At 33.5% G+C, this 64,675-nt stretch overlaps 4 protein-coding genes across 16 annotated transcripts; 3 read left to right on the top strand and 1 right to left on the bottom strand.

Moving 5' to 3' along the window:
* The first annotated feature begins 5,759 nt into the window (after nucleotides 1-5,759).
* LOC123016316 (serine-enriched protein) lies at nucleotides 5,760-12,774 on the top strand. 6 transcript variants are annotated; one of them, XM_044416636.1, is made up of 9 exons: nucleotides 5,760-5,993; nucleotides 6,196-6,426; nucleotides 6,471-6,581; nucleotides 6,650-6,685; nucleotides 6,946-7,063; nucleotides 7,122-7,279; nucleotides 7,325-7,472; nucleotides 7,523-7,812; nucleotides 11,528-12,774. In XM_044416636.1, the coding sequence occupies exons 2-9, from the start codon at nucleotides 6,196-6,198 to the stop codon at nucleotides 11,702-11,704; spliced, it is 1,269 nt and encodes a 422-aa protein (XP_044272571.1). In that variant the 5' UTR covers nucleotides 5,760-5,993; the 3' UTR covers nucleotides 11,705-12,774. The 6 variants fall into 6 exon arrangements, with proteins under 6 accessions (XP_044272571.1, XP_044272572.1, XP_044272575.1 ...); XM_044416640.1 differs by having other exon boundaries at nucleotides 5,762-5,993; nucleotides 7,523-7,689; nucleotides 11,532-12,774; XM_044416638.1 differs by having other exon boundaries at nucleotides 5,765-5,993; nucleotides 7,523-7,689.
* A 994-nt stretch (nucleotides 12,775-13,768) lies between these two features.
* LOC123004519 (tyrosine-protein phosphatase non-receptor type 4) lies at nucleotides 13,769-18,139 on the top strand. The gene is made up of 11 exons (XM_044397848.1): nucleotides 13,769-14,403; nucleotides 14,449-14,665; nucleotides 14,715-14,835; nucleotides 15,193-15,433; nucleotides 15,484-15,732; nucleotides 15,778-15,923; nucleotides 15,984-16,384; nucleotides 16,434-16,712; nucleotides 16,762-17,111; nucleotides 17,165-17,449; nucleotides 17,506-18,139. Exons 1-11 carry the CDS (start codon nucleotides 14,110-14,112, stop codon nucleotides 17,590-17,592), a joined length of 2,670 nt encoding a protein of 889 aa, XP_044253783.1. The 5' UTR covers nucleotides 13,769-14,109; the 3' UTR covers nucleotides 17,593-18,139.
* LOC123004520 (methyltransferase-like protein) lies at nucleotides 18,017-19,310 on the bottom strand. Of its 2 annotated transcripts, none has more exons than XM_044397850.1 (4): nucleotides 19,192-19,310; nucleotides 18,542-19,027; nucleotides 18,323-18,495; nucleotides 18,017-18,272 (listed from the first exon to the last, which is right to left on the bottom strand). In XM_044397850.1, the coding sequence occupies exons 1-4, from the start codon at nucleotides 19,266-19,268 to the stop codon at nucleotides 18,136-18,138; spliced, it is 873 nt and encodes a 290-aa protein (XP_044253785.1). In that variant the 5' UTR covers nucleotides 19,269-19,310; the 3' UTR covers nucleotides 18,017-18,135. The 2 variants fall into 2 exon arrangements, with proteins under 2 accessions (XP_044253785.1, XP_044253784.1); XM_044397849.1 differs by having other exon boundaries at nucleotides 19,077-19,284.
* A 262-nt stretch (nucleotides 19,311-19,572) lies between these two features.
* Nucleotides 19,573-48,873, top strand: LOC123016414 (protein alan shepard). Of its 7 annotated transcripts, none has more exons than XM_044416796.1 (9): nucleotides 19,573-19,928; nucleotides 26,894-26,925; nucleotides 40,293-40,607; nucleotides 40,672-40,907; nucleotides 40,974-41,032; nucleotides 41,084-41,211; nucleotides 42,287-42,718; nucleotides 45,866-46,060; nucleotides 46,118-48,873. In XM_044416796.1, exons 3-9 carry the CDS (start codon nucleotides 40,371-40,373, stop codon nucleotides 46,310-46,312), a joined length of 1,482 nt encoding a protein of 493 aa, XP_044272731.1. In that variant the 5' UTR covers nucleotides 19,573-19,928; nucleotides 26,894-26,925; nucleotides 40,293-40,370; the 3' UTR covers nucleotides 46,313-48,873. The 7 variants fall into 7 exon arrangements, with proteins under 7 accessions (XP_044272731.1, XP_044272726.1, XP_044272732.1 ...); XM_044416795.1 differs by lacking the exons at nucleotides 19,573-19,928; nucleotides 26,894-26,925 and adding exons at nucleotides 38,914-38,967; nucleotides 39,057-39,094 and having other exon boundaries at nucleotides 40,293-40,484; XM_044416793.1 differs by lacking the exons at nucleotides 19,573-19,928; nucleotides 26,894-26,925 and adding exons at nucleotides 38,914-38,967; nucleotides 39,057-39,094 and having other exon boundaries at nucleotides 41,084-41,175.
* The last annotated feature ends 15,802 nt before the right edge of the window (nucleotides 48,874-64,675 follow it).

The raw sequence follows: 64,675 nt of genomic DNA, 5'->3' as shown, positions 1-64,675 counted from the left end.
CCAACAAGGGGAGAATTCCTTTCACATCAAAAGCTACACAGGGAGGAGGGTCAAAAATGACTCGATTCGAATGGTCTATTTTCACGACCAGACTGAGTGTTAACATTTCCGATGAAATATTTTATCACGATTGGTCACTAAACAAAATGTACGAAAATAAAACTGATAAACTAATTGTTATCCAAAGAGCTCAACATGCTGCGAGATTATCATTGGCAGGATACGAAAATCTGGATCTACAAAGCTTTAATTTGGTAGAAGTGTTCCATAAATTGGTTCATAACAAAACTGTTGTTTTAGGTTTTGAAAAATGGACTGTCGTTTTTCACATTTGTGAACGCTGTAATACACAAGTGAAACAATTATTCGGACATAGATATTTATTGAGAATGTCGTGGAAACTTTACTTTTGAAAAAGCTAAATTATTATAAATTTATTGTATCTTATCTATTTTATCAATAAAAGCTATTTCAAGTCATTTAATGCAACTTTTTTTATTATTTTATACAAAATGAAGCAAGTTTTATTCGCATTTCTCAAAACGGCAATTATTTCTAATTGAATTCCAAGTGTGAAAGACAGTGGCGCAGCAAGAAGGGTTTTGGAGGTTACACCCCTTCTTTCTTCGCCAGAACAAAATCAGGCAAAACTATTTTGTAATGGTAATAAAACCAAAATTATATTTTAGAAACCAAAAAACATTCTAAATGTTTTTATGCATAATGCATACATATGTAAAATGTTCCGAGAAATCGATTGGCGTCGAAAAAACTACAGAATTTTTGACGTCTAGAAGTTATAGTTGATTTAATATTTTAGATATTTTTAACTTCATCAGCAAGTTTCTCGATAACTTTTGAACGTAGGACAATTATCTTTATCTTACAGGTTGAATTTTTGAGCTACCTTAGACCATTGTTTTCGGTGATAGAAATCAAATATTATTCACAAGTGAGATAAAGTACTCACAAGTAAGTAAATTTGACTATTATATTATATTTACTATTATATTTTTATTGGTGAATATTTTACTTGAATGAAACTTCAGTTTTTGGATAGTTGCACCTGTAAGATAAAACGTCGTATATCACACGTGATCGAAATGCAATTATGAAACTCGTGAGAAGTGTCCCACTCGTGCGCAAGCGCACTCGTCGGTCAAAATTCTCACTCGCGTATAATGATGCATTTCTATCACTTATAATATAATGTACTATTTTTTATATGATATAAAATTAAATTTGTTTTTCAACAGTACCACACAAAAAGGACTAGAGTCAATAATTCCGATGTTATTAGCAATAAACCGCTCAAAATTTCGACAAAAATTGAAAATCGAAAAATCGAAAATTCGAAAACGTCAAATTTGAACCATTTGCACTCTTGGGAATTTAAGAAACTTACAAAAGTACAAAACGGTTTAAAAATACTAGAAATGAATTTTTGAAAAATTTTGTATAAGTATGAATATAGTGAATTAAAACATTGAGAATGTCGGTGGCGTAGTGGTGTAGTGGCATTAAGTCCCGCTTTCCGGCAGATAGGTTCGGGGTTCAAACCTCGCTCAAGTTATGAATTTTTCACTAATTCGAATGCAAATACTAATTCAAATTAGTAATAAAAAATGACGGACGTATAAACGCGCGAACTTTAAAACATGCGCACATGTTCTAATAAGAGAGAGAGAAAGAGAGAGCATAAAAGCAAATAAGAACGCAAAACATAATAAGGAAGAAAAAGGCATAAGAACAAATAAGTGAGCAAAGCATATAAGTAACGGAAAGTGCATAAAAAAGCATAAGAGCTTTTTTCTATTTCGGTGTCATAATGGGTATTTTGTGCGACTGTTTTCAGTATTTCATCAAAACTAATGTAATTTGAGCTATTTTCAAGCAGTTTGTATACGTCATATGTCAAATAACAATGAATTACTGTTTTATCAATTTATTTATTTTATCGCCAACCGTCAATAAAGCGAAACATTACCATAGCGATTTTCGGAAGTAAACAATCACTTTATCTTACTGTAAAATAAAATACTTTACCTGCCGCTAATATCTTTCAACAAAGCCAGCCATGACTGTTTGACATTAAACAGAAATCGTTTGTCACTCTCACTGTTCTAATTATAAAAGTTTTGTAGCGAATTATTTATAGAAAAATTAAGAAGACATTCAGTGCACGCCACCTGAAATTCAGAAGAAGTCGTTAGAGACGTCTTTCGAAATTCTACCAGACAAATCACTCGAAAAATAGAATCGCAGGTATGACATATTCATAGAGTGGTGCCAAAAACATGGAATAAAAATTATAACGAAAACGTTTTACTCGCATATTTTTCCGATATCGAAAGAGTATTCCCCTTCTTCGTTGTGGTCGTATTATTCTAGGTGAAAGCAACCCTTTTAGCAAAAAATGGCATTGACATTAGTAAATTATAATATCTCATTTTTTCAATCATAAAATTTTGTGGTTGGCGATAAAATTTTGTATGCACCACGTCAGTAAGAGTCTTTATCGAACTCGTCTGTTACTCGCCTCGCTCGCTTCGCTCACTCGGCTCATAATCTCAAACTCGTTCGATAAAGAATCACTTTACTGACTTGGTACATAGATAACTATTATAGAACTAAAAAAATATTTTTCGATAAAATGTTTTTGCTGTTTTTTACATTAACTGATAATAATAAATGCCTCAATATCAATAAATCACATTCACAATAATCTTTGATTTCAAATTATAATAAGCTAAACAAAAGTATAAAAACTATTAAACTATTTACTTATTATAAGTAAAGAGTTAAAAAGTTGAACATGTTCTTATATTTTAAAAAAAAGAGGTGTTTTAAGAGATGTGAATAAAACTTGAAACATCTTGTACATACTTCCAGGGGCGGACTGGCCAAGGGTGCCGGAGTGCCACAGCACCCCGAGCCCTCGAGTCTTACGGGCCCCCAATTATGGTAGGCTTATTATGTCAAGAGCTCATTGAAATAATATCAATTATTTTAAATTTGTAAATAAACTTTCCAGAATGCATTGAGCTAATCCATGAAGTGCTGAACCGCGATTTTCGCAGAAGCTATACAGGGTGCGCCAGAATATAAGTGTGTTTAGTTTGAAGGAATTAAAAAATTGACACCATAACAAATAAAACTATAATTTCTATAATTTCAATTATTTTAGCTCAATGTTTATAAYGTCTTACACGCATGTAAGAAAAATTCCGCGCAGATTTATACAAGTGATTCAAAAATTTGTGTCATAATTTTAATCACGAATACTCCTCTACAAATGAGCATAGATAACACAGTAATCCAACTCATCAAGCAATAGAAAAATTACAGCTTTTATAATCATCAAGAAACACACAAATGTTACTTTGGATTTAATGAAATTTACATTAAATATGACAGCATTGACAGCGATGTCATTCGTAGTGGATTCTTTCCAACGTACGCTCAAAATTTATAAATTCTGATTTTGTAGCGCGGTGTAGAATTTAGTTTAAACTCAAATAACTCGAGAACGGTACATTTTGGCGATATGAAAGTACCTTTTTTTTTTTTTTAAAAAAAATGTTGGGCTGTTTCAAAAACAGAAATTAATAAGCCGAAAAAAAGTTATAATCCTAACACTGGAAGGACCCATTGCTGTCTATGCAAAATTTAATAATAATCGGATAAACGGTAACAAAAATATTTCCAGAAAATCATTTTTTCATAACGACTTTTGGAAAGTTGTAATTTTTCTATTTTTTGAGTTGGGTCAATAAATACTGTACTATCTATTCTCAATTGTAGAGGGGTGTTCGTAATTAAAATTATGCCACACATTTTTTAATCAACCGATATAAAATATCGTTTTTACTTAAATGAATTTAATTTTAATTTTTAATTTTTTTTATTAGGTATTATTAGTGGGCATAAATAAATGGAAAAATCGAAATATAAGTATAAATTTGGTGCACAGAAACGAAAAGAAAAACGAAAATTAAAATTACAAGCAGCCTTTGAAGACGTTCATCTAAAAACTTTTTTAGATTTTTTTTTCGGTTATTATTAAAACATCACGATTTCAACTGACGTCACAATCTCAATAGGGGAAACAAACTCCTTCAAAAAAAAATACTACATTAAGTGACAAGTAGTTTTTAAACATATTTTTATTGTATTATATATTGGGCCCTCATTTCAACTTTTAGCACTCCATACAGGGTGATTCTTAAATAGACCGACAAAATTTTATCCTTGGTAGTAGAAAATAAGAACATGCTGAAAAAAATATTTAAAAAATTCTTTGTTTAAACGTTCTTCAAATAAAATTTATTAAAGTTATTTTCGAAGTAAGACGTACGCCACTGATGTTTTCGCACAGATAGTGGAAACCATGGTATTAACCATCGCCGTCTCCATAGAAATAATCCTTTTCTCGCCTGGGCATTTTTTGAGTTCAAGTGATTCCCGTTGGTGCTTTAATCTGGGGAAAATTTTTGACAAATCCAGTTTTTTAGCTTAAAGGGTTCATTCTCATAATATCAATTCTCCCTGGCGTATCTAGTTTTGTTGTATCCTTCCTTCACAGCATTTATTAATTGCGTCATTTTTCGTTAATAATTATAAATTATTCAGTTTTTCCTTAGTAACCCCCGTAACTAAGAAAAAATCGGAATCACCGCTCCAATGCATTTTTTACGAAATGCCCAGGCGGGATATTGATACATTTGATTAAGGAGGCGGTGGTATTAACGTACTTGATCATTACAACAATTCATAAACGCCGTAAGTGGCACGGATCAAGGGGGTTTTGCCCCTAAAAGGTATAAACGTAAAAATGGTACAGTTTGTTTCCATTTATCCTTAGGAAGCTGTGGTACAATTTTGTCGGTCTATTTAAGAATCACCTTGTATAAAAATTTACCAGTCCGCCCCTGCATACTTCTAAGAATAGCCACAACCTAATCTTCACTAAAATTTCAAGAATTATAGCGATGGTAATCTGTGGCTTTTTTCTTATGTTTCACTTGGTTTCGCGCCCTAGAGAAAAATGCCATATAAGGTAAGATACATGGAAAAAATGTTTATAAAAATTTTTCTATGAAAATTTCGAAATTATGAGAGTTTAAATTTTGCACTTTGACTCTATTTATTTCTGTTGGGAAAATAGTTTTGCCAAGTTTTTTGCTATTAGAAGAGGAAACAAGGAACCTGTATTCTAAATTATAACTCTGTATAATCTTATCTGTGGCTTTTATTCGCAAAATTTTTGTACTTTTGTTAAATTATCGTACAAAATCATCAGTGTCATTAGACATAAAAAAATATCAAATGTCAAAAAATAAATTTCTACATTTTTTGACAGATAGAATTTTTTAAACATTTTTTTCATGTTCCTGGTATCTGAGTTCTGGCGCACTTCTAAAAATAAGTGAGAACAGAGTCAGTTGATTTATTGTACCCTAACAGCTATATCTTCTGATGTATACATTAGTGGAAAAAAATTGAACTCCATTTCCGTTTTTTTAACTTTTTTAATGTAAAATTTTAATTAAAAAATATAACAACCCTCAATTTTAAAACATTATATTTTCTAATTGCTCTTAAAGTGGCTTATAATTTTTATAAGTCCGATTTCGATTGATAGAAAATGCTACAATTTTCTAGGAAAATCATTGAAATAATGACAGTTTTAAAATTTAATTAACAGACTTTAATGCTGTGATTTCGTGATTGGATCAATTTAGTGCAATTGATTAAATCCTGAAGCGATTATCGGCTCCGTCCCATTTTCTCTCAATCGTTATATCAGCACATGCGCTTGTTTTCCGCGACTCGCAATTTCCTCGTAGCAGTCAAGGCAAAAATGCCGTCAAATCTGTGAAAATGTGTGAAAAAAGCCGCAGTTTCCTCGTCTAGACCAAATTCTCGACAAAAATATCAGCGTAAATTTCATTTCATTTCATTTCTTTCGTGGATTTTCTCAATTCTAACAGGTAAGCAATCGATTCCCTTGTTTATCCCTTTTCAATTGTTGATCGCAAAATTTCTCCAGGTGTGTCAATATTTAATCGGTGATTTATTTACCGTCCGGTGAATATATTTCAGCTGATGTTATTTATAGCCGATTTATCGCGAGTCCATGCGTCATGGGAAGTCGCTTCATGAGGCAACTTCCGGATTTTCGGTGTGTTTCAGATGCCGGAAAGCTTGCTATTACCCGCGAGTTACATCGTGATGGCGGAAGCCGAACCCGACCTAAGCACTTTTGAGAACAAGACGGGCCTGGCCGAAGACATGAAGTTTCTGGCTTCAATGCCGGAGTTGTGCGACGTCACCTTCCTCGTAGGGGACACCAGGGAGCCGGTCTGCGCCGTCAAGGCGGTCTTAGCGGCCAGGTCCAGGGTCTTCCACAAGATGCTCTACCAGGTGAGAGAAAAAATGTTAGAAAACGAAACCAAAGAATTTTTTAGGCCCCAAGCCCCCAGCGCAAGAAGGAGCCTCCCCCACGCGAGAACAAACTCCGACTTTTCCTCAAACGGTCGTCTGAGCCGCTCCTCAACCTCCAAAACGCCTCACAACAGGTAAAATCGGTCTCTAATTCCAAAAAACTAAATCGGGAAAAATTTTTAATATCGTGGTTTGTACATAGAGAGGGTTCACCCAGCAGCTGGCCCCTATCCAAGAGGTAATCCACAAACACTCCTCTTCCATACTTTCCGTCTGTCTGCCTGTTTGCGTGATTTTTCAAGCACCTAACCGATTTTTCAACACCCTAGTACTAGAATTTAGGATAACTGGCATGGTTTTACTGAGTAATTCATTAATTTGCATGAGCTAGAGGGTAGAAGTAACCACTTTCAGTATCATAACACCACGATAAACTATTTTTAATAAATTTTGATTAGAGTTGTTGATGTTGTGATAAAATTTTGCAAAACTATTTAGCCGCCATCACAGCAGCACCAAACCCTTATTATTGAAGAATTCGAGCCGGATGTTTTCAGACAGTTGATTGAGTATATCCATACTGGGTGTGTGACCCTTCAGCCTCGCACACTACTGGGTGAGTTGCTATTGGTGGTGGTAGAATTTTTTTTTTATTAAAACTCGTGCCCTAATAGGTGTGATGAATGCGGCTGATTATTATGGTCTAGACGAACTACGAAGAGCTTGTGCAGGTTTCGTCCAATGTTGCATAAATGTGGATACAGTTTGTGCCCTTTTGGCCTCAGCTGAACGTTACATTCAATACAAATGTACCAAATCTCTGGTTCAAAAAGTGTGTTGAATAATTTTTGTAAATGTTTTAACTTTCTTGGTCAAGGTTTTAGAATTTGTGGATGAACACGGCAACGAGGTTCTCAATTTGGGTTCATTTACTCTTCTACCCCAACATGTGGTCAGACTGATTTTGGCTAGAGATGAACTTCATGCTGACGAATTTACAAAGTTTCAAGCGGCACTTATGTGGGGTACTTCAGTGTAAGATTTTGTGATTTTTTATTGATTGTTATTCCCTTAGGTAAAAAATATTGTGATAATAACCCCAGTACTAGCCTCAAGGACGTGATAGGTAACTTCTTAGAGTACATTCAGTTCCATAAGATACCTGCAAATGTCCTAATGAGGGAGATTCACCCCTTAGGCTTGGTGCCCTACAACATTATAATGAATGCGCTAGCATATCAGGTGCAGTACCCAAAATTTAGGTTTTTATGCGGCATATGCAGCTTTATCGGATTATTTACTTATTTCGTTTCACTTGTTGCATTGGTGGGATCTAATTGTTTGCACCATTTGCCAATTTGCACAGTACGTATTTACTACCCCCAATTACCCAAACGGGGTCTGTCTAGAGCGGGGCCCCCTTTACACCTCCCCACCCCATTTTTTATATTTATTAATTGTTTTCTTTTAAGTAACGAAAATGAAAAACAAACATCAAATCACCAAAAATACTTTAAAATCTTGATACGTTACTCAAGATTCTACTTTGATAACGTCGCACATTTTGAAGCCAAAGACTTAGAAATTCTTTTCCTTTTTTATAAACTAGATGAAACAAATAGAGATTCTTGAAATACATGACAAAGAAAAAAAATTAAAAACTTTTTTATTACTAGGTATAAAAAAATAGTAACCTTAAAATTAATAAAAGTAAGAAAATAAAAAATTAAGTAATTATACAAACAAAAATAACCATAAGCAATATATTTTTATTTTCATTAAATCTATTTAAACGGAAGAAGTGTTTTTTTATTTGTTTTGTCAAAAATGTTTAAATCCAGAGATATAGAAATTTCGCATTTGAAAGATTAACATTTTGCTTTTTACAGTGCGTCCCCGGATAGATGATAAACTCTTGTAAAAGATAAAAAATTCTCGGTTTAAATTTTTATTTTTTGGGGTTCAGCCCTGCTTGGTTAAGAACTAATTTGTAACATAATTTTAGATTTGAAAAATCAAGTGAATATGCATTGAAAATTTTCAATTTTTAGAGTACTTAATGTGTCTTTTATGTGGCAAACACAACAAAAAGTTATTAACAAAAGTTGTGGAAAATCAACATCTAGGCCTCTATGCCAAATTTCAAACTTATCGGCCAACTATGATTTTTAATTTTTCTTTAAGATAGTTACTTTTTAGGAACAAGTACGTTAAGTTATTTAGTAGTAATAAACTATGTGTGAAATTTTTTGTTTATTATAAAAAAAACCTGTTAAAAATAAATTTCTTTTATTTGTGAGAACTGAGAAGCATAAAAAAATAAAAATCATAGTTGGCCTATGATTTTGAAGTTTGGTTTAGGAACTTAGATGTTGATTCTAAACAACTTTTTTTAATAACTTTTTGTCGAATTGGCCACATAAAAGGCACTTTACCCTAAAATAAAATAAGTTTTTGAAAATTTCCTACATACTTTTTTAAAAAGAAAATTATGTTAGAAATTGATTTTTAACCAAGCAAAAAAAAATTTTTAACCCAAAAAAATTAAAACTAAAATCATTTTTTGTTATCTTTTACAAAAGTCTTTTCACCTATCCGGGGACACACTGTATATTTTGGGAAAATCGCATTTTAACACGAATTAATTTTTTTGCGTTTTTTTCCAGAAAGCTAGACTGAAAACAAATTAAAAAATGTTTAAAAGAAAATAATACACCTAACTATATTTTTTAACATGTAAAAATTGCGAAATTGTAACTTTTTCGTATCTAATGTAGTTGCATACATAATACAAAAGTTTTCATGTTATAAAGACGTATAATTTTGGAGGTCACAATAAATTACGACACTATGAATAATCACGTTTTTGGGAAAAGAATGATAGTAGTGATAGTACATATCATGTGAATAAAAAGTATGGAACCAAGCGGTTTTTTTTCGTAAACTAAGCACTTTACGAAAAAAATAATTAGTGTAGCGTAAAGTACAATTAAAATGTGACCATTTATCAAGAATAACATTTTTCGAAATTTCTTTTAGTTTTCGAGTTCTGGATTTTTTTTTAATGGCAACCCACAATGGTAATTTTTTAAATTAAAGATTATGATTTAAAAATGACCTCTAATTAAATAAAATTGTTTTTTAGCCAGTACTTTTTTTTTAATTAATTGTTAAAGTTGCGTTCCGAGCTCATCACGAAGATTTTCCGAACTTAACCGAAGTGGTTGTTTCATGCTTTTCATCATGGGAGAGCGCTGATTTCTATGCAGGTGCTTTGGGGTGGTTTCGAATGGACTAAAAATAGACGAAAATGATTTGTTATTACATTTTTTGATCCATCCGGAACCACCCCAAAGCACCTGCACAAAAAACGGGCTCTCCAATGACCAAAGTCATGAAACGACCCCCTCGTTCAAGTTCGGAAAATCTTCGTGATGGGCTCGAAACGCAACTTTAACAATTTATTTAAAAAAAGTACTATCTAGAAAACAATTCTGTTTAATTAGAGGTCATTTTTAGATCATAATCTTTAATTAAAAAAATTACCATGGTGGGTTGCTATTTAAAAAAAAAAATCCAGAACTCGAAAACTAAAAGAAATTTCGAAAAATGTTATTCGTGATAAATGGTCACATTTTAATTGTACTTTATGCTACACTAATTATTTTTTTCGTAAAGTGCTTAGTTTACGAACAAAACGCTTGGTTCCATACTTTTTATTCACCTGGTATATCCTGTTATTAGTAGTGTTAGGCGGTCGGGATTTATTTCCCCCCACTACCTAGCGATATCGCAGTGCCGTCGCGCTTGTTTGCAAGTCAAATTTTTGAAATGTAATCGTTTAATTTTTGAGTGTCGTAAAATTAGATAAAGCTGTCAAGAACCATTGCACTGTTGACTGTTATTACAATTTGATAATTGTTATTTTAATATTATTTAGTAAAACTCAAAGACCGAGTTTTCGCTACGTACGGCAGCGGGCCAGTGGGGCCCTATGCATGGTGGGAGGTGATTGGGAGAAAATAAAGCCCTACCGCCTAACACTGGTTATTAGGAGTAAAAGTGATAGTTTATGTGGCAAGGCTGAACGTTTATTTTGCCAAACGTAGTGAAGCAAATAATTCAGCTACGCCACGTAAACTCACTTTTACTCCAAATAGCATACAGGATGCGCCAGAACTCGCACCCCAGAGAAAATTTTCAAGTTAGGTAAGATACCAGGAACATGAATTCTATCTGTCAAAATTTTTTTTATATCTATTTAAAATACTATCTTGTATATGTTTTTTTACATTTACTTAGTAAAGGGACAAAAAGTTTGCCAATAAAAGCCAGAGTTACAATTTAGGATACAGCTTCCTTGTTTTCTCTTTTAATAGCCTATAGCAAAAAAACTTGGAAAATTATTTTTCCAACAAAAATAAATAGAGTCAAAGTGCAAACTTTAAACCCTCATAACTTCGAAATTTTTATAGATAAAAAATTTTAAATATTTTTTCCATGTTTCTGGTATCTTACCTCATATGGTATTTTTCTCTGGGACGCGAGTTCTGGCGCACCTGTACGCTATAAAACGTATTCAGATCGAGAGTAGAGAGTAACACTATAATTAGCAAGCAAATGAACAAAATAATCAGTGTGAATGCTTTTGATCTACATTGTACCTCTCCATATTTTGTTGAAGCAACGAAAGAGACAACATTGGCAAAAATTCTTAAGCGAAAAAACAAAATTTTTAATTCATGCCTGGGAGGCAAAACTTTTACTTGTGACATTTAGTGATAAAAGGTCACTTTTGTGACGTTTGAGAACAAATTTAAAATATTTTTTTTTAAATAGATATTAAATTATAATAAGAAATAAATAAATTTGACTAAGAAATTATGAATAACTGAAATAGAAAAAAAGAAAGAAATAGCAGCAAGAAGAGACCGAAGTAAAAATCAAACTGTTTTAAATTTTGTTTGATAATAAAGAAAGCTTTTTGGTCCCCGTTGTGGCAGTCCCCCGGTGCATGGCAGTGCTTCGCTTTCCCCGTTTTAGCCCCCGTCCCAAAATGGTCAAGCACTATGTGTTGCAGGCAGACCCGGCAAGTGTCGACCCCGGAAAACTGTCACCCAACCGAGTAAGACGGCAAGCACAAGGCCGTTCCATGTCGGTGCAGAGCTCCCTGGACCCCTACGGCTCCAACACCACTTTGAGCAGCAGCGGATCCAGCGAGCTGGCTTCTTCAGACGGCAAGCATTCTTCCAACTAACATACGGCCACTGTCGCGCCGCAACCTCCACAACCGCCCCCTCCGCCCAGGTCACCCTCTCCCTCCCCCCATCACTACCCCCATCCTCCCACGGTGACGGTGTCGTCGTCGTCGCCCTCCTCCACGCCGCAATCCTCCCCCGCACACACCTTCACCTTCACCATCGTGCTCAAGAAGGTCACCCCCAAGGAGTGAGCCAAACGATCTCTTGCTAATCTTATTGGCAATATTAACGTTCATTTAATCTTGTGATATTTCGTCGGTTTTTGACAATCCTCGATGCACACAGCATGTCGATATTATTGTTAAATTTATCCATATCAAATGTTTGTTGGTTATTTTCGAGTAACGTCTTACCTCTCATACCTTTGGTCAAAAACTTACCACCTAGAATACCTAAACATCCTAGTGTTGAGGCGCAACAGTGGCTTGAACTTTTCTGTTACTTAGTTTTTTCATTTACAATTATTTATAAGGAGCTTATATGTGTCCAAAAAGATGTTGTATTGTAATATTTACCGGTAAAACACATTCAGAAGCAATTTTTTTGCAAAAATAATAAAAGCGACAGTTGAAAAGCAATGTAACTTTCATGCAATATTTATTTTATTATTGTTATTCAAACTATATTTATGGTGGTTGTTTAAGTCATTTTAGGTTTATATTTAAGATATCTTATGGATTGTGTGATGAATTTCGTGTGTAATTAAATAGTGGAGGCTTCAAATAAAAATTAAATAATTTCATTTGATTCATCCATTGTTTAATGTTTTTGTGTGTAGGTAGTTTATATAACATTTGAAATTTGTTTGCAAAATTTTATCAATTTTATCAATCTCATTCAGAAAAATATGGCAGATTTCAATCTTATTTTTTATCTATAATTTGATTAAACACTCTTAGATGTTGGTTATAAATTGGATGTTAATAATAGAAGATAAAAAAATGTATTGCATGTTAAAAAATAAAACAGATTGGAAAGATATCTTTCAAGTCGTTAAAACGTTTTGACCAAATAAACAAGTGTATATGTGGGCTAAGATGTTATAAATAAATTTATTTACTTAAAACTTTTTTTGTTTTACCACTTTGTGTGATCTGTGAAATTAAGTTGGCAATATTGTAGGCATATAATAATACCACAGAGTGTACAGAATGCGCCAGAACTCGCGCCCCACCATGTAAGGTGAGATACCAAGAACATGGAAAAAATGTTAAAAAATTTCTACCTAATAAAAATTTCGAAGTTATGAAAGTTTAAATATTGCGCTTAGACTCTATTTATTTCTGTTGGAAAAAAAATTCCAAGTCTTTTTGCTACAGGCTATTAGGAGAAGAAACAAGGAAACTATATCCTAAACTGGAACTGTGTTTAATGTTAATTGTGGTTTTTATTAGCAAAATTTTTGTACTTTTTCTAGATAATTATAAAAAAAACATATACAAGATAAAGAGTATCATTAAATAGACATAAAAAAGTCAAATGTCAAAAAATAAATGCCAGCGCGAGTTTTGTAACACCCTGAATAATAAAGTAAATAGAGGTCCAATACTCTGTGAATAGTACCAAAAAAGTGACTGTAAATGATATTGTGATTTTTGTTGGTGTTAAATTTAAAATTTTAGTTTGGCAACCTTGACTTTTAAATTCAAACGTCAACCTTTTATAGGCAATTTTAATTTGCGACGGGCGACTACTGTGATTTAGCTGTTATCTGAAACATTCTGGACAAATTAGAAAGAGTACCAATAATTCAGTGTTTCCAATACATTAAAAGTTACTCTGTATATTATTTTTATATCCTCTCCCTCTATGTTTTCAGTGTTGCCAACTTAATTTTTAAGTCGCCAGCCACGTTGATTAAATTAATTTAATTGAAAGTATGGTATAATAGGTGTAAAAAGTGCCAGTTATTTTTTTAAAAAAATACAATTTTTTATATTTTTATAGTGTAAGCAATGTTACAAGTTAAGTATGGTTTTAAAAAAGTTTTTAAGAAAACAAAAAAAATATTTCGGTTATATGAACTTTCGAGCAAAAATGCTTTCGGTGCCCGGCTCTCTCGATGTGCTGGGTAAAAACCTGCCATTCAGTGCTGCCATTGACGTTTCAATAATGAAATAATGAATGAAATAATAAAATTGTGATAAAACCACATTGTGATAACGTTAAATGTGTATGTGATGCATCGAATTCGTGCCAAATCCTTTGAAATTGTCTAAAACAACCGACTGACAGCTCATCGAAATCGCAGCTAACCATGATATGACGTTAGTGTCAAACCGAAAAAAGCATCATTTTCATAATTACTACTTTACTTTGAATTTTCTTGGTTATCACTTATCAGTGGGATAGGTCTATCTTCGTATTGGGTCCGTAATGCCCGAAAGCGCAGATTTTCGCCATGGACATAGTCGAGAGCGTGTCAAAACGGACGTTTAGTGGCTCGAGTGGTACTTACAATGTCCAAGCCTTAGAACTGGCAGCGGCACGCGAAAGGAGCAAACTGAAGGGCTTTAACATCACCGTGCGTTTTCTCGACGACACTGAGCATGAGTTTCATGTGGGGAAACGGTGCAAAGGCAGCGTCATCATGGACCAAGTCTACCAGCACCTGGAGCTCGTCGAGAAGGACTACTTCGGACTCCAGTACTCGGAAAATGGGTGTGCACCCAATGTCAACAAACCTGAACTCATGGTACGTATCAAACCCATCAATTCACAAACTAATTGCAAGTTTCAGCGTTGGTTAGATCCGTCCAAACCCATCAAAAAGCAGCTCAACCACTGCCAATACCCGTTGTATTTTAGAGTTAAGTTTTACGTCTCCGATCCAAGTAAGTTGCAAGAGGAGTATACCAGATACCAGTTTTGCCTACAAATCCGTCGAGATATCCTAGAAGGGAGGCTTGTTTTAGCCCCCAGCACTGCCATTCTCCTAGCCAGTTATACAGTTCAAGGTGATTACGAAATTTTTGGGGATTTAAAGACTCATTTTGGAGTTTTTAGCCGAGTTAGGGGATTATCAACCTGAGGAACATGGGCCCAATTATCTATCCACTATGCAACTCATACCAGGACAATGCGAGGAAATGGAGAGGAAAATTGCCGAATTACATAAATTACACAAGTATGCAAAAATTAACGGAAAAATTAGTTTATTTCAAAAAGGTTTCTTATCAAATGAGTCACTTTTGTGAATTATTTGTATAAGTTATCGTGGATTTACTAGAAGAAATATTCATCAATTTATGATTTAATTACATTTCCGGTTACATTTTATGAGTTAGGAGATAATAGAAAACAATATTTATTAAACTAAGAAGAGTATTATCTTTATTCCTAGTACTGTCTTTATTACACAAATTTTATTTTTTTACATAATTTAATGCATTCATGACGAACCTGTCTCTTTGTTTCTCTCAAGTTTTTTGTCCCTAGAATGAAAAACAGCTTTTGAAAACTGTTTGAAATTAATTTTTTGTAGAGGACAATCGCCAGCCCAGGCCGAGTTCAACTTCCTCGACCACGCAAAACGAATTGAAATGTACGGTGTTGAACTCCACAAAACTCGCGACAACACGAACCGTGAAATTCAATTAGGAGTCACCCATATGGGTCTTGTCGTCTTTCAAAACAATATCAAAATCAACACGTTTTCCTGGTCGAAAATTATGAAAATTTCATTTAAACGTAAACAGTTTTTCATCCAGTTGATCCGCGAGTTGGTAAGCTTTCAAAAACGTAAAAATTTGTGTTTTTAATTCCATTGTTTTAGTCTGAAGATTATGACACTTTGCTCGGATTCAACATGGAGTCTTATCGCTCCTCGAAAACTCTGTGGAAAGCCTGCGTTGAACATCACACTTTTTTCCGATTGGATTCACCAAAAGTGAAACGAAAATTCCCGTTTTCACTGGGCTCGAAATTCACTTATTCCGGGCGCACTGAATTTCAGACTGTTGCTGACGTGAAAAGGAGAGGAAAACTTGAGCGGAAATTTGTTCGATCTCCGAGTAAACAACTGGTAAAAAAATTTCAAAAATTGACAAAAATGTAATTTGTGAAATAGGTTCGTCCGGTGCCACCAGTCGAGGAAAAGGGCAAAGGATTACTAGCCCCCGGCCGCCCTCCGAGGCCCTACGACAACAAAGTCACTTCTTTGGGGGCCAAAGAACCGCGAAAAGCGTGGGCGGACGATTCGCAATTGTCTGATGAGTGAGTACATACCAGGGCGGGGCTAACAAGACACGCCCATTTTATTATTTCCTTTTGCAGCGATGGTGGATTTCTGGAACGTACTCTAGAAGGACCATTTTCGCCTGGTCGTGTCTTAAGTTACGTCGATGAGGAGATTCCATCGCCTACTTCGAACGGTTTGTATGACACTCCTCCCTACAGCGCCAGTCATTCGCCCACGTCACAAATCACCGATGAAACTCTTGTAACCATCACATTACATCCCGAGGACGGAAAATACGGTTTTAATGTCAAGGGAGGTACGAGTCGAGATGTTCCGATTCTGGTATCCAGAGTCGCACCAAATACACCAGCCGATAAGTGTACCCCTCGTTTATCCGAAGGAGACCAAGTGATTCAGATAAATGGGGTCGACGTTTCGCATGCATTACATGAAGATGTTGTTATGCTAATACACAAGGCGAGGAGCACCAATGATGGTAATTTATTTTTGTAGTTGCCAGCTTTTACTCCTTTTTTTCGATATAGGAAAGTTGGTATTAGTGGTCAAACCCAACGTTCTTTATGCCGGAATGGAGGAGTTCGAGGAGCCCCCATACCAATACGTCCCAGTGGGTGAATTACAGCGCCCCCCATCGCCTGAAAACGCCCTCGAACAAAGCATGCTCTTATTGGCTGATGGTCTAGCAAGTGGTGCTCTCATTGCTCGATATGAAATGCTATACCGGAAACATCCCGATTTAACATGCGATGTCTCTCTTGAACCGAAAAATATCAACAAGAATCGTTACAGGGATATTTCGCCTTGTGAGTATACGTCGCGGACTGCAGACTAAACACTTAAATCAAATTTTAGATGATTCGACTCGTGTGATATTGAAAAATGCACCCAGTGGTGATTATATCAATGCCAACTACGTCAATATGAAAATAAACGGTACTGATATAGTCAATAAATATATAGCGACTCAAGGACCACTGCAATCGACCTGTGAGGACTTCTGGCAGATGATTTTGGAAGAAAAATGTAACTTAATTGTGATGTTGACGACATTAGTTGAACGGGGACGAGCCAAATGTCATAAATATTGGCCAAATGTAGGCGAATGTTTAACGATGCAAAATGTGATAATTAAATGCTTGGATGAAACCACGGACGAGTCCGGAAGCTTTATTTTCAGAGATTTTAGTCTAACTGACGTTAAAGTACGTAAAAAATGAAAAAAAAAAACAGGAAAGTAGTGATTTTTTTTTTGTAGAACAACACTGAGTGGAGCTTGAAACACATCCAATACGTGGCGTGGCCGGACCACGGGGTCCCTGATTCTCCCGCTCTCTTTCTAAGTTTCACTGAAAAAGTCCGAGAGGCGAGAAAAGGCGACGACGCCCCCGTGGTGGTCCATTGCAGTGCGGGGATTGGTCGCACAGGAGTTCTAGTTCTGATGGAGACGGCTTTGTGCTTAATTGAGGCCGGGGAGCCGGTGTACCCCCTCGAAATCGTCAAAACGATGAGAGAGCAACGAGCAATGATGATACAAAATGCTGTAAGTATTGAAATTGGGGCCCAATTTGCAATAATGTTTGTTTTGTTGTCACTCAGAGTCAGTATCGATTCGTTTGCGAAAGCGTCCACACGGCGTACTTGCAAACAATCGATGACACGCAAGAAGCGAAGCTTTTCAGATGAGGTTTTTTCGTGTAGGACAGCCAGGGTGTTCAACTAATCCGTCGTGAAGTCTTGTGATTTTTTTTTCATAGCCGGCGGTGCCTTCAGGCAATTAACGATACTCACATCACGATTTATTTGAATCGTTTTTGTTTTTATTTTCATTCGCTGCAATAGTTTTGATTTTTCCTTGTTTTTTGGGGGATTGTTAGTGCTTGTGGTTATTAGGCAGTTATTAATCGTACTAAGATGAAGACATTAAAGGCTGATTTTTTCTATGTATATTAATATTGTGGAAATTAGACTGTCCTGTATTAGACGAATTGTAAAGGATAGAAAAATTTTTGAAGAGTGTTCGTGTTCATCACTTTAAAAAACTGTGTTTGTTTTCTTTAACAAGTAACGAAATTTTTATAAAAAAAGTACAAAAAACATTTGTATTTATTTTCATGTAGGTTTTTTTATTTTATCAATTATTACAAAAGGATTCCTTATATTTAATCTATAGACATAATGTAATTATGTAATTTTTAAAAATTTACAAAAATTAATATATTTGTCAATTTAAGTTTTTCTGTACTTTGCCTGAATCCAAACTCTGTACATTTTCAACAATCGACCTCTGTTCACTTGTAAACGTCTATCGGCCCGATTCTCCTCCTCCTTGAAACCAAATTCCTCAAATAATTTTCGTACTTCATCTGCAAGTTTAGTAATGAAGTTTTGCTACAAGGGAGTTAAGTACCATTACCTTGGGTAAAAAAATACACTCTAGTGCCATCCCCACGTACGTAGAAATTTTCTCCCAAAGACCGACCTGGTTTAAATCTTAACTGTGCCATATCATAGCGTCCATAGTCCCTAAATAACACTAACCCCCCAGGTTTCAAATAATTGTGTATGTTTTTGATCACATTAACAAATCTACAAAAAAATTGTTAAAAAGAGTCAAAAATTATGTAATAAATACTTTAATGGATTTATAGCCGATAAAACGAAAATTAACACAATTATGTCAATACTGTTTTCGTCAAAAGGCACTTGCCACTTGTCTTGAGAGGCATCTAATACGAAAACGTTGCAGCGTTTTGAGTCAAATTCTGGCGCTTCTTTTAAAATCTCAATGGCTTTTGATGAAAAGTCGCCCCCGTAAACTTTCAAATTATCATTTTTTGAGGTCTGTAATATCGGGAAAATTGTATTTCCAACCCCACAACCAATTTCAAAAATCGTCCTACTTTCGCCCTCGTTCACAGCCAATTCGGGGAACTCTGTAAACAACCAATGCCTGTCTTTGAAAAACCTATTTGTGTGGATATCGTAAAACGCGTCCCAGTACTTATCGGCCTCATTTTCGTACTTTTCAATCACACTATTAGGGATTTTAACCTCACTGTTTATCCTCACTTTATCCCTCGCTTGATTTTCTTGTTCCTCGTCCCACTCGACATCGTCCCTGCACAGAAACGCCTATTATGACTATTCAGTGGAGAAAAAGGCCGTACCAGGCGTTAAAATCAAAGATTTTGCTTTTATCGATTAGGAAGCGAGTACCGTATTTGGGCTTTTTGCGGTAACGTGTGTGGCAGTTACGTAATGAGAGAAGTTTAAAAATCGTACCACGCATTGTGTTGGAAAACATTGTCGTCGTCGGTGAGGTGTCTGTTGCCGAATTGGGGCCTCTTGTCTTGTGACATTCTGAGGTTATGTTGTCACCATAGGGATCTTTTTTACTTGGGTTGGTGAGAGTGTTTTTGGTGCTAGAATTAGTCTAGTCCTACCGGTTGATTAAGAGAATTTTTGATGTTTTTTTGAATTATTGTATAACTTTTGGGTAGTTTTAATTAATTAGGGTTATGATTTGTGTGTATGAGTTAGTTGTGGTATGGTTTTAGTGGTTGATTTGGGCGATTTGGGGGTTTTTGTTGAAATGTGAGGATGGTTTTAACGAAGCGGTTTGTTTATGTTATGTCTGGTGACGTCACCAGAATTGACATGACATTAGTTGGTATTTACCCAAAGAATTCTTGTGTCGTATGCGGTTTGCTGCCGCTAAATAAAATTGGGTGTTTCTAATATTTTCATATAAACTTGTTGTTTTTATATAAATTTACATAGTCGAAATCAGTACAAATCAAATTAAAAGACTGACGTGTCGTGTTTTGTGGTATTTCGTGGTGTTTTGGGCGTTTTTGACATCTGTCAAAGGTTTCAGGAGGGCGTATTCATTGCCAAGGAATCCGAGAGAATTTGATTTCATTTCGAATCGTTGTGATTTTATTTTGGGAAAAAGTGCCTTTGTCTGCAAACGTGCATGGAATCGGTGGTGTACAAGTCGCAGATTCCTTTATTTTGAGGTAAGTTAACGAAAAATTTCGGGAGTCATTTTTCCCCGAAGGAATGTACGAAATTTCCTTATCACTGGTTTCGGTTCATTTCACGGTATTTTTACACTTGGAACCGAGGTTGCGATTGTATTTTTCGGGCCGGAGACGTAGGCAGGAGCCATTTCACCTCCCGATTCAACGTGGACTTTTCCAATTTCTAGGTGGCCCCCCCTCATGAATCAAATTTGCGGAATTTCTTATCATTATTCTTTCCAGCCACTTTCAAATTAAATTTGATATTCAGACACAATGTGAAAGTATCTGCATGTCACAGATTCGAGAAATCATGCAAAATATTTCATTCCGTGTCGAATTGATGATGCAATTACCGCAACTATAAATATTATCAATAATAATTATAAACCCGTACACCATTTAATTAACCATTATAAGAATGCACTAATCTGTTTGGGGAAATTTCCCGTTAATTTATTACCACTATCTTATTCCTAGATCTCGACTACAATACCACCAATTTGTTTAATGCTTCTGATGAGAAATTTCTAATAAATAACTCAGCTGAAAACAATTTTGTCACAAGAGTTAAAAATGAGACACAATCAATTTCGTAGTTCAAGTTTCAGCACTGAAACCTCAAAATTTTGATTTAAATAAAGTACTTAGTAGCTGATTCTTATTGGCTTTGTATTAACTGAACTTGTCAAGATCAGATATCGATCGTCATGCTCATATATCATATTTATTACGAGTTTTGAATGTCAAATTGTAATTTTACTCACAGCTTGGAGATGAGATAGAAGCCTCGTTAGAAACGGATATGGTCATAATAAGGCCAATGTCGGAATTACAAACTTTATGCAGAAATGCATAAAATTTTACTTGAAGGAAAACAAATCAATCGCTTTTCTAATCTTGTCTTATGAGCTTATGACTAATTAGAAGTTTATCTAAATTCATTAAGCCAAAATTGTTGTGTCGTCCTTGGTCGCTGCCTGAATTTTTTTTAATCGTCCTATTGATTTCCAAAGGATAAAAAACAAAGTGATCGAACTGCGTGAGGAATTATTTAATCAGTCATTCACACTGAGAATTAATTTGTTGTAGATAGAGGAGTCAATTTTAGAATTGCTTGGAATGCAATAAATATTTTTAAGTTCGAGTAATTAAAATATTGTATGTAATTTCAGTTTTCTCCCACAAAATTAAGCCAAAGTGTGAGATAATGTAAAAGGATTAAAATTTTGATTTAATTTATTATATGCGCAAGTGCAATTATTGTAAGATAAATAATACACTTCTTGCGTGTTAAAACTACTTACACTTAAATGAGAAATATGTATTTTTTCAATTAATCACATTTTTATTAAAATATCAACCGTTATTATACATTTTTCTACAGGTAAACATCGGTTTTATCTAAAATGGCAACTAACTGTTTTAAAATGTAAATTTTTAAATGTTATCCCAATGAAGAGTTAAATTATTGTTCATTTTCTCTATGAATCGCAAAAACAGGTAAGTTATTTTCGTTTATTGCTACACAGTTTTGTTAAAGGTTTGTATTGTTGTAAATTGAGTTCCTGAAAAAAAAATCTTGACGGCAATAACAGGAACTGGTTTTACAGGCAGGAAATGATACCTTGATGTTTTCATTACGAGTGCTAGGTTGAAATTTCAGTTTAACATAAGATGAGGAAAACAGTTAAGTAAAATTCTCTATTATTAGAAAAAAAAAAGATTTTTATCATAATTTTTTGCCTAGAGAAATACAAGGTGGCCACTTTCATTTTTCGTGTATGTTGTGTTTTAAAAACTTTCTGAAAGTTAAAAAGCTTTCGTTTTGTTGTATTGAAAATAATAAATTAAGAAATGGGTACTAACACAGTGTGGGTAGTGGACAATCCGATTTTGTTCAGTATAAAATGATATATGATTAGTATTTAATTAATTTTTACACGGTTAAAAACTTGAAATGATCAGTATAATTATAATATTTTGTACAGTAAAAATAATAAATGATAAGTAAAGCATGCACAGTATTTTATTGTAATTTGTTCAGTATAAAAATGCATAGTAAAAAATCCAGTTTACGCAGTAAAAATAATTGGTAAAATAACATAAAATTTAGTGAGTTTGCAGTTTTGATTACATAACAATGTATGGCCCCTGTGCAAGGATAATATTTATTATTGGTATTTATTATCGTATTATGTACTGTACATTTTTTATTATTCTGAGCCAATGCAACCATTATATTTCTCTTATTTCAGGTGGTGTGCATAAAATAAATGTTTGCAGTATGCATTGTTAATTCAACAAAATATTGAAAACTTGACACTTGAACATCGAATTTTACAAATTTTGTGACATTTGTTATCAACCATCACCTTATTAGGGCAAAAGTACCTAAATTTTGATAAAATCGACTTGCAAAATGCGCAAAATAGAAAAGGTGGCATAAAAAAAACTATCTTATAAGTCATTTATGGGAACTCGTCTTTATAAAACTCGCGCTTTGCTGCTCGTTTCATAAACCTGAATTCGCCCCACAAAACTTGCCCTATGAAACGCGTTTTTTAATGTACTTTAATGAATATTTAATGAATATTTGTTACTTTACTATGTGCATATTAGTTTTACTAGACATATACTGTGCATTTATTATTTTTAATGAACATTAAGTGAACGTATATAACTTTTGCTGAATATACACTGTTTTTTTCTGAACAAAAATACTTTATGTTTAAATAAAATATTGTGCATAATTTGTTCCCTTAAAGAAATGCAGACATTTATATTTTTAATCTATTTTCTCGATTAAACGATTATTATTATCATCAAACAAAGGCACTGTTTGTTTTTGTTTTTCTGAACAATTTTTACATATTAATCTATCATTAAGTGTCTAGACTCTAGACTGTCGTACTGTCGAAATAATGGTGTTGTTTATTATTACAGGTAGAAGTCTTGATTTGATAACTTTTAGAGCTTTTCTTGTGATATATTTAACAATATTATATTGAAATAATATTTTTGCACAATGTGAAGGATACAGTTTACAAAACGGAAGGGAGTGCAAGTCATTTTTTATTTTCAATTTTCTCGGTGAGATTTGCCTTATGTTTTTTTACAGTTTATGTTAAAATTTTCTGATTTTTCGGTTCCTTCTGCGAAGGAACCGTCCCATCAATTCTCACGTTTTTCGTGGTCATAAAACGCGAAGAATGCGCCTAAAATTTTTCGTCGAAAAATTCACAGTCGGTCGATTTGCCCGATTCTGTCGCCGTCTAACTGTTAAATTAAATTCCCCGTCCTAACTCAACTATCATCGTCTTATTCTAGCAATTCAAAAACGCTTGCTTCTATTCACGGTTCACGAATTTCTCTCACACTGCAATAACGTTGCGGTAATTCAGTACTCGTGTCTGTCGCGTTTTTATCCATCCATCGTCGTCCTTCTCCAAGGATCGTTCTTGATTCGTGGTGTATCCATCCTACCATGACTAGAATCAGATACCGTTCGTTGGTATAATAAATGGTTCGGCTTCCTTCAGTGCCGCCTCAAGCATCTCACACCGGAAAACGATTCGAAAGTTGAAGTAAATTCAAATTTGGGGTTGCTTTATACATCCACCACTTTTGATTCGTTATCTAGATGGTCTAGTTTCAATTGTATTTTTTATTTGTTTCTTGAACAATTGAACGTGACCAATGGCCATGATTGCGTAATAATTGCATTGTGGTACTCATTGTGAGGTCGTTTTTTGTCGAATCCATGAAAAATCAAGCGGTTTCAGGCCGGGCCGCCTAGACGTCTAAAACCTCATCCGGCATTAATAAAGGACATTAAATTAATAGCTCGCCTGTTGATGGACAAGTCACATATGGTGTTACCTCTCTCGTGTTTATCCAACGACCCCCATGCGAACTCCGAAGGGGGCGAAGTACGCCACGTGGTAGGGGTGTCTAGCCTGGTCTAGACTGCTGGCACAGGGCGCTAACCCTCGCACTTCCACAAGAAGAAGAGATACCTAAAGGGCATTGCACTCGATAATGAGCCGTGTCGAATTTTTTATTGAGAGCGCTTTTAAAAAAACACAAGGGAGCTGTGTTGAAGGAAAATTGCATTTTCTTAAGATGCACTGTCTGGTTTTTAACGCATGCGGTTTGTAGACGAAAATCGATATGGCGTACAGAGTGCAATAAGATAAATCAGAACCAAGTCTCGCCGACCTGACGGAAATTTAACCCTAGAACAATGCGGAAGCAGACTTTGTGCAAAGATTTTAAATAATTTTGGGGTTTCTTCCTTCCAGTGTAACTAACTTTGTCTATATCCATTTCTCAAAGGACAAAATCTAAAGTTTTCCACATAAAAGGAACATCAATGAGAGTTGCCATTTTAATAACCAACATCTACAACTTTATAACTTAGTCCTCACATCATAGATGCTTATGAATGTAATTATAAACTTTTTGGAAATTCAAAAAATATTGCTCCTGGTTAAGAATAAATGAGGAAAATAAAATATAGTTTTATTTAGCTTTCCCCAAACCGCCACTAGTTAAAAAATCAGTGATTTATGGATTTTCTCGCAATTTTTTTCGTTAATTTTGAGTGAAAACGCGTGTTTTTCTCGGCTCGAAATTGTGTTCTATTTATATTTTTTTCTCCTCCAACGTTGTAATTGCTTTATCTCCTCGTCGGCGAAAAGTAAATAAGGGTGTCGGAACGTTTTTAATTTGGCTTGTACAAACTATACCACTGAGGACGAATTTGTGTGAATTAATTCCGGGAAGCTCCACTCGTTATAATAACCCTTATCAGCTTTTAACTGCATTCCTGTAGTTGGCGATAATGACTTCCGTTTGGTTCATCCTAAATGGCGACGACTCGTCAATCATTTCTGATATCACTCCGTTGCTTTTGTCTTATCCAGCGTTAAATGTAAATATTTACAAAACATCAAACTCTGATTTTGCTGTTTTTTTTTTCGATGGAATGGCGGCTGGTCAATATCGTGGGGGTACAACAGCTGGGAACGCTTTAATTGACACTATCGATTCGGTAAATCTGACATGAATTAGTTTTTAGAGGGGATGTGGGTTGTATTGTAACCGCAAGATGAATTCGGATTTTACAAGTTGAAACCTCAAGTACGACTTTGATTCAATTATCGGCAGCCTTAATAACCTGAAGACCTACAAATCACTGTTATACCGAGTGATTCTCTAACAGCATCAAAAGCTAATTTCCACAAAGGGAAAATATGTAATTGAATGATTCAATATGTGGTATTTTGAGAGATTTTTAAGCAAATGTCAGATAAGTGTTTTGTAGAATCAATGAGTAATTGCTATAAATTCAATATCCTGGAATTTAAATCGGTAAATTGCAATTTTATCATCTAATCTTATCAATTGGTCTAGTTTTTCCTAAGTAAATAAACAGCTACTTTTTTGACGTAGGTTAAGACAACTTTGATAATTAAATTTTTTTATTTGTTTTGAATTTGTTACAAAAATTACTTAAAATTATATAACAGAAAATAAAAGGCTATCATTTTAAATTCTGGGTCTGGGTTATCGTTCTATTCGCAAATTAATAAAATTGCATTTAACTCAAGGCGAGAATAACAAGTTTGATTCCATGGTGGTAAATTATAAACATTTCCTAATTAAATGTTAATTGAGCACATATTAGAGAATTTATGTGTGTTTTTTGTCTGATTTTATTATTGTTTGAATTGGCTTAAACACTCGTCGACGTGACTTATTTTGACATTTGTTATACAGCCTGTCTCAGCTAAAAGTACTGAAAAAGTCTCAGATGAGACATCCTGTACTACTTTTAATATTTAAAGAACACGTATGTTTCTTAAATAATTATTGTACTAGATTTTTTACCATGAAAGAAATTATTTAAGTAATTTGCACGTTTTTTATTCTTTGTATTCTCTTGAAGCGAAGCTAAGAATAATAAAGTGTAATGCACGTTGTTAAAATTCTTAAACTACACTTTCCCGACCTGCAGGATCACCTGACTTGGCACCAATTGAACACGTGTGGAACGGCCGAATGACCACCGATTTCTGATTTTATTTTTATCCATCACTAGAATGGTAAATTTTGTATAAAAAAATATTGTCGTCCTTTGATCCTTGTATGAATTCTTGTTTGGGGCCCGATGTGGGTCTACCATCTTCCGTCTCCTTCTGGTCTGGTATTCGTGGCCAGCAACCGCTAGGCGAGAGATGTGCGCGGGTCGTCGAACCCGCGACTTTATCCCGATCTCCCGTCATTGAGAGAAAGTCTGAATGAAAGCAGCCACCGCCGCCGCCGCCGCCGGGCCGGGTACTCCCGCAGGGGCCACGACCTCGCCCGTCATCGCCGCCGGGACGAAAAACCGACGACGTCTGAGGGACACATCCGCCGGAAGTGCGGACGCAACCGTCCAACCCCCTGATCAATACGGACAGGCGTGACCGACTTTCTTCCCGAATTATCATCAAAAAGGAGAGAGGAAAGAAAACGTCAATCGAAAATAAACGAAATTAAATCGCACTGGAATTTGTAATATAAGGGGGCGGTTTTGAGATGGGTGCGAGGTCAAGTGACACACGAGTTGGATTTTTTTTACTGACGAAAAAAAATTTCTTCATTGAATTTTTTCTTATCAGAACGTGCGTTCATAAAATTACTTTCGATAAATTTTATTATTTCTTCGAAAGCAGCTGCAAATATGGTAGTTACAAGGGGAGAGAATTGGAACATAAGGCATAAAGATAAAATGAATTTATTGCATTAAGTTCGGGCCGAATAGGGACTAATGATTGTCATTGAATCCAAACTTTTAATTATTTTTGAATGAAACGTGGAAATTGCTCAAAGCAAAAACAGGCCGAGACTTTCCTCTTGATTAAATATTCAATTGAAAAGCTTCTTTTCTACTAAAACGTTGCTCTTTGTTTCAGATTTTCGACCGGATTCTCCTTTTCTTATTTCGGTAAGTCTTTATCGTCGGTTTAGATCCTTCTTTGTGTTTGTTTTTTTGTGGGGGGTAGAGCGACAGGATTAAAATTCCCTCACCACCTGCCACAAACAAGTCTAGAGTTCTCTCTTTTATAGAAATAGCCAAATACTGAAACGTACAATAGTGTTTATTATCAACGCAAATACATTATTTAGTCACCTCACAATGTAACTTTGATCTTGACACGGAAAAATCGTCTCAAGGTCAATTTTCCTTTCGTTTTTCCAGAAAGAGACAAGTGGTGAAGCACAAAAATGAGTTTTTTTGTTTTTATTAAAGTGTATTCGACAAGCGTAGTAACAAACAATCAACCCTGACTAACTAGAACATTAAAAATTTATTAAGTTTTTTTTTGGTCAACATTGTTCCCATCTGTAGAAAAAATCCTATCAAATTTCGTCAAATATTTACATCAATTCCTGAAAGTCGAACCTGTTTTAAAATTCATGTATGATTTTTTTTTCAATTATGCAATATGTCACTATGAGTGAAACAAATTCATCTTTTACGAAATAAAATCTCAAAATTAATGGCTCGAGTCTAAGTTTAAATATTTTACTGCATTATAAATTCATTTTTACAAATTTGAAACAAAACATTGATGGCAGATTTAAAAGATACGGTATATGTTTTGGCTTTCTTGCACTTCTGACGTTTAAACCTTAATGTTTTATTTTTTCATATGAATTTTCTGTGTAGTTTCTGTTGATTTTTTAAAATTTTTGGACTTAAATTACGCTAAAAACTCTTTCTACGGCAATTTTTAATCTATTTATTGTCCGATTGCTTTTTATTCAACATACTTTTATTCAAAATTTTTTTTGTTTAAATGTTTGCATATCGTTTAACAAAATTATTTTTTTTGTTGCTTTTGAACTCGGTTTTACACAATGTTCGATTTCTTAAACAATTATGTAAATACATTACTTTCACTTTTTGAAAAATTTATCAGAAATTTGGATTCGCGCTGTGTAAGGTCAAAGTTTTACCTCTTTGAGCTAAAAAAACCTTAAGTTTTTTTAAGTTAAACTTAAAAAATAAGTGTGTAAGGCATTTGTTGATTTTTTTCTATCTTGTTTTATAACGGGTGTTTTTTTAAATTTGGCGTCAAAGCTATCTAAAAAAGTTCGATTGCGAACGAGCGAAAGCTACAATATCAATTAATTTGACATTTGACACCTCGCTGGGCGTATTAAAAATTGTGTTCCGTTCCCATATCACCGCCAATTATGACACCGGCAACGTCGCAATTGCGATTTTTGAGGTGAAATATGTAACAGACATTTGTTTTCTATGTAAAAGAAAAATTTGCACACCGGCAACGTCGCAATTGCGATTTTTGAGGTGAAATATGTCACAGACATTTGTTTTCTGTGTAAAAGAAAAAATTGTGTTACAACTGAACCATACAGACAAGTTTAGGGCCAGGAAGCTTCACTGTTTCATACAGAAAAGAACACCAATAAATGACTGAATTACTACCTATCAAAAGTAAATCATACTATTTACAATTAGTTTCGAAGTATTTTATTTAAGTGTTTTTTAAATTAACAATAGTAAATAATAAACTCATTTAACGTTATGTAGGTAAATACAGGGTGTTTCAGAACTGGCGTCTTAAAGAAAAATGCCAAGTAGAAGTAAGACAAGAAGGAACATGGAAAAAAAGTTATATCTGTCAAAAAAATTAAACATATATTTTTGAAATTTGATATTTTTTATGTTTATTAAATATTACTGATGATCTTGTATAGGGTTATTCATAAATATGAAGCAATATTTGAACCTTAAAAATGACCTATAAAATGATGTTAATTTTTATAATAATTCGTGTCCTATCTCTACTGATAAGAATTTTATAGCCCTCGCTATGTGGGTATGGAAATTTATTTTTTTTGTAATAACTTTGGAACTATTTGACCAAATATTATAAAATTTGGAACATTTCCTCGTGACAACATACCTTTTGAACTGGTAATCACGAAAACCGGACATATCTACTCGATTTCCGGTTCCAGCAGTTGCAGGTCACATTTTCTGTGTTTTTCCATTTTTTTGCTCTCTTAACACCAATTTTTTATTGCCCATATCGATAGAGTAATCAATTTTAATTAAAAAATGCATAACCTTTAATACCCTTAAAATGGACCGTTTCAAAGATATTTTAATTTAAAGTGAGGACTGCAGAACGATGAATTCAAAAAGTAGGGATTTTGAATGGATGATATCCACGGCAACAAATGACCAAGGTTTCACAAATCGCTGTCAGGCATAAGTCAACTTTGACATTGGACGATTATTGGGCGATTAATCGAAAATATTTAATAAAAGAGTTTACCTCAGCCTTCAAACATAACCTACAATAAATCCAAATTAAAGTTTTTTTTTCTCTTGTAAACCCAATTTTTATGTTCCTGGTACCTATGCTCTGGGGCGCGAGTTCTGAAACACCTTATATGTATTATGAAAATGCAGATAGGGAGCTGACTTGACCTGACTAAAGAAAATTACTTCACAATTTTGGAAATCTTTGAATTCCATCTATTTTTTGTATAAACTTCGTTACAGCATTATACGACAACCTACGCCACTGAAACGAATTGTGATATTGTTTGGACGTGTTGAGAGAAATTGCCATTCAGTAGGTATAATACATAATCACGTTTAAAAACTCGGTAATGAGCAAAATTAGAGTTAATTTCTTAATTACTGGTATTGTCCTTTTTGCGCCGCCACTGTTCGTGGCGCCGTGTGTGTGTTGCGCTCTCGCGGACTTTCGGCGAAACCGATCGCGAGACGACCGACCGAACGACCGACACCACCATCGTCAACCAAGATGGTGTCCGCGTAGCGCACCGAGGGGAGTGGCGATAGAAGAGTGTGCGGCGGCGGCGGTGTAGTTACTGGTGTCGGACACCGAGTCCCATCTCTAACACCCGGGGGGCCCCCGGTCCCGAAAAAAAAATTCGCCAAACAAAAAACAACAACTCAAAGAGTGCCGCGCGACGATGACGATCGTCGTCACCGCATTATAGTGTGCCATGACACAACATCACCCAACGAATAAAAGACACACCCCTACGCGATCCATCAACTCATCTGTGATATAATAATTACTATGGCCGTTCGTATGGATAGCACGACACCCAATAGGAAAATCAACTATAAAGTCACGGTATGTTTGTTTTGATGGCGAGTGTAAAGAAGGTGGCATGACGTAGGTATCTTGATTGTGACCCCGCCCATTCGCATATATAGATATAGAGTATAATGTTGCGTCACGATCCTACAACGACGACGACGACGTCGTCGTCGATGTCGATGTTTAAAATTTAAAGAACGCATCGTGGATGCCGGTCGACGCTCAGCTGTCATCATCATGCCGGAACGTCGCGCTCCGTTTGTGGTATAATATATCGGAAATCGAAGAGGGCAGACATAGACGCCCTCATATGAGCCGGAAGTCGTGTGACGTTGACGTCGAGAGATCCCTATTCATTAATTGTGAACGGTAATCGGTTGTATGGTTGAACACGTGACGCGAATAACTAAGAGAATTTTTGACAGGAAGTCGGGAGTTTTTCTTCTTGCTGCCAAAAGGAGCAATCGATAGAAAGAGGAGTCCTTGGTGGCTTCCGAAGATGTGACACGAGTTGAATGTTAAGTTGGGAACGAAATTGCGATTTTAAAATGAGGGTTTTTCAAAGATAATAGAGCGCCTAAAGGAGGGGAAAAAAAAACGAGATCGGGAATGGTAATTTTCGGGGAGCACGTGCGTGGTGGTAAATCGCAAGCGAATCGGAAATTATGGAAGTTATGAATATTCAAGGCAAGATGTTTTCTCATTGAGTGGATTTGAATATTTTTTTGTAAATGTTGAAAACAATAATTTAACAACAAGTTTTTCCTAATGAGTTTTAATTGTCTCGATTTACAAATGAGTTATAGTTTTACGTTACTATCTACAAAATAGTCGATATATGACATGGGGCTTAAGCGATTTATTTTAAATTATATTTTTTTATTACTTTTGCACAATAGCAAGCAATAATAATATGCTTCTTAAATTATAATAGATATTTATCTTTAAATACTAATCTATGACTTTTATGTATCATTGATAGTTTTGAAAGTATGTAAGTACCAATTACGATAAAAAAAACATTTTTTTAGCGAAAATTTTAAGAATTACTATTAATATTTGTCCTTAGTGGCGTCTTTCTTTTCTTTGCTTCGATGTGTAGGCAAGAAGCCATCAAAGTTATTTTTCCAAACTGTGACGTTCAAATTAATCTTCGTCTCGTTTTGAAAATCAATACATCGGCAAACATCTGATACGTCAAGCAAAACATGATAATAGTGAAGTAAAGCAATTCACATCACGTGAGACTCTTATTCCAAATAAAACTACGGTTTTAGAAGAATATAATGAAACAGATAAAAATAAAAAATAGGATGTTACAACCGCGATGGCAAATATTTTTTTTATCCTAAGGGTTAGATAAAGCGCGAGAGTGTAATAAAAAATTTACCGAGGATTGTGTGCTATTTTATTCACAATTTCATTTTGTTTAAATAAAAAATATATGTTTTTTTAGCATTGACGTAGTTGCTATGCAAACAAATTGCATTTTTTGGCACTTTTACATATATCACTTTCCAACCAAGGGATAGAATGACGTATTTCCTAACCTTTAAAAGGTTTAAAATCGATAGACTCTGCCCGTCAAAATTAACCGGACAACTAAAATTTTGCGTTTTTTTACATTGCAATATTTTTGTTATTCTTAGTCGTATTTTGATGAATTTTAGTTCGGCTTAAAGAACGAACTTGGCAAAATATTGTAATTTAATTCAATAACATTTCAAGTTTTGTCTTGTTACCTAAAACAGAGAGCATTGTTTTTTTACTTTTTTTTGATACTGAGCTGTAGTGTGCAACAGAGACAAGATTAAGTTTTTACCTATTTCAGATTATTGTCCGTTCTTTTCTTAATGAGGACTAATTTGTTTAAAATTTTTTATCTTCTGGTGCCCCAGAGATACAAAGCATTGAAAGAGACATTGCTTTTCTAATGTTACTAAATATTCGTTCAGAAAGTAGGCTATATAAAAAGGTAGTTTAACCGAAAATTATTGCTTATGTGACCAAAAGAGCACAATTACGTCTTTGAACACAAAAAATCTGAAAAACTTTACAACAAATAAAACGGTTAATTATTGGAAGCTTCTATGCGCCTATTTTACGTTTTGGCACATTCGGCCTACTTAATACGAACATTTATTGAAATCGGAAATGTAATGCTTTTTTGAAGGTTTATATCTCTTATGTCTCAAGAACTAAAATTATGGAAAATGTGGTACCTACATAACTCAGAAAAGAATGGGCAATAACCTGAAATCAGAAAAAAACTTAAGTTTGTCTCTGCCGCACACCACAGCTTAATATAAAAAAACAGTAAAAAAATCAATGCTTTTGTCTTTTATGTATAACATTTACAAGACAAAACTAGCAATGATATTGAATTAAATTACAATGTTTTGCAAAGTTTGTTCTTTAAGCGGAACAAAAATTTGTCGAAATCCAACAAAGAATAACAAAAATATTGCAATGTGAAAAATCGCAAAATTTTAGTTGTCTGCTTAATTTTGACGCGCAGTATATTACTATAGTGATTGTGGATAAAAAATATTTTGTACTGTGTAATAATAACAATAATGTTAAAACTGGAAGAAGATGAACGAAAATAAAACATTGAATTTTTTATTCACTTATAATTACACGAGAGCTTTTTTTCGAAGTAAACTTGACATTTTAATGAGAATTTTGTTTTCTGGCAATTTAACGAAAAAAACTGCTTCTGAAAAAATTACGAGTCCGTAGAACGAGTAATATTTTCTGGCAGTGTTTTGAGTTAAATTGCCTAAAGAAAACAAAACTCAAATTAAAAATGTCAAGTTTTCTTTGTAAAAAAAAAACAGCTTGAGTGTAATTCGGTAAGACAATTTAATGAATACGTAAATCCGATGATGCAGACCTACTAGATTCAGACGCTTTCAAAAGTTAGGATCCGTTTTGTCGCTGTAATAGTTAGGGCAAACTTTTATCGCTCTCTTAGTGACAAAAACACCGCGGCTTATGGAATTTTTAGTGTGAAAAAAATGTCCCTAACGAAATCACGTAAAAATAAAGCAACACAATACGAAAAAAAATCTTTACATTAATGAAAGATTTTGAATCAAAAAAAGAAAAGTTTGACATACCAAAAATGTTATAAAAAAATATTACTCTTGAAACTAAAACCCAAACGACTCAGGGAAAATACAGTTGTATAGATTAAGTTATCACCAATAAATGATAATGATAATTAAACCACTTGTTATTCTGTACTTTACAGAAAAGTTTCGATCTTTAAATTCATAGAAAAACAGTTCTATTACCATTTACGTATTCTATACCATGGTATTGTCATGCCTTACCAATGGAATGCGTACTTGTAGTTTCGTAATTTGACATTTCCTTCCATTTTACATAAAACAAAAGTCTTACATTATTCAAATTCTTAGAAAATTCAGTTACATTTGTTCAAAAAACGATTTTTGTCTTGGTAACTCGTTTTATTTTATAATCTAGTCTAGAGGATTAAGGTCAAGCCAGCGAGGTGGCCGTTTAATGTATTCCACATGTGTACGTAATACCGAATTCATTGTGTTTATGCCAAAATAAAATCGCCAATTTGTCACATTGTGGTTTAGTTATTTCAATATTCATACATAAGGGGATTTTTCCGGATCTGCCGGAATAAATTAGTTATCAACGAAGGGCGACTATGGAGTTAGTGGTCACCCTTTCACGTACTCATAATCCGTTTTATTCAAGCACGGACTCGTTTAACATCAGAATCAATAGAGAAACTTTGTAAGTTCCGGGTCCGGATTTTTTTATAAGTTTGACGTAAATCGCGAAAGTGACTAATTAATCTTTTTTTCTCAAACTAGTACGGGTTGCTATGCTATATATTATGTTGTGCACTCGTACATAATCCAATAACCGAAAAATCAATGGCTATTTTGATGCCACGGTCTGGTAATTGGGCAAATGAATACGGCCTTGGACGTGTTTTATATAAGTAAGGGCTCTTCAAGGAAAAATTCATCTGAGAGAAAAGCGAAAAATACGAGAAATTTATCTGTGTTGGATGAATCACTCTGTATATTTTTTCCGGCGGCCATTACCCTTATTTCATGATGATTAATGCACAATATTCGTAAGTCGAATGGAATGCAAACGGTGCGCCGGATTCCTACAGGTGTGTGAGATTTTTGTTTTGGAAAAAAAGCACCCGTCGACAACATCAAAATCCATAATAATGTAACTCTCCTCGACGAATTATGGTTATTAATTTTTATGATTTTGTTTACCTCGTCTGTCGGGAAAGACGAACGAATTTTAGTTTTCTGAACCTCAAACAAAGTAAAATATTGAGGTATCGATGGTTTGGTGGCGTAAATTTTCTCGTCTTAATTTAGTTCCGGTGTTTTTCCGAATTTAATTGCAAAGATTGTGCGATTGTGATAATGGAAAAGGCGCGATAACATCATGATATTTCGACGAACGAGGAAAAGATAACAGTTTTGATAATGGGGACGAGTGAAAATATTAAATCGATAAAAGTTAGGGGCCAGTCAAGGACTGGAAAAAAAAGACTCAAACAGAAAATACAAATTTATTAATACAACTGATTTGTATTGTGTGTTAAGAATAACAACTAGTAATCAAATAACATACATCATAATTTAAAACCTTTATTTGTTTATCGATTAGCAAGAATTTGCAGTGCAAGATAAGTACATGATATAAAATATTATAACTTGTTTTTATATTATTATTATTTACCAAAATACATTAATTGCAACAAATGGACTAGATTTTTGAAAAACTAAAAACTATTATGGACCTAATAGTAATTTCATTTGGTTTTCTTCTTTTTTTTTTGTGTTTTATTTATTGCTTTCGTTGCATGCTCATACCAGGTGAATAAAAAGTTTGGAACGAAACGTTTTTTACTTTATTTTAATTATTTATTTTTTGGAAAAACTAATTGATGAATGATAAATTTTTCTTTTGTTTTTGGGTTCTACAAAAATTTTAATTTTTTGAAATGGCAACCCACTATTATAAAACCATTTTTCTCCTGAAGGTTTTGATCTAAAGATTACAACTATCTGTTTTATATTTAATTTTTTCAAATAAAAACTTTTACATAAATTGCAATTTTGACAAAAAAAATCGCAACTTACAAACAAAACAAAATTTCGTTCTCAAAATACGATCAGATTTTTTATATTACTTTAATTTATATTAATTATCATTTTCTGGATGCAAAAGCCGCTTGGTTCCATAATTTATTTTCACTCTGTATATCTGGAGCTCAACTGGATCCAGATTAGTGAAGCTGGATATAATTATTCTGTGAGCATCCTAGAACTAAATTTATGGACGGACTTTACTCGTTTAACACAGTCTTTCGTATAAATCGTATTGCATCAGTCTTAATTCTATTAAAGTTACGCAATATCATGGCCTGAAATAATATTTTTGATAGTGGATTTTTTTTTGGATTTGGTGCCAAAACTTCAACAGATTAAGTCGTTTGGAATCAACAAACGCTTAGGTCAGCGATAACGAATAATGAATTTTTCTGTTTTTTTTTATTGGGTGAATCATTTCGTCCGGTTCGATAACCGGAGAGGAAGGAAGTTTAACGGTGAATCTTTAACACAGGAAGGAAGAAATAGCAAAGTCAAAATCGCCGTCGATCTCGTTTCTTCGTTCGCCGCAATTAAGTCCTCTTACGGCCTAAGGCGTAGTTTCTAGAGTCGCATCCGGGTCGTCTCGTTAACATTTGCAAGGTGCAAATATTACGGATTTGGTGACTTCTTCTTTTCGTTTTCTATCGAAATATTTCGTTACTTTCACACACCCTCGCACAACCACCACCATATTGTGTGAAGTGAGTAATCCGGTTGGCCTTGGGTACATTTACCATATCGAGTGGAAGGTCGCGATGGATGTAGAAGAGTCTTTCTTAGGCACGGAATGTTAAGAATGTTGAATTACAGTAAGTGACACACATGTTCGGAAAGGTTAGTTTTGTGTGATGGTGGAGTCGACGCAAAAATTTTCGAGAGGTCCTCTTTGACCGGCTGTGAACCTGCTGGTGTTGGTGCTGCATCGCGGTTGGCTTAGAAGATACATAGATAATTCAGTCAAGCGGCGGCTTTCAGTGCCTCACCAACCTTCGAGTTTTAGTCATGTGATCTGTGCATGTGTGTCATATGTTTATGTGCTAGTGTTTTGTTTTGTCGCGTCGCTCTGAGATTTTTCATATGTGATATGTGCCGGTTGTTTAATTTTTGCAGTGTAATAAGGACTAGGTGAGGCCATGAACTGTTTTTAGTGTGTGTGAGTGCATTATTTACCTGCTCCGCGCACGGGTTATTTATAGATTTATCTCTTTCTTCATTTTTCGACTCTCTATATTATTATTCGGTCGATGACTTTCCCATTAAAGTTATTTACTCGGGTTTTATTTTATCTGCGTGTGCGTGTCGACTATAATCGAGTTATGAGACAGAAAAAGCGAATTAAATCGACGGAAAGGGGGTGAAAAAAGCCTTTTTTAGGCTTGATTGACATCTTATTAGGGTTTTTCGACGTTGGCCTAGGTCATCTTTGAGATTTCTTACGTTCTAAAATCAAAGCTTTTGGCACAAGATCAACATTTTTGAAACTGGACTAAAATTTCAATTTGGTTAAAGTTTTATTGAACTCTTTTTATATTCAATGAGTGATTCCGACGAGTATTGGGTACACAAATAGATGGCCTTAAATGTATAAAAGACGACAAATAAAAGTGGACATTTTAACATGATTACTTGTTTTAAGGTGTATTAGATAAATTACTGTTAAATTTTGCTTTAATTTAAAAAAAATAATGAGCGAAATTATCGTCCGGAACTAGTTATGACGTTAAGAATTTCAATTAAAGTTATGTTTTCTGGTTTTGTGCAGTATTAGTTTAACGAATGTTAACGCCAATTAAGTCTATAATTTTTTTCTGAATGGGTTTGAGTTTGAGAGTTTGTGCATCTTGAGACTTTTTTTTATAAAAATGTTGTTCGCAGGCCTTTGGTCTTCAGTGTAACAAAAGAAACAGCTTCCATACTTCTATGTAAAAAAAATATGTTTAACAAATCACTATTCTTTCTGTTTATTAATAATTTTAAGGTTTTTTATGATTCCTAAAGTCTGTCTTTGCTGGAAGAACTGTAACCCTTAAACGCAAAAAGCATGAGAAATTTTGAGTTTTGTGGTATAGATATTTGTTTTATTTAGTTTTTGTGAAAAGCAAACACATTCAAAGAGTCTCTAGACATTAATTTTTTTTCTTTAAAAACGTAAATATTTCGGCATGGTCCATTTTTATCGGATTTTTCCAGTTTCATCGAATTTGTAACAATGCGAATTTCTCTCGATCGCAGATTTTTTTCTCAGAAGAAAGTAGATCAAGATCGAATTAGATGAAGGAACTCGAAGCGGTGGTTTTAATTTGAATGTTTCGCATGGCTTCGCAGACGTGCTGTGACCTTGAGGGGGTCGACGGACCCGAAGTAGGCTCCCATTGAGTCCACGAAAAATTCTTTTGACAAAAATCACGTCGTCGTTCCCATAGATGACCGCTGAGATCATTTCTCACCTGCTATAAAATAATAATTTCGCTCATCTTGAATGTAACTTCTTGTCGAGTTAGTGACCTCTACTAACCCACATTTCGAAGCTCTTGCGATTCCTCCTGCGACCGTGGCGGCATTGAAATGCATTCCATCACGGCATGGCCGCCATTGGAATGCGCAACTCTTGATGATGATGATGGGTTTGATCCTGATTTGAGTAGAATTTTTTTTCGCGGTTCCGGTTTTTTTTTTTCTTTCTTCTTCCCATGGGGAGGGTCGGATGCAATCACGACTTGCATGTCCGAGAGTTTGCTGCTCCCGGATGCAGCGGCAAGTGAACGGGGCCGCAGAGAGAGGCTTTCTACGAGACTCACGTGACCGGTCGCTCTTTACCATTGACACATTAACATGGTGCACTTCACCTTGACGTGCGACACTCCAGTAACGGACTTCCGGAAAAATGGAAATTAAGAGAAGAAACTGATTTATTGAAAGAAAATGGGTTTTAAACACTGTTTTAGTGGTTTTAAAAATATTGCTTCAATTTTTTATTGCCACCAATTCACCAATCATGAATTTGTTTTGAAAAGATATTATTGCAAGATAAGATGTTATTTACGATAATTTAAATTTATTGAAAATTCACAATATTGGAGACAGTTGGGGGAAAATGTACAAAGTTGTGAAACATTGATTGATTTATTGGATTATTCACTGTCTTCTAGTTCAAACAATAACAAATCTAGGTCGATATCTTTATCGTTATTGCTGGAAAAAGTAATGTGAATCGACGGTAGGAAATGCCAAAAGCGAGTCTTATTTGCTCTCAAACATTGCTACATTCTTGAAAATTTTCTCATACAAGTATACATACAATCTAGAAATTTTTCCGAATCGTTGCTATTTTCGATCGTTATCATCAATTTCGGACTTTGCATTAATAAATTCCAGGTTATCTCTGAAAGAAACTAATTAACATCCGTTTCCGAGTCGTTATCTCCGTCAATTGGCATGTAAGTGGAACGTCGTTCCCATCACCAGGAACGTCGACAACCTAGACCTACATTTGCTAAGCCGTTTGCAAAAAAACAAAATATAGACACTGTCAAGGTCGTTTTATCAGTTGGAAGAAATTTTTTTCTTAATCAGTGATTCATCATCCCTTCCACCAAACACCCACAATAATCTTATCATCACAAAAGCGGCGACGTTTAGTAACGTCACGACGTCGTTAAGGTGCGTTCACACCTACCATCATGACAGATCGCTTAGTTGATGGTTAGTCATTTAGTGCATACGTGCGAAATTGAAAAAGTTTCACACACACAACAATAAGTTTTTTTTCTTTCTGTTTGGATGTGTTTCAGTGATGTTGGACCCTCTATTTGATTTTTCTTTCATGGAGGTAAATTATTGTTTTGGTGTTTTGTAACAAAATGCGAATAATAAAACGCTTTGTTTATGAAGCTTAGTTTATCTGTCGTTGATGTGATAAGGTGTTTAGGTTGAAAGGTCGCTTTTCATAATTTTGTGTTTTCTTTGTTTGTATTGGGAATTGTCAGAGGTCAATGGAAGAAAGAGTCATGCAGAAAAATAACATTCTGGATCGTTTAGATCATCTAGAGTGACTCAAATAACGTTTGAATTGTTGTGAAACGTTTCCTTCCAATAGGGAATAAAGTGACGCTTGAATAAACTGAATACACGTTTTAACAAATTATTTGACATTTGACAAATTTATTATTTTTTATATACAGATGTTTCAGAACTTCTGCCTTCTGAGGCAGGAAAAGTGATGTAAGGTAAGATACCTGGAAAAAATGTTTAAGAAATTTTATCTATAAAACTTTTTAAATTATGGAAGTTTAAATTGACTACTTATTTTTGTTGGAAAAATGATTTTGCAAGTTTTTTACTACAGGCTATTAGAAGAGAAAACAAGCAAGCTGTATCCTAAATTGTAAATATGTTTAACGTTATTTGTGGCTTCTGTTGGCTAAAATTTTGTACCATTACTAAATAATTATAAAAAAACATAACAAGATCATTAGTAACATTAAATAGATACAAAAAATGTCAAATGTCAAAAAATCAATATCAAATTTTTTTGTCCAATAGAGTTTTTTAAACATTTTTCTATGTTCTTATCTTACTTAGAATTCTTCTCTGGGGTGCGAGTTTTGAAACAGCCTGTATATGTATTATTATGAATTTAGTTTGTTGGGAGGAAAGTTTTATATGCATCTCTGGAATAATCATCGTTAATCCCTAATTTCGGCTTGTTTATTTTTTGATACATAAATAACTATTACTAGGAGATTATCAAAAATAATGAATCGTGTAAAGAAGGCTGTTACAGTAAGAGGAAATAAGAAATCACACAAATTCGTCACTGCATAATTTCGAAATCGGTTTCCTAGATAATCACAATCGATGAGGCATTGCCTCACTTTCTGTTTCCTTTGTTGCGTTTTCTCAGCCTTTGTGCCAAAGTTGGCTCAAGAGCATTATCCCGCATCTAAACAAATGAAATTTTTTCGTCGTGGTTTAAAAATAAACAGTCGAATGTGAATCACTGGATAATAATTGTGTTATTTTTGTAGAATAGTAACGGAGGCGGCGGCGGATCGAGGACAGCGTCGTTCGGCGGCGTGAAGGGCGGCGGTGGCGGCGGTGCGCCCATGGCCACCCYGCACCAAACAACGGGGGCCTACCGCCAGTGGGGCGGCGTCGGCGGCGGCCACCAGCACGGCCATCCAACAACAGGAAGCACCACGTACTATCAGAGATATCCGGTGAGTCAAACGGCGGCCGCAGCTTCGACGCCGGCGGCGGTTTCCACCGTCACGCAACAGCAACAGCAACAACAACAGGCCTCCTACACGCCCACCACCACCACTTATAACTCTTCGAACTCGGTGAGTGGTTTTGGTGGAGGCGCCGGGCGAAGAAAACTAATATATATATATTTTTTCGATACAGTACGGAAATCAGAGAGTGCCAACGGCCACGTCGCCATCCAATACGAGTAGCTCGAGCAGTCACACGGGCAGTCAAAGCGGCACTGTATCCACATCAGTTAGTAACAACATGCCCAACAACACGAACTCATCGCCAAACAGTTCTTCCGGTTCAGAACAACTGTCCAAAACCAATTTGTACATAAGAGGACTGAATCCGACTACCACTGACAAGGATCTTGTCAACATGTGCCAGCAGTAAGTCGCACGAGTGGCTGGAAACGCCTCCGATTTGATCCCATTTTTTCTTTTTTTCTCTTCAAGGTTCGGTACCATTATATCCACCAAAGCCATATTGGACAAGACGACAAACAAATGTAAAGGTGAGATTGTATTGTCATTTATAAATGTTTTATTAAAAGAAATTTTGATAGGTTATGGATTTGTTGATTTTGAAAGTCCGTCGGCAGCAGAGGGTGCAGTCAAGGCTCTTACTGCAAATAACATACAGGCTCAAATGGCGAAAGTGGGTATATGGTATCATCAGCGTAGACAAGCCACTGTACGTTTGCATGCAAGTAATACCTAGCTTTACCTACAAGTTCTCTCACAGCGATTTTTTCCGAAATTTATAATAGCCTTTAAGGGTGGGCGAAGAAGAATTCCATTAAAATGAGAAAAACAATCAGGACAGTTTTAGTTAACTAAGTAACTACAAACTGGCTTGTAATTAACAAAATAGAATTTTACTCAAAAAAACTTTGTTAGTCATTTGTTGCATAAACATTCTTTTGTTTGTTCTCTCCACCCTTAAATGGCGTCGCGAGGTCAAATCAGTCGTATAAAGTACATTTCCTAGTACGTATTTATAACAAATCTTTTTTCTTCTGAAAATATACTCACCATTGGCCTCGTTTTTAACGATCGTGTGAAACGTAGTTTTTTCGCGTAAATTCTAGCTGTGACAGAGCAAATCAATAACAAAACTCAACTCTAGTGTCGAGGACTGGCCATGCATTGTTTCACACAGAGAAAAATACAAAAAGTCACTAGATTTGATTTTAGTTCTTTTTTTATTTTTTTTGTAATTGATTTTATGTTATTACTGGTAGTTTAGAACTTGTCATGTGCTATGCATAGTTGCATGATTTTTCCAGGTTTATGATGCCCCAATATCCCAATTAAAAATATATAAAACTGCCTGCAGTCACGATGTAATTTTTTTGAAAATATTATTATTATTATTAGTATGGGCACTGTAAAATATGCATACATAGAGAGTAGGTTTGTTTCATGGATGCTGTGCTTGGTTATAACAAATCCATGGAACAGATTTTTGATTATAAATGACTTCAATAAAATTTGGTTGCATGCTGTATAAAAATATAACAATATATTGCATTTTTTGTACAGTTGAAACATCTAATTGTGGATTGTGGCACTTATTTCCCTCTAACTAACAATATAAACTTATATCAGACTCACTGTGAAATAAGTTTGGGTTATTTTTGACCGACGCTATCTGTCTGTCGTAATTGTAACAAAACCCGGCCTTAAAAAAGAATCAGAAATGACTCAATCTGTGTTGCACCCTTTATTCATTAATTGTTTTTTCTATTTTTGTTTTTTTTTTCTAGCAACAAGAGCAAGACCCCACCAATTTGTACATAGCTAATCTGCCCTCTCATTTTAAAGAATCAGACTTGGACAATCTCTTGTCGAAATACGGTCAGGTGATATCAACGAGGATCCTTCGCGATTCAATGGGAATTTCGAAAGGTGTCGGTTTTGCACGCATGGAAAACAAAGATAAATGCGAACAGATTATAACGATATTCAATGGGAATACGTTGGCCGGCTGTAAAGAACCCCTATTGGTCAAGTTCGCCGACGGTGGCAATAAAAAGAAAAATATGTATAAGAATAATGAGAATGCGAAAATGTGGCGTGACGGCACCGAAGGCATGGCTGTCGCCGGCTACGATCCGAATACGTTGGCACAAAACGGCGTCGCGGCGCAGCATATGATACCGGCGGCCATATCCAACTTCAGGGCACCCTACGGACAGGTAATTACCCACAAATCACTTACTCGGCTTAATTTCGTTTCCTGAAACAATTTATCGTTAAATAAATTCTATTGGTTCTTTAATTGCTATAGAAATATCAATCAGATCTAATCAGGTAACAATCGAAACAATAAATTTATCTAATGTAAAAACCGGGTCTTAAAATTTAGATAGGGGAAAACCCGGACTAGACGTCAGCGCTATAATCCTCTTATCTTTTTTTTTTTTGTTTACACAGTAATAACGTTTACTACATTTGTGTTTTTTGGTCCAAAAATTGAAAAAAACTGACTTTTTTTCATGGCTAAAGGATTTTGTTAAGATTTAATTGTGTCCAAACATAATAAAAAAAAATATATTAGAATATGTAGTTGTTTATATATCAAGCTAATAAACAGCTATTTTAATACCGAGAATCTAGATAATGCCAGAGGCGACCAAAGAGAGCCGAGGGCATTTTCGTTCGAGAGATTGACGATGCTTATTATTCCAAAGGTGCCTACAAAACTTACTTCTCAACAGACTAAATTAATAAAACATAATATTAAATAATTTGTCAAAATATTCAGTTTATTAATTCGGTATCAAGGAGTCTGTTTATGTCAAAAAAACACTCAAAAGATTTGATTCATTGAATACCAACCAGTTGATTCTAGTAAAAATCAGTATTTCATTTATTTTATTCATGAAATAATAAAGTACCAGATTATTAGTTAAAAACGAGGGAATACAGCGTCACTTTTGAGGAAAGAGAATAAGTTTACATTAATAAAAGATAAAACTTATTTTCATTTATTAAAATTAGAATTAGTTTTAAAATGCATACGTTTTGATAATTTTTTTCGGATTTGAGTTTTTATAGGAAAATTAAGAATTTTGTCTGCAACATCAGCTGTTATAAATTAATTAATGAAAGTATAGAAAAAAATAATTTGTAACAATCCAAAACTAGTATTCCATAGCTAATAGAGCTCTGTATATAAATTTTTTAAAGTCCTTATAGAATCGTATCAAAATTGGTATTCTCTAAGCATCTATGTAAACATTCAAGTTATAGCGCTGTAATTACCCTAAAGTCTGTTTTTTATTAAGTGGAAATGTCAAACAGTCTTAACAAATTTATTCATGGTAATTTTTGGATGTTGGCAGTTCCAGTTTTTAATTTAATTAATAAAAAATGGCATTCAACAAAAAAATCGTCTAAGAAAATTTAGAAATGAAAACACAAAAACGGGAACCAATTGAGTATCGCGAACAGTTTTTGGAAATTTGAAGACGAAAAGTCAGAAAAAGACTACCGCTAAAATTTAGACATAATTTGTAATGTAAATTTGCTAAACATTCTCTAATTTTTAGTAAGAAATTAATGAGAATCTACATAAACATCAAAGAGAAAAAAACGTAATTAAATTAGTAGGATTGTTTGCAACGTTTTTGAAGAACGAGTTGAAGAAGTAACAATTTTGAAACTAAAGCCGAAGGAGAATTTAGAAAATGCATCAACTTTGAGCTCATATTAATAAATTACACAAAAATTTATTACCGATTTTCATAAAACCTGCTTGTACCTTTTACAAAATAACTTTTTTTCTAAATAGACACTCTTTTTATTAAAGATTTTGTAGTAAGAAGCTCATTATTGTCCACAACATTACCTTCTTTTTTCTTCATTTAATAATAAATATAATGCAATTAGTGCAATATTATTACGATCCATCACTGAACTATGTACTTATTATTAACTTTACACGATACCAATAATTATAAGAGAACAAAAATTAGCATCACTGGCGAAATACGGAGAGAAGTACTTATAATAAATTATTGAGGAGTGACATTGTTACTATGACAATATATCGTTATAGAGACTATAAATAAGTCTTTACGGTCAACAAATTTCTCGCCATAACTTTATAGAGACTTTAAGCTTATAGAATTTTAGGTATAGAGAAATATTTCCTTAGAAAATTTGATTTTTACTTATAGTCGATAGCTTAAAGAGTTATAGCGCTATAGCACGTATTTTTTTTTACAGAATAGCACCATAGGTTTTTTTTTTAATTTAATAAAAAATAAATATCAATATTTTATGGAACCTTGTGTGTAATAAATTTTAAAGAATTCTACTGCAGTCGGTGTTTTTGACCACTAGACTAAAGTAAATGTTTTTTCCTACGATCCTAATCACAGAAAGTAAGATATTCCACACTAATTTCAGAAAGGAAAGTGACCAATTATCTCCCAGGGAAGTAAAAGTTTTTCTCCCTCATCTATCAAAATTGAATAAAAATTTGGCTTTTTCTCTCTGGATGGTGGTTAGTGCCCTCGACAAATCTCAGGGAGGAAAAGATACACTTTCCTTCCTTGTAATACAAATAACTATTTTTTATAATGTAGACATTTTCTAAAATAAAAATGCGTCAAACAGATACTGTTTTTTGTTGGGGGCCTATTATAATCATTTGATAAAGAAATAACAAAAATTTACACAAAATATTCTTTTCAAAATGAAAATTAGAAAATTCGTGTTTACAGAAGTTTATTGATTTATAAGCAAATATACAAATAAAGTCTAGACGATAGTAAATATTGATACGTTTTTGTATTTATTAATAGTACGCTCTATAGTTAGTTTTGAAATTTTGAGTACTGTAGGCAAAATTTACGTTGTTGGTAAAGTCAGTTATTGTTTTTTAATGACACCCTGTTTTTTTCATTTTCGAATGTACTTTGAAATTAAGAAACTGCATTTTTTCAATAAAGTCTCCTTTTTTAAATGAAATATCAAATAGCCTTAACATTGATACCTCTAGCAATTTATTTGTGGTGAGTTTTAACAGAGAAGTTGACAGTTCTGGTTTTTGATATTTTAAAAACAAGTCTTCAAATGTTAGCAAAAAAGCTTCTAAGAAAATTGAGACTAAAACAGAAAAACAAGGACAAATTCAGTACCACTAACTGGAAATTTGTTTAGAAAAATACTGTGGAACAGTGTGAAAGCAAATCATAAAATTGCAGGTTTGTAAATGCTCAAATTTTTAGCAAGAAATCAACAAGAATGCACATAATCATGTGGGTAGGAACAAGAGAAAAGTTTACACTTATTTTTTCTACACAAAAAAGTACAAATATGTTTGTTTTTTTCAGTATGCCGGCTACGCCCCCAGCGCGCAATGGGTGCCGCAGTACGTAATGCCAGCCCCGATGCCTCCCGTGGACGACAGCTACAACCTCACCGGTCATATGGCGCCGTACAAAAGCGACGGTCAAGGCCCCCGTGGCATCCCCATGATGTTGCCATCACCGGAGGCGGCCGTTCAATACGCCAACGTCATACCTCAGGTAAGTGATTGTCGTAAATGACTCTCGACTGGGTCCTACGGTTTTAGTAAATTCAAGGATATGCTTTATTTACAGTTGACTGCTCAAATGCAGGCCATGCAATTAGGCACCGGTTCGTACATCTCCCAACCGTATTCGTACTATCCGTCACATGTCATCCATACGGTACCAATGGGTGATTCCGAACACACTTCTAATGCGGCTAGTCCCGAGGATCCATATCAGGCATATCCGCCTGCACCACCTAAATAACTTAACACTGAGAAAAAGTAATTTTTTTATAATTGTCACACGAGTTGAATGTACGGATTGCACCCGACGAATTAGAATTTTTTTTGGATTTTTTTTTTGAGTCAAATACACTCAAAGTGGATTTTTTGTTAGTCTAAGTTATGGCACGATCGGTGTATTTAACTGTGTCGACGTCCGTTATGGTTTTGCTGCTGTTTTGTTTTCTGATTTCGGTCAATTTATTTTAATTGTTAACAATTAAAACAAGAAAAATGACTGAAAATACGTGTAAAGTAGGTATTTTTGATACAGTATGTTCCTAGTTTCAAACATTGTATTGAAAAACCGGTTATCTGTGTAAGAAAAGTGGTATTTTCTGTTAAAGTTTCGCGCTTTTTGTGAGTGTGTGTTGTACATAAATGTTACGAGCGGATTTTTTTCTTACATGGATAGAGAAACATACCAACACATTTAGAATTTTTTAGATTAGAAGACGAAACATCGTTTTTTAAAGGTCTGACGGTAGATACAGCAGTGAAATGATGCAAACCGTATTTGATCTTCCCAAGCCAAAACGGCATAGGTTAGGTAAATTAGCAATTTTATTTTTTGATGAAGATCTACATAGGTAGTTGTGTGCGCACCGCAGATGCGATAAACTGCTCATTGAAATCAAATAATTCTTCCTACCATCTATACAATATGAACTGAACTTCCAATAATGTCTTATTTATTTTTATTCAATAATTTATTGAAGCTTTTCACTTGTCAAAACCGCCGATTTGTTTTTTTTTTTTGTTCTTTTTTATTTGAAGGTTGCACAGCAAAGGTAGTTTTGTTGAGTGGAAGGCACTTGTACATTATTTTATTTCGACTTGGATCTAATAACCATCTTGATTGACATTCCAGTGTCCGAACGTGGAAAATTATTTATGAATTTCATTTAGAAAAGTTTCCCGTTGTACAGTGCAATTTTTGTTTTTATTTTTTAGATTTATTTATATTTATATGAAAAAGTATATATTGGGGATTCTTTCCTAAATGGACTGACTTTAATAACTCTATTTATTTCGATGATAGGTATGCTACGACTGAGACAGCTGTGATTTCGTAATTTTTTCGCTTTTTTTGCAATTTTCGGAGTGGTTGGGTCGTAGTGTATTTGTCATGTTTTTCAATTGTGACGCCTTTACGAAAATCGAGACGAGGCTACCTGGTCTTCAAGCCCTGATGTTAGTTTTTATTTAAAAAAAGAAATAATAATTAAGTTTTTCACTTTCAAAAGGCCAGGTCATGAATGGATTTACACGTTATTGAAATCGTGCCTTTTCAGATTGTCCATTGACAGGGATATACTGAAATATTTTTAATATATTTTTTTAACTCGGTGTTTTCATGAAAACCGACAACCAAATTTTTAACTTCTAGTTGTTTCTATGTTGTAGTACAGTGGTAATGTTCGTTTCTGTTATTGATTTAGATTTGATTGGAGGTCAGGGTATAGTGCAAAGACACATTGTAACCACTGCTATTGCAGAGTGTCTTTAACGGCCCTCCATCCAAAATTCGTTTGTGTGTAAAATAGCTTATTGGGGATTTTTCGATATGCTCTCGGCCTTCGGGGTTGAAGAAAACTCCCTCAAAACGTGCTTAAATATGCCTTATATAGAAGTTCAGAATGAAACTTATGACGACACGGCGACTTGACCATACAATATTTGATTCGGATTATTGTCGCAAGTGGGGCTTGTTTTTCCACACACACGAGTTATATTGCGCCTGCCCACCACCGCCCCCCCAAACTGAATTGCCTATGTAAAGTATATTTGAGAAATAGCTGCAACCAAATATTGTATTGACAACACTTTCACTAATACGAGAAATTTTTACATTGTTAACTGATAGGCTCAGTTTATTTTTGGTATACCGCGATACCACTTGTCATAAGTGGTATTATTTAACTATTTTTAGACCGTATTAACGATGAAGTCAGCGACTACCTATAAGTCTTGGTCGGGGGATCACCTCCGGCCTCTGTATAAAGTACGCGGATTGTCCGCACTTAAATTAAGAATAGCTTGTAGAGTAGTTTAGAGTGTTTAGTTTTTAGGCTTTAGCTTAGATAGTGTTAAGATAAAGAAATAAAAACTAGTTAGATTGTAGGTTTAGGCGTAAGATGAATGAACACACAGAGATGCAGAGAAAGAGAGTAAGAAAGAGAGAAAAAAAAACGCTGGCCTGGGCTGAGGCACGAGAGCGGTTTTTAGTTAGTGTTTATAGATAAAATATAGTATATATATTTAATTCATGCTGGATTGGTGGCCACGTTTAGCAGCAACGTCCTTTTGACTTGTTGGTGAGGAGTGGCTGGACTCCAGGTGGTGTTTAGTCATAAAGGTGCATCGCTGCGGGCCTCAGCCGATGCAGAGACAATATTCTGAATGTCTCGTGGTTGAATACTACGTTAGCATAAGTAAGTGTTTTTTATTGTTGATTAAGTTAAATCTGTATGTTTGTTTTCAATTCTTTTGTATTGTAAGTCTATTTCCTTTGTGTTGGTAATAAATTGTATTGTCCAGGCACAACATTATTCACATTACCTATACCATCTTATCCCGATTTTTTACAATAATTACATATTTTAGTTTTTTGCGAAACGTTCAGTACACTGAGTGAGATTAATCAATTCTTAAGGTTATTTGGCAAGCTAGAGTTTTTGTTAAATAATTAATTTTCTTATTACTGCGTTATTTAATGTACTGTTTGAAATTTTTCAAAGATATTAACATAAAATAGGTTTGACAATTTTTCTAAATTGGAGTACTACAGTGTACTTTTGACGGTTTAAATATAGCCACAGCATTTTTGTAGCATTCACCAAGATCATTGTCAGTTTTTTCGTATTTTGAATTCAAGGGGAAAAAGTGGAATTATAAAATTTAATTAATGACATACAGGTTGCCCATTTTATCTATTCCCGTCTGAAGCAGCAAAAATAGGCAACATAATATACATTTCATAAATTATTTGGTGTAAAGTATTAACTATTCTAAATTGAATAATCATAGTCGGTGCTTGACTATCGAAAACATTAAAAACAATTAAATTCAAAACTCAAATGTATAATAATGGGAATAACAGCAAGAAATTAACAAATTATTGTATTATTAATTACTTATTTATGAAATTTAAGAAGAGTACAGATAAAATGGGCACCTGTATCATCAAAATCTTTGATTCAAATTATTTAATAATCAAAATTTTTCAAGCAACAAAAGCCAAATTATCTGTGAGAATGTATTTTAAATTATTATGTATCATAAATGACTTGCCTTGTATAGTTTTTAAATTATAAAATTGCATAAATTATTAAACAACTGTTTAATTACGCTGGTATTCAAAAACAACGTACGGGAACAAAGATTTGTGAAAATTAATTATCGGTAATGTTGCTACCTACTTAAATAGTTTGCGGTTTGTGTCCATGCTATAGCATATCTATAGAAAACTGTTTTAAATTATCAATAATATTTTTTGACAGAAATAGGGAGGAAACTTTATTTTTAACGGACGGATTGCATTATAAAGCTTTTTGATAATCAACATTACAACATAATTTGTTTGTGTATTTTACACACATCTGTATATTTGGTTGCATACATTTTGCATTTTTATTTCAAAATTGGTTACAGCCAAACTAAATTAGTTTTTTTGTGTTTTATAAAAAATGAATATTATTTAACTAATTTGATTTAAGTAATAACTTTAAGAGTGTTAAAAACGTTATGAAACAATAATGTATTTCATTGAATATTTATTTGTGTTTACTTAGACTTTGAATGCTTTTCCTTAAAATTAAAGACTTTATTCTTACTTTTGCCTAACTAAACATGAGAAAATTAAAACATAAGTAATACACAACGTAATGATATCAAGCTTAAAGTTTACAATAAAGGTGTCTATATCTTAACAGTAGTTACTTTACCTTTACACTGTCAGTTGGAAGTAGTTTAAATAAAATAAATTGTGAGTAACTTATTCCTGAAGATGTTCAAAACAGACAAAAGTCGTCTTTGCTTCCATCTGAAGCACGCAGGAAACAAGATGACATTCTTTACGGGTGCTTTTTACGGACGCCATCTCTTGTTTTATCGTTTATTAGCATAACATTTTCAAATTAGCAGATCTTACCTATGTCGTATAAACTGGTAGCTGAATTTTTAGAAAATTTTTTTTTTTAAGATCCCTTACAACAAAAATTTTCAAATTTCTTGTTTCTTGGATTTTCAAAAAAACAATAACAACACCATAAATTCAACATTTGAGAAAGCGTTTCTAACAAACTATTTTTTTATTATAATTTTGGGTATTATTGAATAAAATTTAATGGTTAAGACATGTGTAAAAACCTTATACCAAGTAATTTTAATAGTTGTGCTAAAATTAAAAGTTCAGAAAAAAGTTAAAATAGGTAACTCAAATTGCCTTATCAGAATATTTATAGTTTCTAAAATATAGAGAGTGCAACTTGCATTTTAGCTTTAGAAAATTTGTCAAAATAATGCAATATAAATGAAGTCTGCATTTTTTGATTTCATTCCAAATTTACATTGTAGTATGTACACAGTAGTCTACGGTGACATTTGAAGTAATGATATTCGGTTGTATCCTGTAGAATTTTTTTTTAATATGAGGTTTATTTTTTTCAGTGGCTGTTTTTGTTAATTTGGACTTATTTTTTTTAAACATTGCAATAGATTTTGAAGAAATAAGCTCAGAGATCATATTTGTTTACAAATTTGTTTATAAAATTAAAGACTGCGCGCCGAATTTAACTTTATTCAATGATTAAAACCCTCAATACCCTTGAAACTATAAACATTCCGATAAGGCAAGTTATTTTTGCATTTTTTGTCTTCTACTATCACCTCTTAAAATTTCTCTATTGAAATCACCCTGTATTTAAACTTTATTTGTTAACGTCTTTTATTGTGAAATTACTAATTAGTCACGAAATACATTATAACCAACATTTTATGAAATGATTAAAATATTTAAAAAAAATTGTGATTAATCTGAAAATATTTCCGTTAATTTTTTCGGTTTTACGATGGATCCTTCTAAGTATTTATTACTCACAAAAACCTTTTATACCATTTACCCCTCATCAAAACAATTTTTATATTTCCAACTAAACCAAACTAACAAAGATTCTGAAGCATTTATTATCATATTAATATTTTATATCGTTCAGGTAGAGTGGCATTTTTTACGAAATGATCATTTAGAAACATAAAGAAAGATCTTCAGTTCCAAAAATTTTAACAGTCATGTTTTAAACTAATTAACACAAATCGTTATTTAATTGTAGGCTTAAAAATTACCAAATTTATCATAATACTGAATCATATCTTTTGTTCTAGACTTGATTTATATCAGAAGTAAATTGTTAAAATTATACTTTTAAGAGAGAATAAAACGTGCTGCGACTAAGGAAATACTGATGTTTTTTTTTGTTTTTGTTTTTACAACTCGACAAAATTTAATTTTCCTAAATGCATTTTACTCTATTTATAACGCAAATATTTAAATGAAGACTTGCGGAAAATTAATAATGGAAAAAGTGAATGTTTTATATCTCGTTTAATTGCATTTTCCGTGCTTTGATAAAAATAGGACCACTAAAAGAAAGGAAGAATATTAAATGGCGGACGCTAAATTTAAATATAGAAATTTGCAAGTAAAAACTGATTTCTTGTTGATTTAAAAAAAACCATTCAGAATAAAAATTATTCTGAAAGTTTTAAAATATTTTATTCAATCACTGTTTATTACATCTACATAAACTGTCACTTGACATTAAGCTTTAAAAGTGAATTGCGTAAGCAAGACATTTTTTTTACTTTCTACAACTATAAGTAATGATTAAGCACTCTTTATATTAGTAATAACATAGCTAAAATAAACTTTTTGTAAGTTGTGTAGCACCATCTTTATCTTTATTACAAAGGCCCTAAAACTTTCACTACAAATTTTTCTACCTGTTGAATTAAAAATCTTCCAATTAATAATTCCGTTTTCGGCACTTTTCTTTTTTCGACGTTTAGTGGATCCGAACAAGCGTGAACCGAGAAATTATGAAGCACGTCATTAATAACATCCTTAAAATTAATTTTTTCCCGGTTAGTACATTAAATAATTTGGAAACTATTATAACAAATGGCATCTCATTTATTAATTGTAACACGTTCGGTATAAACAGGTAATAAATAACGTTAAAAACACCGTTTAGTAGTGGGCATACACTGTTAAAAAACCGACCTCACAAAGAATTAAAACGCAGCTTTCGCAATAACACATTCGAAACTCGTCGTGTTCTATATAGAAAATAAATCGACCTAATATCTCACCTAGTCAAAAATTCTAATTTGGCTCAGGTATGGGAGAGTTTTTATAAAGTGACTCGAGTCTTTTTGTGTTGGAAACGTCCCGTGTTTGATGATGAATTTACGAGACAGAGGGATAGTAACGTGTCTAATTCGGTCAGGGGTGTAGGAAAAAATCTGCATTTTGGTGTTTTTCGAAATTAAATTTGTTCAACACTAGTCGCATCGGTTACGCCACTGGTTTCAAATTAAAATAGTGACGGGAAAAAAATGAGTGCATCATTTTGACAAATGCGAGTTTTGATTGAAAGCTCGAGTGGTTTTGTGAAGGATGAGCGAGGTCAAATATCTGTTTTGTATATGCAGATGTTTTTTTTATTGGTTTTATTAGTGGTGGAGAAAAAATGAAATATTTGTAGCAGCCTACGTTCGATCTTGAGTGATCAGAAAGGAAAGTGAAACAAGATCAATTACTACTCAGCTACGATGGTGGCCTGTCTAAGAATGGAGCTCACGGCGACCCCTTGAATGGCGAATAATAGCAAATAGTTAAGTTAATATAGCATAACCGGTGTCGCCCTTTGAAAATACCGCACTGTGTATCTACTTTGTTACATTTATATACGCGGTGTTTGGGTTTAAATAAACACTATTTCGTTTTTCCCATTGGTTAACATGGCAAATCTTTCCCCTCATATTATAACCGGGATGAAGCAAGCTTATTGCAGGATTATTTATTAAATTAATGTATGTGTGCCAGTGTGCCACCCTTCGTATTTAGGGGAAAAGGTATAAATCACACTAATAAAAGCTAAGTTAACTGACTGCATCGAATGGCTGCCATTTTATCGACGGAAACTGCTTTTAAAACATTTAGACTTCCGCCATTTCGGTTTCTGTGGGGATGCGGAAGAGAAGTGTATTTTTTTTTTCTAACAATTGTATCAATGGGATTAGATTCTAGGAATTTGTTATAAATTTTTTCATTTCAAATACAATAATACAGATACAATCAGATACAGAGTGCGCCAGAACTCGCGCCCCTGAGAAAAATGACCTTATGTGGTATTTATACCAAGAACAAGGAAAAAAATGTTAAAAAAAATTATCTATAAAAATTTACAAGTTATGAGAGTTTAAATTTTGCACTTTGAATCTAAATATTTATTTATGTAGGAAAATAATTTTCCAAGTTTTTTTGCTATAGGCTATTAGAAGAGGAAACGAGGTAGCATTATTTTAAGTTGTAACTCTGTTCAATGTTATTTGTAGCTTTATTGGCAAATTTTTTGTACCTCTATTAAATAATTGTAAAAAAACATATCTAAGAGCATCAGTATTATTAAATAGACATAAAACAATATCAAATGTCAAAAAATAAATATCAAAATTATTTGACAGAATTTTTTACAAATTTTTTTATGTTTTTTGTATCTTATCTTACTTGAAATTTTTTCTCTAGGGGCGCGAGTTCTGGCACACTTGTACATATATCCAATATGGTGTAAAAAAGTCAAAAACCGGCTTTTATGACGCTTTTTTTTGAAAATAAAAGAAGGAAAAAAGTTTTGGCTAAAAAGTAAGAATATACTTAGGCTGTTCCAGAACTCGCGTTCTAGAAAAAATTGTAGGGTAAAATACCAGGAATATAAAGAAATGTTAAAAAAAATCTATCTACATATAAAAATTTGGAAATTATGGGAGTTTAAATTTTGCACTTTGAATGTGTTTATTTCTAAGATAACTGTAGTTTCTCATTCCCTGTTTAACAATAAACTACAGAGCTCCGTATTTCTAGGTTTTTTAGAAAGCTTATTAAAAACTCTACCTACACGATAAAGTAATACATATAGGCTGTTTCATTTGAAAAAATGAAGATAATTGACATTTTGCGAATGTCAACACTCTGCAGTAGTTGCAAAAGATTGATCAAATTTCAGCCATAATAATTTAGGACCAGACTCAGTAAAAATGGCTGCAATTGTTTTTATTCACTTTTTCTTTCTAGCAAAGTCGTTTGCGGTTTTTCAAAAATGGTACTTTTTTTTCATAAAATTGCCCATAAATGATAAACGGTCCATGATAGACCCATAAAACCTAATATGGATATTCTTAGAATTAAAAACTCTTTCAATTAAGCGCATAATATACCGGGTGTTCAATAAGAAAAAATATAACTTTGTTGCGCCACCCTATATAGGTAGAAATTACCTATAATGACGAAAATATTTTTGGACTATAGAAAAAATGAATGTCTATCGTCCAAAAAAAAAACGAATTTCGTTATCTTCTTTACTGTCAGAGTAATCGAAGAAATACGGAGCTATGGGACAGCCTGTATATATTTTTGTTGGAAAAATATTTTTTAGGTTTTTTTTGCTGCAAGCTATTAGAAGAGGAAACAAGGAAGTTGTATTTTAAATTGTAACCAGGTATTTTTAATATTATTTTGAGGCTTTTATTGGCAAATTTTTTTTACCTTTAAATAATAAATAATTGAATAAATAATTATAAAAAACATAAATAGGTATAAGATTATGAATAACACTAAATAGACATAAAAAAAATGCCAAATGTCAAATTTTTTGACAAATAGAATTTTTTAAACATTTTTTCCATATACATGGTATCTTATCTTACTCGGAATTTTTCTCTGGGGCTCAAGTTTTAAAACATCCTGTATATTGAAGTTTTTATTTTTAATATAAATAAATATAGGTGCTCAAAAACGGTCTTATTTTTGTAATGTGTGTATAGTACTGTTACGTTTTCATTCGTTTAGGTAATGTAGAAAGAATAAGCATTTTGCAACCTACTCCTATTTTCACTGAATAATAAATCAAAAAAGAGTGTGCTTTATTCCCTCGGTTAAGTTAAATAATCGAATGAAATTAAACCTAATAATGTTTTAAATTAATAATTATTATATATTTTTTTTAATTTTCAATTATTTGAACGAAGAAGAGGTCTAGAAAAGGTCTGACTTTCGATTGATTGTCTACACAAATAAGCGGATTTTAGAGAAAAAATTAGCGAGGTTTTAAATAGGACTGACGTTAATAAACTACACAATCATGACTGGTAAATATAGAAATAAAGCGATGAATTTCATTTCTTCATTTCCCCGTCGCTTGTCACCAATTTTTTGACATTCCATTCAACAATCGTTTTTAATTGGTTTCCATGTCAGTACTTGTACCTTTCTACCTGCTCATCTTTTATTTGAGGAAATTTTATAATTAAACTTCATGTTCCGGGAAGCTTTTTACCCGTATGACCATTGTTGTTGGTCGAACATTGTCAACAGTTTATTAGCACGTGTCAAAATGTTTCTAATCCGTTTAAGTTTTGTGGTATTTTTCATTTAAGGATGGTTAATCCTTTAGCGTTTTGACGCTAGTTTGAGTATTTTTGAAGTCTCAATTTCACTTGAATGTGCGTTATTTTGGTGTCGTGTCATGTTTGAGAGCGGATTTAGGAAAAAGGGGGTTTTTATTTTCTGTTTTCTGATGTTTGTTAGCTTAATCCTATTTGTGAAAGCTCAAAGTTTTGCAAAAAGCTTGATCTAGACGTGATTACGAAAACTGAAGATTTAAATATAACAAGGGGAGATTTTTAATTTTTCTCCCTTCACGTGTGTGAATTCAGTCGTCGTCGGCGTACTATAAATAGCTGAAAATACCGAAAAGTGATCAGTAATAAGGTATATTCTTGAAACAATAGAAATGATTAATATTTTGTTTCGTCGGCATTATAAAGCCGCCGTTGATTGGCGTGAAGACCGTAAGCTCACGCGTCGATTCCAAAAATGATTGCATTGCGGCAAAAAACAGTCGCTCGCAAACGTGGCGATACATTTCGCTTAATTTCTACGTAGTTCCGTATAACTTTTACTATGCAGACGTCTTTATTAATATCATAACGAAGAAAAAGAATATTTTCTCACATATCGATTTTTATAATAAGGTATGTGAAATTGAAACGATTTGGATTTTTCTTGTTGTCAAAAGCGTTTGTTAAACTAATTTGAAAGCTGGAATTAGAAAAAAGTCGACAAAAGCGGGCTTTGTTGGACAAAAATGTGTTATCTTTAATTAATTTGATGATGATGGCGAATTGTGGGCGAGAATTTCAGTTTTATCAGTTAAAATACGGCTACATGCTTTGGATCTGATGATTAATCAAAAAAATCTTAATTATTATTTTACTTTCCAATTTTTGTGATTTATTTATTGTTCGTAAATCTGTAACAGACTAAAAATACTGAATGCTTCCGATAAAATTTCTGTTCTATGATCCTGAGGTTATTTGAAAAAATATACGTTCCTGCATGTAAAAATAAAAAGTAGTTTTTGAATTTTTTTGTAGCTAAAACAATGCTTTATTAAAAAATACATTTTTAGGGTCGGCTTCACCAACGATAAACAAATTGTCAGTTAGTTATTTCACGAATAATTTTGATAGGTTGTTTGATAGGTAAGTAAAAATTTGTTTCACCAAACTATTGTTTAGTTAGTTATCTGAATAAAATGTTTTAATAGTGTCAATTTTGGTAGTTTTCACTTTGTATTGTTTAGAAAAAATTAAGAAATATAGTCAGAACCGCAAAAGAAAAAAGCCCGAGAGGTGTCTAAATTTTTTGGAAGAAGAGAAAGAATATTTGTTAGAATTGTTTAATAATTATAAGGAAAAGATTATTGAAAACAAAAAGTCTGATGCTGTGTTTCCTAAAGTGAAAATCTAAATATGTTCACTTATAATTTATAAGCAAAGTAGAGCAATTAAAACTGTTGTAAGATAATTTGAAGAAAATGCAAAAAAAGAACCACCCACGCAAAAGTGAGAAACATTCAATTTTTGTTTTAAAAATGAAAAAATAGCAAAATTAGAAAACTGAAACCGCATTTTAAAGTTATCATTGTTCTTTTCAAATAAATAGATTAACACGAGCCACCAATCTTGACCGTCTCTCTTCTTCATTAGAAGGGTATTTAAAAGATGACGAAACGACGCTGATGAAGGGAATCTAATATCTAATATACACGTGTCCGTAAAGTCGCGCACCTCCGTAACACTGTATCATCGGGCGATGCCCTAGACAACAAGAAAAATGTTTAAAAAATCTATCTATAAAAATTTCGAAGTTATTTCTGTTGGAAAAATAATTTTTCCATTTTTTTTGCTGCAGGCTATTAGAAGAGGAAACAAGAAAGCTGTGTCATAAATTGTAACTCTGGTGTTTTTTGTGCTTTTTATTGGCAAAATTTTTGTACTTTTACTAAATAATTGTAAAAAAACATATACAAGATCATCAGTATCATTAAATAAACATAAAAAAATGTTAAATGTCAAGGAATAAATGTCATCATTTTTTCACAGATAGAATTTTTAAACATTTTTTCAGTACTTTAAGGAACTACCCAATTACTCCCTTTCAAGGAGGTGCGCGTCTTTCCGGACACTCTGTATGCATGTAGCTTTATACAGGCTGCGCCAGAACTCGCTCCCCAGAGAAAAAAAAAAGCTAAGATACCAGGAACATGGACAAAATGTTAAAAAAATTATTTCTATAAAAATTTCGAAGTCATGAGGGTTTAAATTTTGCACTTTGGCTCTATTTATTTCTGTTGGAAAAATAATTTTCCAAACTTTCGCTAATAATTATAAAAAGACATACAAGTGCACATAAAAAATGTCAAATGTTAAAAAATAAATGACAAAATTTTTTGACAGATAGAATTTTTTAAACATTTTTTCATGTCCCTGGAGTCTTATCTTACGTGAATTTTTTCTCTGGGGTGCGAGTTCTGCACACCCAGTATATTTACAAACGTTTATTTATTACAATTATGTAAAATTACTACACGAAAATGTTAAAAATTACAATCGAATAAAACTTAACTGCTCAATTTCGTCCAGTTAGTTTAATTACATATTTATCTGATAAATAAACTCTAACTGAGGTTGGTGAAATCGACTCTCCCAACGAAAACTATAGTAACTCAAAAATTACAGTTTTGAGAAAAACTGCATTAAATCTTTGATTGTTAATAAAAAACTGTTTAATATTATTGAAAATTGCTGAAGGTCTAAACTTTGGTCAACAATTAGTTTATTTAAAAAAATTTTTCTTATTGTTTTTGTATTTTAGGCCGTATATAAGCCATCGTAACTAAAAACCAATTTTTATGAGTTACTATAGTTTTTGTTAAGAGACTCAAAATGTTACTTTTATTTAAAAGTTAACGCTATTGAACTATAATCTTTTTTAACTGCCTTTGGCGAAACCGACCCTAAACTAAACTAAACCAGAATATCGTTACGAGTTTTATTCATTTGTCTTATATAATCTGGTATTTTTCGGTTTGAATATCCGGACGAAAAAGACATTTTCTTGTATATGCTTTCAAAAATTTTATGGACTCACTGAAGTCCCTATAATGAGTTTTTTCTGGACTCAAAGTAGTAAAATAATTTAATTTTTTTAAATTAATTTTTTTGTATACGTTCCCGAAAACAGCTGTTTTAGGGACTCTTTTGAGTCCCTAAAATGAGTCTTTTCCGGACTCAATAAAATAGTACGTAAAATGGTTATTTTAGGTACTCAGTCCCCAAAAATAGTTTTTCCGGACTAAAAAATAAAATGGGTGACTATGGTTGCATTTTTTTTTTAATTAATAAGAGGTGTGAATTCGTGTTTTAGGAGCTTTAACAAAAAATGTTGTTTGTAACACGTACCTAAAACGATTTTTCGAACTCACATGCTCGGTTTCACCTCGTCTGTGTACTTGTAACAAAAATAACATTTTTTTTTTTGGGTTCGCTGTGGCTGTTTGAAAAAATTCTTTAACAGTAGTGCAGCAACATCAATTATTCGATTCTTTTCGACTTTTGTGTCGTAAAAGATGAAAAGCCAACCAACATTTTAGTCCTGCAGACAGACGTTTCATGGATTTTATTCCGGCAAATTCGTCCCGGAATCGATGTTCTTTTGAGCCAAAGCACATGGCGCTCTTTTCTTGATACAAGGCGACGTTCCGGTAAATTTACATTGATTTTCAGCATCTGCCAACATGTTTACCAATAGGATTCCGAAGTGCAAATCGTCTCGACTATTGTTATTCGGTAATCCAATATGGAGGTCGTGTGGGATTATAATTTCCATTTATTGGTAGCAATTGTTGCAATTTAAGTAAAAATTGCGAGTCAGATAAGTTCGTGTCATTATTTACAAACACATTTCGGTTTAAAAAATTAATGGTTGGTCGTGGCATAAATTTCCATTATCACAGACATAAATTAAATCAACTTAGGCCATTATCGATACAAATGCCGAAATCTCGTCCATAGAATTCAGCAAACGAGCTCTATCATGCTCGCACCCTGCCATTCATTGAATGGGGTAGGAGCATACTCAGGGTGGCCTATGACATCCGTAAAAATCAACTTTGAAAAGACATGAAAATTCAATCCGAATCTAGCGTGAAGCGTGCAAAAACTAACAGCTGAACGCTAAATATCCCCCCGTCTCTCACGAACTCTAACAACCCCCGTAAAACCATCTCAAACAGTTGCCAAAGTTTAATTTGTGTTGCGTTACCGGATCGGAAAAAATCTATACATCCGATTTAAATAGACATTAATGGTTATTTTTCCGTTAAAATACGGATGAAAATTCGGATAAAGCATGGGTTGGTCTAGTTTAGATCGAAATTGACACGTCTTAAGGGTGGCTCCGGTCATACTTGTCTTACCGAAGCCTAATTGTTTTGTTCTGCCTTTTTAACGGCTTGAATAATCGTGTTTTGTGCGTGAATTACACAAAACTCGACATGGAGACGGGGATTAGGTGCCGTGAAAATTCATTTTGACTGCATATTAATGATATACCTGTCCACGAATTGCTTAGGAGAGGATTCGGGTGTCATCGAAATGAAAACAGCTATTTTACGGGTATAAAACAGCGAAATTGATTTGGAATTGGATTTTGCTTAGATTATCTGAACCAAAATTTCTCAGAATTTTGTTGCCGTTGACCCAGATTTGTCTTTTCGTTGTGTTCGTTTTTCATTATCTTTTAAATTGCACCTGTTGATGTATTACATCCTTGGAGACTTTTAGATTCATGACCTCCCATGGTGGCCCCCCAACAAGCTACAACTCCAAAAACGCCACTTTACTAGGCACTGCCTTCATTGTGTTGTATTGTAGTTTTGTTATTGTCATAGTTTTCCAAACTGCACGATGACAGCTTACAAGATGTATGCGTTTTTTGAGAAATGCAAGAAAACGGTAGCTGGGAATTTGAAATGTCTAAAGCTGTCGGTGATGAATTGGGCCTTACTCTTTTTTTTTAATGTCTGGTGCACAAATAAATGTAAAACATTTTTTTTGTAAATATAAAACTTCCAAATGATTGATTGATAAACAGTTTATCATTGAATTATAATTTATAGAAGGCTGTAATTTAATATAATTGGTCTAATCTATTAATGAAACACATAATCGATTCGATTAGAGGTAATTTTAATAATGAAGCAAATTGCATAAGCTCCGCCTTCTAGGCTTTGGAATCAGTGCTGTTAATGTTGGTGGTTTGGTGTGTATGTGAAGGAGAAATATGTCTAACGGCTAGGTATTTAAATTAGGCTTAATCATATGTTGGATTAAATTAAATTAAATTAAATTGAGATTTAACGCTCTATCAAGATTAGTTTCTACTCTTTATGCACATATTAAGAATTTTTTATAAAAAAAATTTTGATTTCAAATATGACAATTATTTTTGTAGTTTAGTGGTAGGTATTCCAGTATTCGCTTCTAATTTCAGACTATGAAAAATTAGAAGTATCCGCGCTTTCTTCATATCACATCTAGTTTTTCTACAAAATTAAAAACACGTTAATTATATATTTTTAAAGATTAAATTAAATAGTTAGTTAATATACAGGGTGCGCCAGAACTCGCGCCCCAGAGAAAAATGTCAAATGCCGGAGGCAATAGGTCGCCAAAAAGTGGAGCCGAAGAAGTAATTTTTGCTTGCATAAGAAAGTTATTAGACTCTTAAATCCACCAATTCCAGAAGTACATTTTTCTGTTAAATTTGCATTAAAGTAAATAAAGAAACTTGCGTACTTCTTCATGTTTTTCTGGTATCTCACTCTCACTTGCTTCTTTGTTTTATAAGGATAATGCACAAGTTTTCAAGCTCTAAAATTTATTTATCGGTTTGTTAATCTGTATCAGATCGAATAAAAAGTTGAGAAGGAACAATATCTGTGAAGAAGTTTTAGAGAAGTCGGTTCATCAGGAGTTTCTCGAATGTTTCAAAATAATTTTTGATAATTGTTGATAATAATTAACGATTCTGTCTCATTATACTCGTGTACAACCTCTTCAGCGAGAAAAATACCGGAAACTAGCAAGTTATGTCACCCACATCACGATAAATGTCAAACGCAAAATTACAGTAGACCAGCTATTTTTTAAAATTCTGGCCAAATTGGTATTATTTTCGTAACCTAGCAACCGATATAATTTTTCAATCACACCTTGAGGTGCCCTTCTGGGATTGGTGGATTTAAGAGTCGAATAACTTTCTTATGCAAGCAAAAATTACTTCTTCGGCTGCACTTTTTGGCAACCTATTGCCGCCGGCATTTGACATTTTTCTCTGGGGCGCGAGTTCTGGCGCACCCTGTATATTTTTTCAAACATTTTCAAGGGAAATATCAATTTCAGATATTTATATTAGGCCTATTCCGAGTGATATCTTTTGCGTTTGTCCAAAAAATGACCCAAAAATTTGTCTTTGGGTTGATTTTTATACATTTTAAAAATGAATATTATTCAAATATAAAACACTAATACAGTCCATTAATGACCCGAATACAAATGTTAACGCTTTATGAATATAAACTAATCAATATAAATAGGAGTATTATACAGGGTGTCAATTTTAAAACTTGCAATCGGCAATATCTCTAGAACTAAAAAAGTTATTGAGAATCACTCAAAACTGTTTTGGTGGTTTTTAGGGGGAATCAAAATGGCATGGTAAGAAACGCTTCTCCACCCACCCTTCAAGCCACAGCCACCTTAAGTTGAAAATTTTAAATGGCACGACCCTACTTGCGATACATCGTTGGAAAGCCCATAACAAGCGCTTTTCAAAAATGTCATACAACAGCCTATTTGGTAAAGCCATTTTTCTAAAAACGAAGACGTAATTTTTTTTTATTATATTCAAGAGTGGGTGGAAGTGTGTCACTTATCATGTCATTTTAATTCCCCCTAGAAATCATCAAAACGGTTTTAAGTGATTATTAATAACTTTTTTTGAGAGAAATTACCGATTGCAAGTTTTAAAATTAACATAGTGTATATTATATTAAAAGTCGTGTCACAGACATCGCCACTTCTGTCACTTTTCACAATGTATTTTTTTGTATGAAAGAGTAGAGCTTCTTGGCTTAAAATTTGGCTTGTAACACAGATTCTTCTTTTAGACAGAAATTAAATGTTTTTGGCCTATTCCATCTCAAAAAGCGCAGTTGCGATGTTACCAGTGAAGCGATAGCTATTGTACAGACATTATAACCAAATACAACGACTTATTTTAGTATATACACTAGAATTGCCTATGAGTGTTATTGTTGCTGTTGTAATTTACATTTTTCTCACGAAACGTGGCAAAGCTCGCGAAAAGAGATCTGAAATTGGATGGTTTTATTTAATTTAATGAAATAAGTACAAATTACCACTATATATGTATACATTTTTGTTCAAAACCTGATGCGATACAATAAAACGAGTGGTAGTTTGTGATCAGCGCCTCCAAATTAGTAAAAAATGAGAACAACATTTTAAACCTCAAAAATCATGTCCGCCTGTGTTATTATTGATCACTATAACGGCCAAAATACATGTTCTAATATTTTCTTGTTTTTATTTTATTTAATCTTGATAATTGATAATTGATTGAAATCGGAGAATTTTAATGCTTTATTAGTATTGGAAAAGAAAATTTTGAGTTTTTGTCCCAAGAACTTGTATACACACACGATTTTGAAAAAAATGGAAAAAAAATTACAACAAAAAACTGCGATAAAATATAGAAATGTTTTGCGTCTTAGCTTGTGTCAGTAATTATATTTTAAGCTCGTTTTATGCCAGCATGTTTGTATTTACTTATGACCATAACTAATTTCTTTCTTTGCTTACTGTTTTATTGTTTCATAAATATTTATATCTGTGATTATGATAGAACAGAGAAAAATAATAAGACATGATAAGATTCAGTATGTTTCACGCAGGTTTCCGCCAAAAGCGAAGAAAGTCTTTACTTGCTTAAATTATACGGTATTTGTGGTGATTTACAGCCGTGTCTTCACTTTAAATTCTAAAGTTAAGTGAAGCTACCCCGTGCATTCTTGTACTTTATTTGGCAACCTGATTAGTTTATTGCCACGCCATAATTTTAAAAGCCCCTCATACAATTCAGGATTTACTGGTCGACATAAACTCATCATTTCTTTCGACATTTTTACAACACCATGATACCTTCTCTTTTATAAACGGAAGCTACCGAAACGTAATTGTTTTATGGCCGTTTGTGCTACCGTTGTGTTGTGGACACATTTCCGAAAATTTACGCCCCATTTATCCTCCAACAAAGTCGTTTAGAGTTTCAGGGAAACAACGTCGAAGAACCCACGACACGATCGAACTCTCTTAGCTCAATTTTGTAATTTTTTTCAAGTTGTTTTTTTTTTGATTTGCGAAACGGACCAAAGGCGGTGTATAGTAATAAAAGCGGCGATCGGTTCGGAGTCACGCGTCGCTCCATAAAACATAGTTTTAAATTTAAGCAATAATCTGCATCGTTTCCACCCCCGCTCAACGTCTGACTCTTTGAACTTCTGTGTTCTTGGAGATTGTTCCGATGTGCGTGGCGAATCGGCGAGCGCAAATAATTGTCAAAGAATGTGGCACAGGT

The sequence above is a fragment of the Tribolium madens genome, unplaced genomic scaffold (genome assembly GCF_015345945.1).
Source record: "Tribolium madens isolate multiple individuals breed KSU strain unplaced genomic scaffold, Tmad_KSU_1.1 Scaffold_1;HRSCAF=32;Tcas5.2_LG8, whole genome shotgun sequence".
NCBI classification, from domain to species: domain Eukaryota; kingdom Metazoa; phylum Arthropoda; class Insecta; order Coleoptera; family Tenebrionidae; genus Tribolium; species Tribolium madens.
This window is presented reverse-complemented; position numbering and strand designations above follow the sequence as displayed.

Excerpts from the sequence above, each read along its gene's own strand:
- LOC123016316 (XM_044416636.1), top strand. The coding sequence starts at position 6,196 with ATGCCGGAAAGCTTGCTATTACCCGCGAGTTACATCGTGATGGCGGAA. Across the intron at positions 6,582-6,649 it reads TCCAAAACGCCTCACAACAG|AGAGGGTTCACCCAGCAGCT; the intron begins GTAAAATCGGTC and ends GTTTGTACATAG. Across the intron at positions 7,473-7,522 it reads TCAAGCGGCACTTATGTGGG|GTAAAAAATATTGTGATAAT; the intron begins GTACTTCAGTGT and ends TTATTCCCTTAG.
- LOC123004519 (XM_044397848.1), top strand. The coding sequence starts at position 14,110 with ATGGACATAGTCGAGAGCGTGTCAAAACGGACGTTTAGTGGCTCGAGT. Across the intron at positions 16,385-16,433 it reads GGCGAGGAGCACCAATGATG|GAAAGTTGGTATTAGTGGTC; the intron begins GTAATTTATTTT and ends TTTTCGATATAG. Across the intron at positions 16,713-16,761 it reads TTACAGGGATATTTCGCCTT|ATGATTCGACTCGTGTGATA; the intron begins GTGAGTATACGT and ends ATCAAATTTTAG.
- LOC123004520 (XM_044397849.1), bottom strand. The coding sequence starts at position 19,213 with ATGTTTTCCAACACAATGCGTGGTACGATTTTTAAACTTCTCTCATTA. Across the intron at positions 19,028-19,076 it reads ATCTTTGATTTTAACGCCTG|GGACGATGTCGAGTGGGACG; the intron begins GTACGGCCTTTT and ends GTTTCTGTGCAG. Across the intron at positions 18,496-18,541 it reads TCGGCTATAAATCCATTAAA|ATTTGTTAATGTGATCAAAA; the intron begins GTATTTATTACA and ends ATTTTTTTGTAG.